The sequence below is a fragment of the Pyrus communis genome, chromosome 6 (assembly GCF_963583255.1).
Source record: "Pyrus communis chromosome 6, drPyrComm1.1, whole genome shotgun sequence".
NCBI classification, from domain to species: domain Eukaryota; kingdom Viridiplantae; phylum Streptophyta; class Magnoliopsida; order Rosales; family Rosaceae; genus Pyrus; species Pyrus communis.
In genome coordinates, this window is record NC_084808.1 from 12,307,110 (window position 1) to 12,379,198 (window position 72,089).

The following is a 72,089-nucleotide window of genomic DNA, read 5'->3' on the forward strand; positions in this document are numbered from 1 at the left end:
AGTTAATTTAATTAAATTACTATTTATACCGTATTAAAATAAGATTACTAATTAAATTACTATTTATATTTTTTGTGTCACGTGTCGTCAAATGGGTATGAAAAGAGTGTTTAAGGTTAACAGTATGTGAAAATTTGAAATAAAATAAGGTAAGATAGTATGTAAGAAAAAAAATTCATAGTAAAAATTCAAGATAAAATTAACAAACACAACAAATTAAGGAGAAAATTAAAAAAAATCATAGTAAAAGTTCATCTCGGTAACTTCGTGGGGTCGCAATGAACTCAACAGCTCGATGCCCTAAGAAGCCAAAGCTCAAGCCATAGTGACTCTGTGGGGTCGTCTGTTTTTTCAAAGCAGCATGCCAGCTAATAGTACTATGGCTAAAAGTTTTGCAAGACGCTTCAAGCAAACAAAGTTTTAAGAAAAACAAAGATGGAGCAAATCAAAGAAAGCTGACGATTAGCTAAAAGTTTTGTAAGATGCTTAAAGCAAGCAAAGTTTCAAGAAAAACAAAGGTGGATTAAAGCGAAAAAAAGCAGTCTATTAAATTTCTAGCAAGTCGATAAACTTGCACGAAGGTCATCAAAATCCGACATAGGCTAAACAAAACAGACTGCTTATTAGCAGCTTGGATGATCTTAAGCTCTCCAACAACCATCCCTCGTTCAGCAGCCATTGCGCACTCGTTTGCTCATCTAACACTTCATCTTCAACAACTCCGATCTTGGCATCTTCAACTATTCCATCTATAATAGTTGAGCAATCAAACTCGAGCAGTTCCCTCATTTTTGCAAGCATCACAGATGTAGCAGCAGTGGAAGGAGCAGGCTTTGACACTTCTTTAACAGCTGTATCCACTTTTCCAAGTGACAGACTTTCCTCTCCATTTCTTGTAGTGGCGAGCCTTTCAAAAGCTGATCCAGACTTAACCACAACTAGAGACTTAACTCTATCTCTGGACCTAGATGCTGGAAACAGTTTGATGTCAAGCTTTCCAAAAGTAGCAGAGTCCCACGAGCAGCAGAATGACTTCTTCTCAACTGAATGTCCAACAAGCAAGCTAACTTTTTAGCAAGGCTCTACGCCTTTTTCACAACCTTTTCCCTGGGCTTTTGGTCCATACTTGCCAGCTACTACACCACCTACAGCAGCTCCACGAGTTACCTACTTGCACGGCAACCTTGTGGCTGCCCTAACACCATCATTGGCCCTGCCGAGCCACTCTATTGAGCCCCAAGGATCCAAAAAATAAAGAAAAAAAAATTAAAATTTTCTTACCTTGGCCCCACGTGTAGATGAAAAACGACGACGACGATCACTCTTCGTAAGGGCAAGCAAAGAAGAAAACTAGAAAAATGGTCTACAATATCCTCTCACCTTTTTTTTTTTTTTTTTTTGTTGAAATATCCTCTAGCCTTTTCTCTCTTTCTTGTAAGGATAAAATTGTTCTCCAAGTTTATTTAGCCCTTTGCTTAAGACAGGCTTAAGTAAGTCTTGGTGGCAATTGGTCTCACTTTCATATGAAGATTCTATTTCTAAAACAAGGTGGAAGATCAACATCAAATTGGGAAAAACAATTTTCTGCACACATAGCAACTTGTGATTTCTACACCTACTGCCATTTTCTGCTTGCAACCCAGCAGGTGTGAGGCATATGCTTAGCCAAAAATAATCCCAAAAGTCCAGAAGACGATACATGGACTTTATCTCAAGAAGAACAAGATTGTCCTCATTAAATGGTCAGGGCTCTCAAATACTACCACGTGCAGCTCAACATCCCTAACGGTCCAAGCATATGACTACGATTACTTAAAGCTCCCATGCTCGTGCATTGAAAAGTCAAAAGTATTAAAGATAAGGATTAATAACTAAATTCTATATTTAATACAATCCCAATTGAAGCTCAACTCAATCAAGTAATGAATCCCTATCACTATCAATTAGGGATACTTCCACCATTTTCCCAAGATATTTTCTCCTGATTAATATCTTGGGAATATTCTTTCCTCATGCATTCAAAGGATGACACACCTTGGCAAATAGGTGCCACCATGTTTAGGGCAAAACCCTAACCCCATGGTCGGCCACCTCCTCCTATAAATAACTCACTATTTTCAGAGAAACTAACTTAGGCATCAAAGATCCATTGGCCAAACCCTTCCCCCACCTCAAGGGCGCGTGAAGCTTAGGTCTTTGATCAAATGTGTTGATTGTTTTGTAGGGACAAATTTGTCAAGACTGAAGACGGTGGATTTTTTTCTACCACAATAAAGAGTCTTATTTTTTAGAGTTTCCTTAGCATTTCTCTAAAATAAAAAGCCTTCCTAGGGCTTCAGGCCAAATGACAAACACGGAGAAGAGTTCCCTCTTTTTTAGAGCCAATGTCTCGAAGAAAATGAGAGGAAGGTTGCTTGGGTTTTTCATATAAAAGCTAGGGATAGGTTTGGGAAATACTTAGGGCTTCAATCAAACTTTGGGCTCTCTAAGAAAGTAATTTGGAAAATGTTTGTAGAAAAACTTGATGGTAGAATCAACGGGTGGGCTAAGCATTTTCTCTCAATGGCAGGCAAGGAAACTTTGATCAAGGCACTACCTACTTATCCCATATCTTGCTTCAAACTCTCGTAAGTTTATGTAAGGAAATCGGAATTCTGTTGGCGAATTTCTAGTGGTGTGGTCAAGATGGCAAGAAGGAAGTACATTGGGTGTTATAGGGGAAGTTAACATAAACGAAGCAAAGTGGTGGTCTTGGATTCTGGACTTTACTAACTAGAAACCCTAATTGCAAAAATTTTGTGGAAAAATATCATTCAGGGCAACCTTTCCTTTCTACAAAGATTGGAAGGAAATCCTCTTGGGGCTCGAAAGTGTTAGAATCTGCAAAAGTTTGATAGTATTTGCAGCAATTCAAATCAAAGAGGAAGAGCTTAGAGAGAAGGAAATGAAAAGATAGATGAAGAATGATCCAAATCTTAGAGAGAGCCAATGTGCTCTTCTGCGTGTGTTTTCATTTCATCACAACAATACAAAAATAACCGTTAAAGAAGGAGAAAATCTAGGAGAGCCTATAAGCTCATCCAACCCTTCATTATTCATTACAAGAATTTATGAGATCTTGCCACTTGCTCACATTTGAGCCTAATACATTAAGAGCTAATCTCAACCATTGATTCATAACAGCTTTTTTTCACAAAGACTAATAGCTTGGTAAAATAAAGAAAATGACAGTTTAGACCTTAATCAACCAACACTCCCTTCTAGGGTCTTAAATGAAATTACTCCAAGCTTGTCCCTCAAGTTACAAAACATGTCTTTAGCTAAAGCCTTGATGAAAATATCAACTAGTTGCTCCTCACTCTTACAAAATTGTAGATCAATTATTCCTTCCTAAATTGCATCTCTAATGAAGTGAAACTTCCTTTTAATGTGCTTAGACCTCTGGTGGAACACAGGGTTCTTTGACATAGCAATGGCAGATGTATTGTCACACATCAAACTGGTTCGCTCGATTTGTTTTTCACCAAAGTCATGTAGCACAAATCTCAGCCATATGGCTTGAGTTGTAGCTTTAGAGGCACTCATATATTCAGCTTCTGCTGTTATAGTGCAACACTTTATTCCTTCACAGAGGCCCAAGAGAATGCACCATTGCCAAAGCTAAAAACATAGCTAGAATTAGATTTCATGTCATCTTTATCTCCATTCCATTCACTGTCACAGAAACCTATGAGCAAGGCTACATTTCCCTTCTTGTAGTTGATTCCATAATATATAGTCCCTGCTCATATCTTAGAATCCTCTTAGAAGTGCCAAGATGCTTGGTGGAAGGCAGTGCATATATCTGGCAAGTACATAAGCAGAGTACTTGATGTTAGGTCTTGTTGCAGTCAAATACAAGAGGCTACCAACAGTTTTCCTATACAATTCTTCATTTGCAGGTTCACTACCATCATATTTCCTTAGCTTGTCAGTGGGAGGTAAGGGAATTGAGACAGACTTGCAATTTTTCAACCCAAACTTGTCAAGTAGACTCAATGCATATTTCTTCTGGTGAATGAAGATACTCCTTTCTTGTTGAATAACCCCAATTCTAAGAAAGTGATGTAACAGGCCTAAATATGTCATATCTTACTTGCTCATCATGTCATATTTGAAATCCTCAATCATATATGGACAACTCTCTGTGTAAACAATGTTCCACATATATGGAGACGATCAATGTTCCTTGTCCTTCCTTATGCTTCACATATAGAGTACCTTCACTAGGATTGTTTTCAAACCCATATTGCAACAAATAAGTGTCAATGTTGCTATACCAAGCTCTGAAAACTTGTTTCAGCCAATACAAGGTTTTCTTCAGTTTATACACCTTATGTTCCTCTCACTTGACAATGAAACCATCAGGCTGGTCAATGTACACCTCTTCTTCAAGAACCTCATTCAGAAAAGCAGACTTTACATCTAAATAAAACAATCTCCACTTTTTCTGAGTTGCTAATGCAATAAGAATCCTTATAATGTCCAATCTAGCCATAGGTACAAAAGTATATTAAAATCAAGCCCATGCTTTTGAGTGTACCATTTGGCAACTAGTCTTGCCTTGTGTTTCTGTATAGAGCCATCCAAATTTAATTTGGTCTTCAAAATCTATTTTACTCTAACAATGGGTTTGTCACTTGGTTTATTAACCAATTCCCAGGTGCCATTCTTCTCAATCATAGAGATCTCATCCTCTATTACTTTCTTACAAGCATGATCTTGAGAAGCTTCATTGTAGTTTTCAGGATCAATGACATTGAGTCTACACTGAGCAAACATCTCATTCAAATTCCTCAACTTCTTTGGTGTGTTATCATATGTCTCAGTGACTTGGATTCCACACTTTCCATTCACAGTTTTAGAATCAACTTTGTGTACATCAGTGGCATTATCAACACATGTGTTTGTAGATTTCAACTCAGAGGCACATATATTAGACCCCTCACAGGCACCATTTTCAATCTTAGTTATACCCACACCTTCATTTGCATTCAAGTAAGGCAAATGGATATGAACTATCTCCATATTCTCCTAATTAAGCACATCACCTTCATCAAAGATAACACTTCTGGAAACAATGATTTTGTTGCTTTTCAGATCAAATACCCTGTAGCCCTTCTCTCTTGTCCCATATCCAACAAATACAACTTTATGGTGTATTTCATTTAGTTTTTACCTTAACTGAGTTGGAACATGAGTGAAACACACAGAACCAAAGATTCTCAAATGTTTTACCCCTGGTTTTCTACCACTGAACTCTTCAAAATGAGTTTTGTTCTCTAACACTTTGGTAGGACATCTATTCAAAAGATAGATAGCAGTGTGAACTGTTTCACCCCCAAAATTTAAGAGGTAGCTTTTTTTCATAGAGTATGGTTCTTGCCATTTTTACAATGGTATGATTCTTCCTCTCAGCAATGTCATTTTGTTGGGGAGAATAAGCAACAGTTAGCTACTTTTCAATACCAACATCTTCACAAAATTCCTTAAACTCTAATGATGTGTACTCTCATCCTCTGTCACTTCTGAATTGCTTCAACTTGAATCCAGTTTGTAGTTCAATCATGGCCTTTAACATTTTGAAAATTCTAAACACCTCAGACTTGTTCTTCAAGAAATAAACCCAACACATTCTGGACTTGTCATCAATAAAGGTGAGGAAATATCTACTTCCACCAAGTGTCTCACACATGGGTCCATAAACATCTGAATGAACAAGCTCAAGTGGAAAAAATGCTCTCCATTTCTGTTCTGTCAAAAACTTCTTTGTGAGTTTTTCCAGTAGCACAACCTTCACACACTTGATTGTAGTCTTTGAGATATGGCAAACCATACACCATGCAATTTTCCTGCAACATTCTCAAGCTATCATAATTCAAATGCCCAAATTTTCTTTGCCATTTTCATGAGTTGTCTTCAGTAGATGCCCTATTTGCCATAATATAATCCACAAATTCAAATATCAAAGGGAAGCATCTATTCCCCTTCATTTGCACAGTAGCAACATGGTCTTGTAACTCTCTGTCACCAAATATACAAGCCATAAAGTCACCAAATACAAGCCAGTAGCCATGCTCAACCATTTGACCCACACTGAGAAGATTCTTATCTAGACTAGGTACAATCATAACTTCTGGTATGTACCTTGTTCCTCTCTTAGTCTTCACTACAAGAGTTCCTTTGCCAATTAAATCAACTAGATCTCATGTGCCCACTTTCACCTTGCACCTTGTACTTCTCTCAATATTGATAAGTAGTGATTCAGTACTAGTCATATGGTTACTACAACCACTGTCTAGGTACCAAACTCCATTATTACCTTGCATAGAGGCCTTATGGCATGCATAGAACATCATTGCATTATCCTAGACATGGTTCAAATAGTAGACAGCTTGAGTATTCTTTGGTTGATGGCAATCCTTCACCATATGCCCAAACCTATTGCAATTGTGATATTTGGGTTTCCCCTTGAACCAGCACTCTTCATAGTGAGCCTTATCATAAATCTTGCTTGTCTCTCAAGCTGATGAGTTTTGTTTTTCCACTTCTTAGGTTTAGACTTCCAATTTTTCTTCCCCTTACTGTGATTTCCCTGTACAAATGTCTATTTTATGTATTTGATGCAAGACTCATACTAGAGAAGTCATGCTCTGAGCTTGTAGCATTATCTCCATGTCTACTCAACCTAAGTTCATAGCTCTTAAGAGATCTAACCACCTCTTGCACAGTCACAATATTCAAATCAGAAGTTCTTTCAAACATAACACAAATTGGATCATACTTACTAGATAGGCTAATCAAAACCTTTTGAACCTCTCTTTGGTGAGTGAGAATCTCACCATAAGATTTCATCTGATGAATTAGTTCAAATAATCTAGTAAGATAGGCAAATAATGATTCATTTTCTTTCATCCTCATATATTCAAACTCACAACGCAAACTTTGAAGTTTAACAGACCTTACCTATTCATCGCCGCGAAATTCCTCTTGGAGTAGATCCCAAGCACCCTTGGATGTCACTTGATTCACAATCCGAGGGAAGATCTCTTTAGACACAGCACTTTGAATGATTCCTAGTGCTTTAGTGTCTTTCATGAATTGATCCTCCATATGAGTATCAAGCTCGTCATCGTCTTCTCCATCATCATCTGATGAAGATGAGTCATCCTCCTTCTTTGTTTTTTCCTTTTCCTTTTTCTTCTTCGATTCTGGAGTAACAATTCATTTATCAACCAATTTATAAATCCCATAAGAATTGAAGATGGTGACCATTCTCACTTTCCAGAATTCAAACTCCGTTCCATAAAAAATAAAAAATAAAAAATTTATGTATTAAAAAAAAAAAGGAGCTCATAGATCATTGCTTCCAGACCCAGCCATTGTAGTGTGAATCAAAATGAAATCGAGAGATTTCACGTTGGAATCTCTTGCAAAATTTCACAGAAACCAACACCCAGTCTGAAATCGACCCTAGGCTTTCGATACCATGTTAGAATCTGTAAAGGTTTGATAGTATTTGTAGCAATTCAAATTAGAGATGAAAAGCTTAGAGAGAAGGAAATGAAGAGATAGATTGAGAATGATCAAAATCTGAAAGAGAGGCAATGTGCTCTTCTGCTTGTGTTTTCATTTCATCACAACAATACAAAAATAACTGTTATAGAGGGAGAGAATCTAGGAAAGCCTATGAGTTCATCCAACCCTTCATTACAAGAACCTATGAGATCTTGCCACTTGCTCACATTTGAGCCTAATACATTAAGTGCTAATCTCAACCATTGATCTAAATTCGCACCTGCTGTTTGCAACTCGAACCCGTATGTGCATTGCACTCGAAGTCAACTCTGCAATCTGCACTTGCTCTTGTTTTGCGCAAATTGAAGAAAGACCCAAGAGGAAGAAAAAAAGTAAGAAAGGAAAAGAAAATTGGAAGAGAGAAAAAAAAGAAAAAGAAAAAAAAAAGAGAAAAGAGAATAAAAAGAGGAGGAAAAGAGAAGTTTGTTTATTTTGAGTTTTTTGGGCCACTTGCTGGTTGTGTGGCACGCATTGGATGATCTGTGAATGGTTATAGTTGTTGTCTGGCTTACAATGATCGCTCGAGTGCTTGGACTGGTGACCACTCAAGTGACATTGAGAATGTGGTAAGTTGAATTTTTTTTTCTTGTTTGTTTAGGTTTGTTCTGAGGCTTGCAATTGGCATTAGGGAAGTTTGCACTAGCATTGGTACTGACATTGAAATCTTGCACTTACATGGATGGAATTTTGTATTGGAATTGGCATCAGAAGTTAGTATAAAGGAGCTTACATCCACATCATATGTTGGCAAACTCATATCGTGTACCGCCATAAGTTTATTTTCACGTTTAGTTCCTGTTCATATTAGGGTTTCGTTTCCTTGCCTATTAGGGTTAGGTTAGTTTTCTATATATATAGTACCTTGGAGTTTTATAAGTGTTTCGACATTGTTGTTTGTTTAATAATATTTTTATAATTTATAGTCTTATTCGTCGTACACTCTGATATTTAACTATCATTGAAACGGATGCGAAGTTTATATGTGAGATGATCAATAAGGAGTTGGAAGTGGATGCAAATGTGGAGTGTATTCTCCATGACATATAGTCACTCCTGAACTCTTTTAGATCCGCCAAAGTCGTTTTTTGTCACCGGATTTGTAATAAAGCTGCCCCATGTTGCTCAATTTGTTTTCAAGAATGAAGGCTTCCATAGCTGGGATTATATTGGGTCGGCTTTCTTGTTCTATATTTTGGCAGCAAATGTAAACATAACAATTAGAATTTAATAAAGTTAAAAAATAAAATAAAATAAAAAGCCTTCCTAGGTATAGAAGGAGGAACTACGGATTAAAAAATTTGATGTGCAATAAAGACATGATACAAGGATTCGAATTTTATCCATTTTATATTTTTTTTCTGTTTGAATGTTTGGGAACTTTTATATATATATATATATATATATATATATATGATAATGGATCAATGGTTTGGTATTATTATTTAAAGTTCCAACTCCATCTTTCCTTTAAAAAAAGGGAAAGAATTGTGTACCATTCAGAAACGGATAAAAGGGCATTGCCATTAACACAAGTTTCCATATGTAACGTCATCTTTTGCTTTCTCTATGACGTCATAATCCACTGAAACAATTTTTTGGGTGCACAAAACTGTTGATATCGAATTTAGTGGAGTGTTGATCAACGTACAATATGAATGCATGATATGTGTTAAAGCGGCGCGACTTTGTGTCTGATATTCTTTTTCAAAGTCTTTATTTTAATAGATTTTAGTGTCTGATCTTTGGAAAGAAAAGAAGCGATATAATTCGAAGGATCTTACTATTTTGATTTTTTTTTTCTTCATTTTTTTTGCTTAAACTTTGTTTCTTTCTTAAAAAAAAAAAATTACCAAATAAGATTTCCGTTTTTTAAAAAGGGTAAACTAAAAACTAAGTTGCTTAATAACTATTTTGTTAAAAAAGTTTCAGAAAAAAAAAATACTTAAAAAATTGTTTGGTAGTTGTTTTTCAGTTATTAGTTTCTATAAAATGGAAAATGAAACCAAAAAACAGAAAATTATTTTTGTTTTCAAATTTGGCTTATTTTAGTTTTCAGTTTGATTGTTATCATTGACACTCTAAAAACATAATTGTACCCCTCATAAGTGTATATTTTAAATATAAAAAATTTAGAGTCCACAATTAGATTTTTGGAACACCAATAAAAACACCCTTTAGGGTTTCATTTTTTAAAAACTCCAACTAGCCCTAAAAACTGAAGTTGTCATAGCAAGTGTTATCTTGCCCTAGGAGCTAAGTTATTCTTCTTCAATCTACTTTAATTTTCAATATAATCTCTTTGGACTTAAAAACTCATCGAGACAATCTACCATTTACTATGCATGGCTAATTGATTTGGATACACGTGCACTTGTCCGTCAAATTCTTCAATCTCTTGTGAAATCAGTACATTCAATGCTATTTTTATTGGTGAAGGCAAAATTTCAATTAAAGGATGATCACTTAGTTGGAAAAAGAATAATAGTCACCAACAATGTGAACAAAGGAGCACACAAGAAAACTGATTGGGACACTGTGAAAAGGAACAAACAATTCAACGCGCCGAAATGGAGGAAGTCTCAGGTACTTGTCGTTGTGGTCCTCTTTCAAGTAAATTACGAGAAATCTTCATGATGTTTCGATCCTTTGACCAATAAGAAGTCTTCCGCTAGAAATTGAAAACACTAACCTTAATTAAGCTCTTTGAAAATTATTGGGACAAAGTAACAACACTGAGTCGAAAAGAACTTGTGTGGGGCTCAATATGCCCCTTCTCATTGTCTTTGTCTTGCCCCCCTAATGAGATGTTTGTCCCTCCACCGGAAAAGTTTCAATTGCAAGTCTAAAGGTGGGAAAAGAAATTTAATATGGGTTGTGTACGGGCTGGATTTCTGGATCTGGTCCCTCGCACAGCTCCTCAGGGCTCTGGCTCTTTATTGTCTATCGGGCAAGATCTTGCTGCTTGGTGTGCTGCAATACGAGTTTATTGTTAGTTTGAAAGGTGCCTTTGTGGGGCCTTTGGTTTAGGTCTTGAGGTTCACAATCAAAACTAACAAGGATCTGAACGTGCCACTATTATCTTTATATAGCATATTGTTCAATAGGTATGAATTAGGTTGATTACTTGCGCCACAAGTTATTTAGACTTCTTGCTTATCAAGGAATTGTCACAGATGGATTAAGTTTGTATAAGGTTCTTTTCTTTCCTTGTGAACAAGAACTTTTAATTCATAGCATTGTATGTCCAAAATGAAGGGGGTTCAAGACCCTTCCAACCATTTCTTGATGAAAGTTTGTTTTAATGAAACCAGGTTCATTGACTTATCCAGATTTGATTGTAGATATAACTTTTAAGTGTAAAACAATGGAAAATGATTTAAAAACATGAAGGAAAATGCATTAAATGACAGATCTACTATATGTAAGTACAAACAAAAGAGAGTCGGGCAAGATTTAACCTTGTCGGGCAAGGTTTAACTTTTTGCAGCCACTTCTCTTTGTGATTACAAGGGTTTGTCTACTCTAAAAGATGAAAAGTAAAAGGGTTTCACTAGAGGGAATAAATACTACAACACTAAGGGAAGGTAGCAGAGCTTCTAATCTCGACAAAAGATGACTTTCTATTAGGGAACTATAGCTCAAAAAGGCCGGATTTGGACAAAATTCAGCTTTATGGGTACAAACTTGTTTGTGATCAAAGTTTGTATGTCCTTTGATTGGTTGGTTGAGTGTCCTTGTCTCTGGTGTCCATCTTTGCTTTTATAGACAATTTGGGTCGACTGTCCAAGCTTTGCCTTTAGCTGATATATTTCGGAGGGCAATGAGTCTTCACATATTTACTCATCCATGCCCCTAAAAAGTGCTTTATGGCTAGTGGTGAGGTGTTCTCTGTTGCCGATCACTTCAATCATAGGCACGTGGCCTATGCCCTTGCTGAAATAGCTTCCTATTCATCTCATGCCTATCGACTTGCCCGAGCTCAGCCTTCTATTTGATTTTGCATCTTTCGGCCTTCATTATCACAAAGCCCAGTGTCAAATATAAACCAAAACAGGTTGATCAGTTTCCTAAGTAAGGGATGCTTGTTGCTTTGATCCCGTTCCTCCAATTAGTGTGTTAAGTCTCCCTTGTCTTCAAAGAATTGAAATCCTATCACTTCGTGTTTTCTCTCAGTGGATTCATTGGAATTGTATAAACTTTGGTCTTGAAAACGACTACATATGATTGAACCTAGATTCATTCACTTGTTTTTTTTATTCAGTGAGGAACGATTTTCTGCAAACAGGAATATTTCTCCTTTAGTTTCAAAGAATTGTGCTAACCATGTTAGAAAAATCTATGAGAATGGAAACATATAAAGATCATTCCCTAATTTTTTTTTTTTAATGAACAATATTATCTACACTAAGGAGGAGAGGGATGAGTTTAACCTCACAATGGGTTACCAATAGTGTAGTTTAAATTCGTCTTTGGCGATAATCGAATCTAAAATCTCTCAGTTAGAAATGAAAAGGAATACCAGTAGACTGTAGTACTAAGTGGCATTCCTTCAAAGTATAGTCAAACGATACTTGACATCGACTCGACGACGGAGGGGTGAATTCTCAGGTGGAGGAGGACTCCAGTTGGGTGATTGGAATCGATGTTAATTTGAATTTATCTGTACACTAGGACAAAAAATTAGTTTACGCGACGCAGGTACTTTCGTTGCTCAAAGTCAAAAAATGTTGTCTAAAAATTGGCCCAACGAAACCTTCAACACTCGCCAACCGTCGTGCCAAGGCAATGAAAGCAGGATTTGAGCAACGAAGAAGTAACCTGCGTCGCACAAAGACACTTCGCGACGCATGTCCCTCTATCGCGCAAAACTACTTTGCGTGACGTAGGTTATCCTTCACGCAAAGACATTTTGCGCAACGCAAATTACTTCTTATCACACAAACCCTTTTTTTTTTTTTTTTGGGGCAAAAAATATTTTTTTATTTAATTTTTAATAAATATTGTAATTAAATTCTAAACAATAATTAATAAACCAAGAAAAAGTATTTAATTATAAAATATATGAAAATGTACATACAAGATGTTCGAATATAAAAGAAAAAACTACAACAAGTAATCTTCTAGGCTTGATGCATCAAGCTACTGTGTATCGGTTGGGCGAAGTGGCTAGGAGGTCGAAGGTGAAGCAAGATTAGGTGCTGGCATCGGGGTTTGGAGGCCGAACATCTATAAGCCCCGTAAGATCATACTCATCTTCTCGTTTTGGGCCGAAGACTGGGCTGCAATCTCGGCTTCCCGGGCCTCCCGAGCTACTGCTTCGGCCTCCCGTGCTGCTTATTAGGCTGCAAGCTGACCTTTTAGGGTTGCCACTTCCTCTGTCAGGGCAATGACCTATCTTGTGGTCGATTTGGAAGAGGAGGCACCCGTCTCACAAACCCGTGCCTTCCCCATACACCGAACAACCTTGCCATGACGACAACCGAGCTTTTAAGCAACAACAACGAGTCACCAAAGTAGGAATGCTAAATAGTCATCAAACTAGGAATGCTATATACCACCAAAAATCCACATGCAAATATGATTCACTAGTCACAACAAAATATCCAATTTCTGAAAACTGCTTTGAACCCAAATCCTAATATTTCACCAAAAACAAAAAATAAAATCCAAGAAATGCCCTCATAAGCAACAAACCATATATATCCAAACCAATTACCAATTCATATATTTAAAGGCAACTGATTAAAACAAATTAACCAACATAACAACCCATGTAAAAAGATAATGTGAAAACACAGAAACAGTAACAGAGGAATATTTGTACCAATAATTCTCTAAGATAAGCCAACACTCAGCAGAATCCAACGAATGCCAAGATACAAATAGGTTATCCTAAATCTAATAAGAAGACCAGGTATGCTCAGATTGAGGAACCTAAGGTTAATACACAAGAAAAATGAAGAGAAATATACTTGGAAGGGAATATTTACCACAATCTAATCACTTAAAATAATGCAGCCTGTTTTAAAATTTCAACACATGTGGAACAAATTGTTGTCATGAACATTAACAAGACTGTCTGCTAAGAGAAAAATCAAAATAAGAAATCAACAACAGATCAACTGCTTATATATCAACCAGAATTACAACCTATTTCAAAAGAATTGGGGTTTAACTCCATGACCATGTCCATTTTCGCTTTTGGTAAACAACCCACTAACTGAGCAATCTAATTGAAATCTGAATTCTGATATCAAAAGTCAAAAGTCAAACTACAAATGTGCAACATGACCATAGAATCCAAGGGAGAAACTACAGAGAAAGAAATAAAAAGACTTACGTCTATCTCTGGTATTGTAACCCCTAGTTTAGCAGACAAATTTTTCTTGAACACATTAAACTTGGGAGCCAAGTCCTTTGCAGCAGGGCTACCATCAACACCAAATTCATTAAACCTACATATACAGATATGACATCAACACAAAGGAACATGATATTGTTTTAATTTTTAAACACATCAAAGTGCAACAAAATTTTTGACAATCTCAACAATAAGCCTAGTAAAGTCGTGCATAATTCTTGCAATATAGCATACAAATGGATACACAGCAAGGCTGTAGATAATATGTAAAAGTTAAAACAATAGCAAAACCAATGGGTGAAGCACCCGAAGATACTGGAACTTAACAATATCAGGGCAGAAAACTCATGCAAGGAGTTACAAACTATAAACTGGAACTGTAACAACTTTTATCTTGCATTCTTTTCTTTGTGAGTTAAACATTGGCACGTGTTAAAAACCTCCTCACTCTACATTGGTCAGAGCACCTCAATGGCCAATTCCTTGATTTCACATCTGTTGATTGGGACCCTATCAAGTATTTCCAAGAGAATTAAAAGAATCATCACTATGCAAGAAATTTGGTACGTGAAAAATAAGGCACAAACATATGCTTGAAATGATGATCTTGCCAACAACATCTGTTATAGTTACCACACTATCCATGACTTGAAGCACTGACAAATCATTATCAAGAACAAGTACAATTTTTCTTGTGAAGTACGCTTTGTACAAATAGAGTCAACTTTACTGGCATGCACTGTGACAAAATTTTTTCATGCATGAAAGAGGAATATACAATGATAGAATGGTGTATGCGTCTTTGGAAATGGTAGTGATCAGCTAACTGTGGCAACAATTGTGATTGCTTAGACGTTAGCAAAATGGTACTAGTTGCATTAGAAAGAGACCATGTAGTGAAGAACAATGCGAGAGAAATGATAGGCACAAACAATAATGGTGCCTTGTCAAGTGGTAATAATCATGAAATAAAAGAATCGAGTATTATGAAGCTATCTCAAGATTCTGAAACCAAACAGTTTTTCCTTAGCAAAAAAGATAATGACCGGAAGGCATTGGCTACTCAAAGAAACAGGCCCTTAATACTAAATTGACCTCTGATTTATTAGTCAACTTTATCCTCAGATAAGTAATCAACTGTGCATATTTACATGAAAAGAAGTAAGCTTTCTCCAAATAAACAAGGATAATGGAAAAGGATTAAAGGCTCACGTGGAATTGATTCACCAACTGATGAGCCTTGTCCTTCAAGAAACTGAAACCCTAGATACCTTTAAGATATATATATATATATTGGAACGTGAGCATATTGCCAGACTTCAGTGTTTATAACATTTCATATTTTCCTATAAGAAAAGAGGAAAAAAGAGAGCTATTAACGATGACTTGGCCAAGTAAGTTCTTTTATAATTAATCATGATGGAGGGGTGGTACTTGGCAGAAAATCCAAAAAAGGAAAAACAATATTGTTTTCGTTCCTGGCATATTGATGTAAACAAATAAATAAGTTTTCGCATTAGAGAAGAAGTTAAGGGAGTTAATTCTTCAGCAAAAAGAAAAGAAGACCACTAATTCTGAGTGTTTGAGACAACTACTTACCACGCAATCCCCAAAGAGGAAAAATATGTAAAATACAGATTCCCAACCCAGATTTTGGATAAGGGGAGAAGCCAGAAGAAACCTGCAAGAAGTACAATGTTACAAATGGGTATCAATGAACGCGGAGTGCACAACAAATATAGACATAAGAAAACCAAATCTTATCTAGAATGACACTAAAAATTAGAGCATCCTCATGTTGTATTCAGAATCTCAAATTCGACTTTCCCCTTTTCATTTTTTAATATAAATAATTAAATAAATCTTCAAAAGCCCCTGCAACATACCATGCAACACTTCCTATACTTAGACCACCAAAGACAAATGCTACAGCTCGTGAACGCTCTTCCAAAGGTATTGTCCTGCACCAGGTAAAAGATTATTAGGATTCTCAAACACAAAGAAATAGACCCACTAGACAACCTGAATTTGAACAAAATAATGCTTCATGAACACTACCTATGAATCTATGATGGACCAAACTAAATGTAAGAATGTCATACATGCTTGGCAATAAGGTCTGTTGCGGCAGATAGGGAAATGCCTTCTCCAATTCCTACCTGTACTTCAACGAAAAGAGCTCTCAGTAACAGGTAGGTTTGATACTCAAACCAACAATAAGTTGGAAATCAAGAACAAAAACAAAAGGCTAAACAAAGCTGAACTGCTTTACAATAGTATGTAGTAAATAGAATATATTGTAAATGAGCGTACCAAAATTCTTGACAAAGCTAAATCAAGTGTAAATCCAGCAACAAGAGGGACAAGTGTCGTAGCCAAAGAACAAGTTAGCACTCCAAACTCAAGAACTTTTCTGCATAGAAGAAAATGATAGATGAGCATGCATACCTGTATCGGCCAAAAGATCAATAAACAAGCATTTGGGGATTGAACCAATCCCGCCACGGATGAACTGCATAGTTCTAAGTATAAATAAATAACATAATAAAAACTTGAAACGAGCTTTTAAAAAACAAATCTCCCACTAAATATCTTAGCAAGCCAACCTCCGGGCAACTGACTCAATGCATACCCCCAAAAGAACGATGATTGAACCAATCCCGCCTCGGATGAACTCCATCCAAACTGGTGAGACATTGGAATTATAGTAATGCTCAAGTTCGCCTGTCAATCAAGCACCCAAAATCAAACTTAATCAATCCCACATGCAAAAGGAACAAACTTAATTCGTTTAAAACCAAAATGAGTAAACCCACAACCCAAAATCTACGTCCAATTGCATTTTTGCATCAAAGTTCTTTCCTTTTCACCACAAATGTTGGAAAGTTAACCCAAATTTCAGTTACAAGGAAGAGTCATAAATCAGGGATAAGAAAGGATAGAAGTTCTAGAGTTGTGATGTTTGGAATTTCTGGAGTTAATCATGATTTCTCTAGATGTTTCAATGTTTAAGAACCTTATAATTACCTAAATAAATGATGATGTATTGTAGTGGCTATAAAAGCCATGTAGTGTAATGAGTTTTGTGTGGGAAAAAAGAAATTATAAATTAGAAGTCTTTTCAAGTTTTAAAAACCTCTCCGCTCTCCTACATTTCTCTATCCCTCTTCCTCCTACAAATTGGTACCAGAGCCGTGTTGAAGTTTTGTCAATATGGCGAATGCAAATGCAAATGGTCACAACTTGGCTTCACTAATTCCTCGATTTGGTGGTGATAATTACGACTACTGGAGCAACAATATGAAGGTGTTGTTGAAGGCTTTGGAGCTATGGAATATTGTTGAAGCGGGCTACGAAGAGACGGATAACGAGGCTGCGTTAACTCAAGTGCAGATGAATACTTTGAGGGAAAACCGAAAGAAGGACAGCAAGGCACTCTTCCACATCTATCAAACCATTGAGATGCAAGTATATGAAAGAGTTGCGAAACCCGAGAATGCAAAGCAAGCATGGGATATGATCGAGAATGCCTACAGAGGTAAGGAGAAGGGTAAAGAAGGTTCGTCTACAATCTTTAAGGAAAGAATTTGAAAAGTTGGAGATGAAAGAAGATGAGACAATCAAAGACTACTTCATCAGAGTTACCTCAATCGTTAATCAAATGGCTTCAAATGGGGAGATTCTCGAAGATGCAAGAATTGTTGAGAAAATTCTTCGTAGCTTACCGGCGAAATTCGATTATGTTGTGGCTGCCATCGAAGAGTCAAATGATATTTCAACTTTTTCTATGGAAGAGGTACAAGGAAAATTGGAGGCACATGAGATCAAAATTAATTTGAGGAGTCATCCTGCTACTCAACCAGATCAAGCACTCAAGTCTCAAGTTGCAACTACAGGCAGCAATGGCAATCAAACTTGGAGCCCTAATCAAAGCTTCGGACGTGGAAGAGGTGGAAGAGGCGGACGAGGTAGAGGAAGAAATTTGAATGGCAGAGGCACTAATTCTTATGGCAATGAATGAGGCTCATCAAGCATCTCCAATAATGAAGGTGAAAGAAATTTCAATTCGTACCAAGGAAAAAGACGTGTTTTTCAAAGAGGAAGAGGACGTGGCACTCCAGAATGCTACTACTGCAACAAACATGGGCACAAGATTAGAGAATGTCAGCTCAAAAAGGCAGATGATGAAAAACAATAAGGAGCAGGCTATATGCATCAAACCAACTCTGGAGATGGTGATTATAAAGAAACTTTATTGCTTACATGTCATGGAGATCAAATGAATGATGTGTGGTATTTAGATAGTGGAGCTAGCAAGCATATGACAGGTAACAAAAACCTTTTTTCTGCCCTTTATAAGTTTGATCGTGGTCAAGTGAGAATTGGTGGTGATAGAGCCTATAAAATTGAGGGAATTGGTGAAGTGTCTTTCAAATCAAAACTGGAACAATTAAGAAGGTTTCTGAAGTATATTATGTTCCTGGTTTGAAGAGTAATTTATTGAGTATGGGCCATCTGTTGAGGAAGGGTTATGATATTCGCCTCCGTGGTGATTTTTGTGTTCTCAAAAGGGAGGATAAATTTGTTGCCAAGGTTGGACTTGCTGCAAATAACTTGTTTCCTTTGAAGCTCCAGACAACAAAACTATCTAGCTTTGTGAGTGCTGAAAAAGAAGTCTCTAAGTTATGGCATGATAGATATGGCCATTTAAATTATGGAAGTTTGAAGTTGTTGTCAAACAAAAGAATGGTACATGGGCTGCCTCAAATTGATCCAGTGGATGGCGTTTGTGAAGATTGTCAATTTGGTAAGCAACATAGAAGTTCATTTCCTCCAGAGTCCTCATGGTGAGCAAAGAAGCTGTTGGAGCTTATTCATTCTGACTTGTATGGTCCACTGCCAGTAGCATCTTTTGGAGGTAATCTATATTTCATTACATTTATTGATGATTTCTCAAGAAAAGTTTGGGTCTACTTCCTCAAAGAAAAATCTGAAGCATTTCAAGCCTTTAAAGATTTCAAGGCCGAAGTTGAAAAGTTTGTAGGCTTTCAAATCAAAAGTTTGAGGACAGATCGTTGTGGAGAGTATCTCTCCAATGAATTTCAAAAATATTGCAAAGATCATGGAATAAAGCACCAGTTGACAGCCCGATATACACCGCAACAAAATGGCGTAAGCGAAAGAAAGAACCGAACAATCATGGAGATGGTGAGATGCATACTCAAAAAGAAAAGATTGCAACAAGAACTTTAGGCAAAAGCTGTTTCCTGTGCTGCATATTTAATCAACAGATCACCAACAAAGAGTTTGAAGGATTGCACACCTCATAAAGCATGGTATAGAGTGAAGCCGAGAGTGCAACATTTGAAGATTTTCGGTTGTGTTGCCTATTCCCATGTTCCAAAGGAGTTGAGAAACAAGCTCGACAATAAGGCAGAAAAGTGCATTTTCATTGGATATAATGAAAGGAGCAAGGCCTACAAGCTGTACAATCCGAAGACCAAAAAGTTCTTGATCAGCCGTGATGTCCACTTTGATGAAAATGCTTTCTTTGAAGATGAAAATGGTCCAGCAAAGCTGCCTATTATGCAAGAAGAAGATGATACTTATCAATCAGAAATTGCTCCTCAATCTCCAAAAGCTACATCAAGTGATGAAAACTCGCCTCCAAGAAAGTTTAGAAGTATACGAGATCTTTATGACTCCTCAGAGCAAGTAGATTTGGAGGATAATACTATATTATTTGCCTTCTTTGCTGGAGAGGATCCAGTTTCATTTAATGAACCATGGGAGGAAGAAAAATGGAAGCAAGCCATGGATGAAGAAATAAAGGCTATTGAGAAGAATAGGACTTGGGAGCTCACAAATCTGCCAACACATAAGAATCTTATTGGTGTTAAATGGGTATATAAGACAAAGAAAAATGTAGATGGGTCCATTAACAAGTACAAGGCGAGACTCGTTGCAAAGGGTTATAAGCAAAAGGAAGGTGAAGATTATACTGAAATTTTTGCTCCTGTTTCCAGACTTGATATTATTCGATTGATCATCTCATTTGCTGCACAAAACAATTGGGAAATTTTTCAAATGGATGTAAAGTCTGCGTTCTTGAATGGTATCCTTCAAGAAGAAGTTTATTTGGAGCAGCTACCTGGATATGTGAAGAAAAGAGAGGAAAATTAAGTTTACAAGCTTAAAAAGGCGTTATATGGGCTCAAGCAATCACCATGTGCATGGTACATTCGTATTAATTCATACTTCGAGAAGCATGGTTTTCAGAAGTGTCCGTATGAACATACCCTCTATGTCAAAAGCACCTCACAAGGAAGTTTCATGGTTGTAAGTCTTTATGTGGATGATCTTATCTTTACCGGAAATGATTTGGAATTATTGAATGGTTTTAAGCTCTCTATGATGGAAGAATTTGAGATGACAGATTTGGGCAAGCTACATCACTTTCTTGGTATTGAAGTTTCTCAATCTAAGAAAGGCATTTTCATTTCTCAAGAGAGTTATGCAAAAAAAGTTTTGAAGAAATTTGGGATGGGGAATGCAAACCCAGTAGTGACACCATGCATTACAGGCCTAAAGCTAAGCAAAGATGGTGAAGGGAGACCTATTGATTCCACCAAGTTTCACAGTTTGGTAGGTAATTTGATGTACTTAACGGCCACAAGACCAAACATCATGTATGCAGTAAGTCTGGTGAGCAGGTTTATGGAAAAGCCACATTCAAATCATTGGGAAGCTACAAAAAAATTTTTGCGGTACATTAAAGGAACCTTTGATTATGGCATTTTTTATGAAGCAAATATTCCAGTGAAACTTATTGGCTATACTGACAGTGATTTAGTTGGAAGTATTGATGATTGCAAAAGCACTTCAGGTTATGTCTTTAGTCTGGGAAGTGGCGTGATTTCATGGAGTTCGAGGAAGCAACCGATAGTTGCCCTCTCTACAACGGAAGTGGAGTACATAGCTGCCTCTTTTGCAGGATGTCATATAGTTTGGCTACTTGGCATTTTGGAGAGTCTGATGCATAAACAAAAGGGTCCAACCACTTTGTTCTGTGACAATAGCTCAACAATTTCAGTCTCAAAAGATCCTGTTCTACATGGGAGAACAAAGCACATCCGCATCCGCTTTCATTTCCTAAGGGAGCTTGTTAGTGAGGGAATTATACAGCTAAAGTATTGCAAAACAGATGAACAGATGGCAGACGTGTTCACAAAACTGCTTGGTGGACAAGTGTTTAAGCGAGATGTTGCAAGACTAGGAATCAAAAGTAAATTTGGTTTAAGGGAGGCAATGTTCGAAGGTTAACCCAAATTTCAGTTACAAGGAAGAGTCATAAATCAGGGATAAGAAAGGATAGAAGTTCTAGAGTTGTGATGTTTGGAATTTCTGGAGTTAATCATGATTTCTCTAGATGTTTCAATGTTCAAGAACCTTATAATTACCTAAATAAATGATGATGTATTGTAGTGGCTATAAAAGCCATGCAGTGTAATGAATTTTGTGTGGGAAAAAAGAAATCAGAAATTAGAAGTCTTTTCAAGTTTTAAAAACCCCTCCGCTCTCCTACATTTCTCTATCCATCTTCCTCCTGCAACAAATGCATCAAAGTTTAAGCTGAAAATTTCAAGCCCATAACTTGTTCAACGAATGCCTAAGCGAGAAATAAAAGCAGAGCCAGCAGAGCCACATAACTACCTTATCCATGTTGCAGATGACAAGGGCAAGCGAAGTAGTCCCAATGAGCTTGTACCTCTGAGGTACGTTCTTCCACGACGGCGAATCCCAATCAAAACCCACTTCCCCAGACCCGCTTTCCTGAATCAATTCCCCCTTAGAATCGGACTAGAACCCGAACCCCCCGTTAGACCTTATCCACCGGTAGCCCATTGACCCTCTTGGTTTCTCTGACGCTTTTCTTCTCCTTAATGCTACAAAGCACCCTCAACTCCAAGTTCTTCGGAGGAAACCAAAGCAAACGACGTTGTCTGTGTGAGGAGAGGGGAGATTGTGAGCTTGGATGTGTGAAAATAAGCATGAGGAGCACTCGGCTCTGAGCGTGAAAGAGACGGAGTAAGAGAGAGGGCGAGATGAGCGAGAGGGGAAAGAGACTGAGTAAGCCAGAGGGAAGAGAGATACAGATGGGTGGGTAGTGTCTGGACTCTTTTCCAATTAAACCCTAAAAAAAGGCCTATTTTTTTCAATTAAACCGCCAAAATTTTAACAATTGCGCGACGTAGTTATAGATTATAACGTCACGCAAAGTGTTTTTGCGCAACGATCACATTACGGCATCACACAAGGTTTTTTTTTTTAAATAAAAATTATTATAAAAATTATTAAAATTTGACTTTACTCCCTTCAAACTCAATTTTTTGTAACATAAAACCCACAATAATATATTTTTCTAACAAAACCCCGACCCAAACTACAATAATAAATTTAAAGCTACTTAATAAATATACATGCCATTCAATTTCTTAAGTGCTATACATACAAAATAAATAAATTTAAATCTACTTAATAAATAAATTAATATATACACACACCATTGAACTTGATGGGATACGAATTCTACGAAACTAATTTCAACAATCCAACCGTCAAACTTGTTTGTATATGCTTCAAGATTGCATACGCAAAAAATCGTAAAAAACAAACATTCAGATATCAAGTAACAGGACAAAACTTTTCTACGGTTATAAATGAAAAATCACAATTTAACGGTTATTTTAACTCCGATTTTGATTATTTTTTATAGCTACACTCCTTGATCCTATATGAATACAATGAATGAATTCGATCTTTAATTTAAAATATTTACACTAGTGGATACCACAAAATCTTATGTTATATTTAATGAAAGTATAAATAAACTCTAAGTGTCAGTGAATCTCTCGTTTTGATGGGATACGCATCCTACGAAACTAATTTCAACGATGTTTTGATGGGATACGCATCCTACGAAACTAATTTCAACGATCCAACTTGTTCGTATATGCTTCAAGATCGCATATGCCAAAAATCGCAAAAAAACAAACATTCAGAGATCAAGTAAAGGAACAAAACTTTTCGACGATTATAAACGAAAAATCACAATTCAACAGTTATTTTAACTATGATTTTATGATTTTTTACAGCTACACTCCTTGACCCTATATGAATACAATGAATGAATTCGATCTTCAATTTAAAATATTTACACTAGTGGATACCACAAAATCTTATGTTATACTTAATGAATGTATAAATAAACTCTCAAGTGTTAGTGAATCTATTGTTTTGATGGGATATGCATCCTACGAAACTAATTTCAATGATCCAACCGTCAAACTTGTTTGTATATGCTTCGAGATCGCATACGCTACAAATCACAAAAAACAAACATTCAGATATAAAGAAACGGGACAAAACTTTTCGACGGTTACAAACAAAAAATCACAATTTAACGGTTATTTTAACTCCAATTTTGATGAATTTTGACAGCTACACTCCTTAACCCTATATGAATACAATGAATGAATACCAGAGAATCTTATGTTATACTTAATGAAAGTATAAATAAACTATAAGTGTTGGTGAATGTATCGTTTTGATGGGATATGCATCCTACGAAACTAATTTTAACGATTCAACCTTCAAACTTATTTATATATGCTTCGAGATCGCATACGCCAAAAATCGCAAAAAAAAAAATTCAAAGATTAAGTAACGGGACAAAACTTTTCGATGGTTATAAAAGAAAATTCACAATTTAACGGTTATTTTAACTCTGATTTTGATGATTTTTTACAGCTACACTCCTTGATCCTATATGAATATAATGAACAAATTCGATCATCAATTTAAAATATTTACCCAAGTGAATACCATAAAATCTTATGTTATGCCACAAAGTTGTTGACTTTGCGCGATGTAAGCGCGATAAAGGTGCACCTACGTCGCACAAAGCTATTTTGCGCAACAACCCCATCGTGGCATTGCGCAAGTTATATTTTTTAAAAAGTATATTATAAAATTTACTGAAAATGTGATTTTACTCCCTTCAAATTCAATTTTTTTTACATAAGACCCACAATAATATATTTTTCTAACAAAAACCCGTTCCGAACTATAATAATAAATTTAGAGCTACTTAATAAATATACATACCATTCAATTTCTTAAGTGTTATACATACAAAATAAATAAATTTAAAGCTACTTATATATACCATTGAACTTGATGAGATATACATTCTACGAAACTAGTTTTAACGATCCAACCGTCAAACATGTTTGTATATAATTCGGGATCGCATAAGCCAAAAATCGTAAAAAAATAAACATTCAAAGATCAAGTAACAGGACAAAATGACACACCCCAACCCGGAATGTTAACTAGGACTTTGAATCGAACTGTGTTGGCCGACACCTGGAAGGTGACGAAGCATAAAGTGTAGTGATGTGGAAAATGTGAATAAATTTAAACCTAGAAGTGCCTAAATACAAGAGTGCGCTATGAGCGGGAATGAACCCAATTCACACGTGATGACAGAGTATAAATGCAGCACAGTAAAATAGGGTGAGAATTATACCATCGATGGTAATCGTCTAAACCAAGATTTGCCAATAACCCTCGTCAATAAGAAAACTCTGCTACTAGAACTTGGAGGGGCGAAAAACAAAGATGAGTGGGCCTGAAAATAAAGTTTTAGTGAAAACCTTTAAAAACGTTATAACCCCTCGTCGTAAAACATGTACAGTTTCCAGAAAATCATACTACGTATAAGTATGAAGTCAAATGCATGCTAATAGTAAAACCAAAAGTATGCCACATTAGAATATCTCAACGAATATGAATATAATCATAAGCTCAACAATATATACTAGCATGCAAGTCGAAGTCATCGAATGTGACATGTACGACTGCACCTATGGCTCATTAATCTATGCTAGCAGACGAGTCGAAGTCACCTAATGTGACATGTACGATAGGTTAGGTGTAATAATATATGCTCTAGTGCTACGATCAAATGAAGGCTAGCGCTATGTGCGGGTCACCTACGAGTCGGAGTCGCTTTTACTAACACCAGGGTGCAGCAATGATGAGCACTACATGAATATATGCATGCCATAATGATTCAATGATTGAAATCAGCATAATAAACTTACCTGAACTTACCTGCGCATCCCATAGGATTATTTTAGCATCTCACCAAAGTGCAACATTTCTTATAACATTATTTAATCATGGTATGATACGCATAAATCAATTCAAAAGCACTTGTGGAAACTATTAAGTTACACACACACACACACACACACACACACACTATAAAAAGGAAAAGATCCACTCACCTGGAGTCCGCGCTACAACTCCCTAGCACTAATATCGAGACGTCTCAAACGATCGGCGCTTAGAACAATTATCAAATCACGTCTCAGAATTCTTATTGACAGAACACATAACTTACATAAAACACATCTCCAAGGACGTTCTAGAATAATTTGAGACCCATTGACCAAAAATCAACCGTCGGTCAAAGATCGATGGTAGGGTCCACAACCCTATGTAACTCAATCCGGAAGATTTGCACCTCAAATTTCCAATCTGTAACTTCCAAGGATCCACATTATGCTTCTAAAACATTATACTAAAGTTTCATTACAATCCAATGGTTGGATATCCTCCAATTGTAAATTCAAGTGGCAGTCAATGTTTTATTTTACAAACTTACAAATCCAATTTGGGAAGATCCGTACGTCGGATTCCCGATCCATTAGTTCATATGGTCTTCAAATATTAAGTACTATAATGTATTAAGGTTTGGTGACGACCCAACGGTTGGATCGTCGATTCATATAAGGATCAAGTGGCGGTCTCTATCAAAACTATGTTCAAACGATGAAATTTCATCAATCGGAATTTGCATAGGGAATTGGGGTACCAAATTTAGCCTACGAAGGTCAGGGAATGCCTCGGCCCACGCGCCACCGCACATGGCTGTCGGCCACCCCGACTCGCCAGAAAAATCAACTATTTCTAAAAATTCTCAAATTTTATAGGCATGAAGATCTCAATGAGTAGAGAAAGTTTTATACCTGTGGCCAAGTCCAATTTGACCGGGAAAAGCCTCAAATCGCCACAAACCCGTCGGAAACCCTATAATGGGTGTTGGTGGATTCGACTTCTTCGGTGTTCCAACGCCCCTGTCACTGGTGGTTGGGTCTTACTCCTAGGTCCAAGGGGAGTTGATTAAGGGTGGTGGAACTCGCCGGAACGACAGAATCGCCGTCAAGCACCTCTGGTGCTTCGGTGGAGTTCTTCATGGTTTAGGCCTAAAAAACCCTTGATTTTTGGTGGAGATGGAAGATGAGAGGTTAAGGAAGAAGTTGCAGGTGGAGGACGGATGCAAATCGCCTAAAAAATGGTGGAATTTGGTAGGAAACAACCCGAATCACCGTCGGGTTTGGTGTGCACGTTCGCGGGAAGGAAGAGTTAAGGCTTCTCTCTCTCCTCTCCTAATTGGTTGACCTCTTTCCTCAATTTTCTGATTGGTCACTCCTTTCTTTCCTTAAAACTGATTGGTTACCATTCCCGCATGGTGGGAGTTTGAATTAATTTATAACTAAACTTTAAATAACCAATTTCAAACGTCCATAACTATACCGTTATAATCCGGACTCGCAAACGGCTTTCACCTATGTGTTTGTAGTAATGAGTACTGCAAGGATATGCTAAAAGAATAAGTCCTACGTCTCTCTCACCGATGGTCAACGTAAGTTAAAATCTTTGCTTTAAGGGCATTTTCGTAAAATCACTAATTTACAATTTATAAAGCTTAAAATTAGGGATGGGTTTTCACACAAAACTTTTCGACAATTATAAACAAAAAAATCATGATTTAACTATTATTTTAACTCCGATTTTGATGAATTTTTACAGCAACACTCCTTGACCCTATATGAATACAATGAATGAACACGATCTTCAATTTAAAATATTTGCACTAGTGGATACCACAAAATCTTATACATAATGAAAGTATAAATAAACTCTAAGTGTTAGTGAATGTATTGTTCTGATGGGATACACATTCTGCGAAATTGGTTCCAATGATCCAACAGTCAAACTTGTTTATATATGTTTCGAGATCGCATACGCCAAAAATCGCAAAAAAAAAATATTCAGAGATCAAGTAATGAGATAAAACTTTTCAATGATTATAAACGAAAAATCACGATTTAACAGTTATTTTAACTATGATTTTGATGATTTTTTACATCTACACTCCTTGATTCTATATGAATACAATTCGATTGTCAATTTAAAATATTTACACAAGTGGATACCACAAAATCTTATATTATTCCACAAAGTCGTTGACTTTGTGCGACGAAGGTGTGCATTCGTCACGCAAAATAGCTTTGCGCGATGAATGCACACCTTTGTCATGCAAAGGATGTTTATGCAATAGGGCATGTGCGTCGCACAATATTTTGGCGCCAAACCAAGACTTTTACCACTTTTTTCCCAATAGCTTCGTCGAGCGAAGCTATTTTGCATGACGGTGGTCTTCGTCACGCAAAGTTCCATTGCACAAAATGCCTTTGCGTGACGTTTTGTTGTCACCGTTGCGCAACACATACTTTGCGCAACGCAATTTGCTCTATCGCGCAAGTATGTTTTTGTACTAGTGGTATAATAGATTTTCTTTTTATGTACTTTTGAAAGCTTTAAAAGGTAAATTGTAACTAAGAAATCATAGATAAATCTTATTACGTGTCATATTTTGATTGAGTCGTAGTGCCATTAGACATTGTCCAGTGGTTCGTTGAGCTCCACACAAGTTTTTCTCAAATCCTACCCTTTATTTCTTTTAGTTTGTCCTTATTTTTTGTGATAACTAATTCCCCTGATTGTCCTTAATTAAATTAGTTTATTTTAGTGTTTGCTAGCTATTTTTTACTATGACATTATTGAAATCAAGTGGCTGCTTCAACAATAAGGTAGCAAACAGGTCTTTGCTAGAACCCTTTCAAACCTAATTGATAAACGAAATTATAATATTTTTCTTCAACGACCTCTAACTAATTACAACAATTAACCACAATGACATAACAACCACACCAGCAATTAAAAAATAATAATGATCTACCACATCATTGCCATGTCACAAGTACCCTAAACCGTAAATATATATATCTGTGTGTGTGTGTTATGAAAGAGACAAATGCAAATTACCATAATTTTTTTTTTCTTTTTGATAAAAGAAATTCATTAAAGGGAGAAAACTACGAATACAACCAGTTCCAATATAATCAAAGTTTAAAGCTGAGGGAGCAAATCAAGCTACCTGGGCTATAGCCCAAGGCAGCCCTGAACTTGGCTCCGCCAGTGAATAGATTCTAATTTATGTAATATTTCTAAGAGAAAATAATTTGTACTATTAAGTAATTTTAAGGTTTCTTTATTAGTTGATCCCGAAATCGATAGCTGACTAAAAATTATTCCTGGTTGTTCTTAGTTATTTGTTTCTTTTACTGCCTCATTAAAATAGCTACTATCTTTGTATTTAACCATTGAGATTTTCTAAAAATTCTTCAATTTGGTCTAGAATTGCTGTAACTTGTTGCTCCGTTTGCAAAAGCTGATCTAAGAATCTTTTTTTTTTTTTTTTTTTTTTTTTACCAATAAACTATTTCTTTCAGACCAATCTATATAAGATAGGTAAATGGTAAAATTATTTACACTATTCATTTTAACTATTATCTGTTATAGTCTTTCGTAATTTGTTTTGTGTTCCCTCGATGCTATCTATTCTGTTTTGTAGTTGAATTATTTGATTTTCAACCCTTTTTAATAAATCTCTAGTATGAACTTCTATTTCTTTAGGCTTATCTTGTAAAAGTAAATGCATATAATTATCTAATTCCTGTCTTGTTGGTATATTACTAAACCTTTCTAAATTTCTATTCATCTTGTCCTTTCTTTAAATAATCCAAGTTTACAATCGTTCTTACGTCTGGGAAGATTTTATGCTTTTGTCTTCTAATAGTTTCTAAATTGTCTGATATTTGAGTTTATTAACAAATGAACATCAATCACCGACTTTGAGAATTGAAGAAGAAAAGAGGATAAGAAGAAGCTTGTAGGAGAAGAAGACTTGAAAACTTTATATCTATTTTATTAATATTGAATGGATCAGAATTACAAAAAGAGGGAAAATGTCTTATATATCTACTTTAAAACTACTAGGCGTATCAAATAAGCTAACATAAAAACTATGCTGATGTGGCAATTGTTGACATGTCACATATACTCAATACCCCCCCTCAATCGTAACTGGAAAGTCCTAGTTTTAGATTGCCAGGATGTCGAAGGAAATCATGACCATGTAATCCTTTAGTGAGAACATCTGCAACCTGATCTTTGGTAGAAACATATTGAACTATCAAATCACCCCGTTGGACACGTTCACGAATGAAATGAAGATCTGTTTCTAAATGTTTAATTCTGGAATGCTGCACTGGATTTAAACTAAGGGCAATTGCTGACTGATTGTCACAATATAACAGAGGAGGATTAGGCAAAACAACACACAAATCCTTTAAAATCAACCTGAGCCAAGCAATATCAGTGGCTGCATGAGCTAAGGCTTTGTATTCAGAGCTAAGGCTTTGTAATCAAAGTCGGTGATTGATGTTCATCTGTTAATATGGTATCTCAGAGCCTTTCTTGCTCGCGCAATTGATCTTAGACGGATTCCCGTTGCTCCGTTTCTCGAGGTTTTTCTCTATTCTTCGCTGTTTCAAGAATTTGGTGAAGTTGATTTTCTGGGTATTTTTTTTTTTTTTTGGAATCAGTATAATAGTCCTGTATGTCACAATCTTGATTTTTGTAATGATGAAGGCCGATGCCAAACTTGCTTCGTTTGATGATGATAGTGATTTTGAATTGATAATAATTTGTTCTGAAGGCTGATGTCGTTTGATGAATTAAGGTCGATAACCATTGTGTTCATCAAGATCTGACAGTTTTGATTGAGGAATTTTACGATTGCAAGATTTTTGTAAAGTTTTTCATCTGGGTTATTTTGATTCCATCTAGGTATTTTCTGTAATTGTCTGTTTCCTACCAAATCATGTCTGAATCAGTGAAGTTGGAGAGTCTTTTTGGGATGTTGACTATCAAACTGAATGATGATAATTTCATCAAATGGAACTTTCAGTTTTGTTTTGTACTTCGTGGGTATGGTTTGTTTGATCACTTCACTGGTGATTCTGTTTGCCCTTCTAAATATGTTTTGACTCCTGAGTTAGGTGTTACCAAAGAAATTAATACTGCCTACAGAGATTGGATTAAGGCCAATATGGCTTTGTTAAGTCTTCTCATTGCTACACTTAGTGATGATGCTATGGAGCATGTAGTTGGTTGTAAAACTTCTCACGAGGCTTGGGTTGCATTACAAGATAGATATATGGATATCTCTAGTGCTAGTATTAATCATTTGAAGGCTGAGTTGCACACTATTTAGAAAGGTGGTGATAGTGTAGACAAGTATTTGTTGTGGTTGAAGGTCATTAAAGATAAACTTGTTGCTGCTGGTGAGAAAGTCTCAGATAATGATATTGTTATAGCGGCTTTGACCGGTCTTCCAACTGATTTTGACATGATCCGAATAGTAATTCTAGCAAGAGAAACACCAATCACACTGAAGGAATTTCGGGCACAATTATTAGGGGCTGAAAAGAATCTTGAAACTCGGATGCAGTCTCTTGTTCATACTATGGCTGCAATGTATGGTAATGCTGGTTTGCCTACATTTAATCCTATGACTAGTTCTTTTGGTGCTTCTAGTGCTTCAGGGTCTGCAGTTCAGTTTCCTTAAACTTATGGATATGGTTTTGTAGCTCCTGGTTCTTCCACTATTAGGTTTTCTCAGTCTCCTAGTTTCTCACAACCTACTGGTTTTTCTCAGACTTCTAATGGGCATAATTTTGCCCTCATGGAAATAATTTTCAACCTAATGGGAACACTTTTAGTGGTCAAGGCAATTGGTCTTATGGAAATACTATAGGCTATAAAGGCCGAGGTTCAGGTGGTTTTAAACCAAAGTTTAATGGTTTTAAAAGTGGCAAGGTTTGGTCTGGCAATACATCAAATAGGCAAGAGGTTATTCCAGAGTGTCAAATTTGCTTAAGGAAAGGACATACTGCAGTCACTTGTTTGTATCGAAATGGCAATACTCAACCACCTCAGGAATGTCAAATTTGTGGTAAATGGGGTCATATTGCAGTTGACTGTAGACACAGGGGAAACTTTTCCTATCAAGGGGCTCCTCCACCTCCTTCTCTCAGTGCCAATTATGCTTATCAAGATTTAAGCTCTGTCTTTCAGTATCCTACTTCTGTGCATTCTACTGCATATCCTATTACTTATGGGCTTCAAGGCAACACTTCTACACAGTCTTATTCTTCAGGTTTTTCACTAGCTCCTGCCTTTATGACTCAGGCTTCACAGTCTAATATGTTCTCTGAAATTCTAAGAGTTTCTATGTCGTTAAGTGTGCCTGATTTACTTACACAATCTGCTTCTGAGTGTGAGTGTTGGATAGTGGACACTGGGGCTTCACATCATATAAGTCCTGATATTAATCTATTAGAATTTGCCGTTCCATATAATGGAAATAAGAAGATTATTGTTGGGAATGGTACAGGTTTGGATGTTCAAAATATTGGCACTGTGACTATTCAAAGTCCACCTAATACTCTTTATCTTCATAATGTTTTACATGTTCCCATGTTGACCGTTAATCTTCTTTTTGTAACACAGTTGTGCAAAGATAACCACAGTTGGTTTATCTGTGATGTTTTAAACGTCTTTGTGCAAGACAAGGCCACAGGGGTGATACTTTACGGAGGAAAGAGTAGCAATAATGAACTGTTTCGGATCCCTGTACATGTGTTTCCCAAGCTACTGACTCAAGGTGTTTTCTGTTCTTCTGCGTTATTGGGAAAAGCTGTTAAGTCTTCATTGTGGCATCATAGGTTGGGCCACCCTTCTAATGACATTCTAGCAGCTATGTTAAAGAATTCTCAGGTTGTAGTAGCTAGTGATGTAACTAGGCTCTGATACCATATTAACAGATGAACATCAATCACTGACTTTGAGAATTGAAGAAGAAAATAGGATAAGAAGAAGCTTGTAGGAGAAGAAGACTTGAAAACTTTATATCTATTTTATTAATATTGAATGGATCAGAATTACAAAAAGAGGGAAAATGTCTTATATATCTACTTTAAAACTACTAGGCGTATCAAATAAGCTAACATAAAAACTATGTTGATGTGGCAATTGCTGACATGTCACATATACTCAATAGAGTTAACTGCTTAACTAAGTTTCTATTATTCTCATGAATTATTTTTTTTTTCTAAATATTCTTTTATTTCTCCATAATTCATTTCTTTCCATTTTTCTAGGATTCTTAGGTTTATACAGTTTATAAAATTTAATTGTGCGGATAAAATCTAATTATCTATTGTTACATTATGGGGTACATGAGATATATGAAAATAATATTGATGTTTTGATCTTGATATTGGACAATGGAGATTGCATTATTCTCTTTGTTTAAGATCTATAATATCTTTTTTTTTATTTAATAATTGTCAATTCTGATAAATCTAATTTCCTTTACATATCTATACATCTTTTCTAAGAACTAGGCTCTGATACCAATTTAAGCCAATATAAGGGAGACATACTTTCATTCTTGCTTTTGGCTAAAGAACTAGTACCTCTATGATTTGCCTTCATTTTCCTCCAACCCAAGCATCATTATCTCCCCTCTCGTCGATCTCTACTCTCTGGTTCGAGCACGTCTCCTCTATTTCTCATCTAGTTCGAGCAATCTTCACCAACTAAAGTAAATTTCCTTCTCTCAACCTCTGTTTCTGCTTATTTAAAAAAAAAAAAAAAATTGTTGGAAGATTGAAAGCCTGAACTGGATATTGGAAGGCTATGTGTGTTTTTGGGTTTATGGGTTTATGGGCTCATGAAAAGAGTACAATTATATCATGCTACGATGTATGAATAAATAATGGGATTATGGGTTCATGCGTTTTCTGGGTTTATAGGATTCTGTGTTTATGGGTTTAATTAAGCAATTTGGCACTAAAGTGGTCAAGAAGGCCACTAATATAAAAGAAAGCAGGATAGAAACTTTATGGGTTCATGAGAAAACTACAATTCTATCATGCTAAATAATGGGATCATGGGTTCATGTGTTTTTTGGGTTTATAGGATTCTGGGTTTATGGCTTTAATTTAAGCAACTTGATACTCAAGTGTTCAAGAAGGCCACTAATATAAAAGAAAGCAGGATAGAAACAGAACCAGTCTAAAATTTGGAATTCTTTATAGGTCCAAATTTGGGCCTACTTTCAAAATCCCACTTTTAATCTTTCTGTATAAACTTGTTCTTAGAGATAGGCATTTTGATGAGCCCAGAGACTTCGGTGAATAGGGTGCGATGGTGATGATGATGAAGAAGTATTATATGTAACAAATTGTTCAACAATTTAACAACCTAATTTAATTAATAATATATCCAACAACATGTCCTTTAATGTTATTTACACAGTTACAACAGTTTTATATAAAAGTTTACCAAACACTCTTAACACTTTTTTTTAGCTAAAAGCACTCTCACCATTGTAATTTACCAAACACTTACCTGTTTTTTCTCACAGTTGTTTATTCTTGCAGCACAACAAAAGCAGGTTTAAAAAAAGCACATCAATCCCAATCTAGCCCTATGCTAGTCCTTTGTGAGGCTTAACCCACACTCTCCCTTTAGTTAGATAATATTGTTTATTAAAAAGAAAAACAAGACATTTCTCTACTTCAGAAATTAAGGAGCAACATGCTTCACTACGTGATGCTAAAAATAATTAATTGTGCGTTTAATAGTCATTTCAATTTCAGTTTTCACTTTTTGAAAAATAAATCTTGTTTGGTAAATACATTCAGTTTAAAAAAAAATGAAAAATTGATTACCAGAAAGTAAAAACTGATGGAAGGCTAAATTTTAAAAACTAAATTTTGAAAAGTAAAAAAAATAATGTTTTTATTTTTTAATAATTGAAAATAGTTACTAAATAAAATTTTAGATTTAAAAAAATATGAAAACAAAAACTAAAAACTCTGAAAATGAAATGGTTACTGAACATTCTCTTAATTATTTAAATTTTTTTACGAAAATGGAAGAACAAATTGGAGTGAGCTGGATCTAGCAGCAGAGCGACGACCCGGGAGTAGATTCCTCACCGGCGGGGGGATAGGAGATGGCCATCTCGAGGCACATCATGACCTACATGCAACATCGACGAGACCTGGTAGGGCAACCCAATTGGGAGTCAGAAGATCCATAGTACTTGCAGCCCCATGGACTTCATATTCATCATTTTTTAAGGCGGGGGTGAAGGGAGATAGAAGGATCGGTGACGGACTAGACCCCTACACTCACTAATGAGTAGCACATCCTCATCATTATAACCTTCCCTTTCTCATGGCAAGCCCCCGTTAAGTTTTTTTTCATGTTTTTTGCTTTTTTTTTTTTTTTGTTTCTCTTTTTCTTGCCAGTCTGTCCATTTTTATGTTTTTCTCACACCAAAACTTCTCGCGTTTGAACCAGTAATTTGGGACCACGACATTCAGCTCCGCATGCGTTTCTTTGACAATGAAACCCCACGTGTCCATCCTTTCGACTTGTATGCATGCAGCCAAACTACCTCAGCGGAGGAACATGGAAAAAGTCGAGCAACTACCCTGAAACATCGCCATAAAAGCGCCTCAATACCCACCAAATTGAAATCCTGATGGTCATCTGTATCGTGTGCCCATTTTGTGTACAGTGTATATATAATATAATGGAAGCTTAATTTGATAGATGATTGACGTGGTAGCAAAAATCTGTCCTCGTCAATTTTCACGAATTTATATCTACAAAATAATTAACACCTTATATCAAAAACCAAGATCTCAAGCTACCAAAGCTCACATGCCCACTAGATGGGGAAGGGTTGGCCTATGGATCTCTAATGCCTAAGTCAGTATCTCTGAAAACAGTGAGTATGTTTAGGACTTGTATGAATAGCAAAAGCTTACCAAGATTTGGTGGAGATGGAGATATTTATAGGAAGGAGTAGCTAGCCATAGGGATAGGGTTTTTGCTCCACAAATACCCCCAAACCTGCTGGGCTACAAGAAAAAAATGGCAGTAGGTGTGGAAATCTCAAGCTGAATAGGTGAACAGATAGATGTTTCCCAAATTAATGTAGATCTTCAACTTTGACTTGGAGATAGAGTCCTCTAAGGAAGGGAAACCAATTGCCACCAAAGCCTATGTAAGCCTACCTTAAGCATGGAGTTAAATAAATTTGAAGAACAATTTTATCCCAATAACAAAGAAAGAAAAAACTAGAGGATATTGTAAATCCATCCCCTAGTTTTCTTCTTTGTTTGCCTTTGTGAAGAGTTGATCGTCATTATTGTTCTTCTTATCAACGCCATACCAGAGTAAGAAAAAAATTAATTTTCTTTCTTCTTTATCTTTTTCGAGTCTCGAGGCTTGATGGAATGGCTCGACAGAGGCCGATGAGATGCTTGGGCAACCATGGGCCTACTGTACATGTAGGGCAGCTTGAGGGAGCTATTGTGGTTTGGCACAGCACGGCTGGCTAGCAAGGGCCAGGAGCTAGCTCTGCTCGGGCCGAGGGGAACGGCGCACTGAAGCGCAAAGCTGGGCGAGCCGCAAGGCTCAAGCCCATCTGTCTTCAAGCTTAGCACGGGCCAAACTGGTAAGCAAGAGGCAACCACACGTCCAAGCCTGCTTATTAAACCTTTAGTTGAGAAGAAATCATTTGGTTGCTCGTAGGACTATGCCGCTTCTGGAAAGTTTGACATCGAGTTGTCCAGCATCCAGGTCTAGAGATAGAGTGAAGTATCCATCTGTGGTTAAGTCTAGATCGACTTCTAAAAGGCTCACCACTACAAGGATTGGGGAGGAAAGTCTATTACTTAAAATAGTCGATTCGGCTGTTACAGAGGCGTCAAAGCTTGTTTCTTCTGCTGTTGCCATGTCTGTGCTGCTTGCTAAGAATGAGGGAACTACTTGAGTTTGATTTCTCAGCTGCAGTAGATAAAATGGTTAAGGATAAAGCTGCCAAGATTGGAGTTGTTGAAGATGAACTGTCAGATAAGCAAACTGTTGAGTGCGAATAGCTGTATAGCCTAAGGTCATCCAAGCTGCTAATGAGTAGTCTGTTTTGTTTAGTATGTGTCAAATTTTGACGACATTCGTGCAAGTTTATCAATTTGCTAGAAATTTAATAAACTGTTTTCTTTGCTTTACTTCATCTTTGTTTTTCTTGAATCTACTTGCTTGAAGTGTCGTGCAAAATGTTTAACCATGGACCATCAGCTAGGCACACTGCTTTGAAAAAAGCAGATTATCCCACGAGTCACTATGGCCGTGAGGTTTGGCTTTTCGGAGCGTTGAGCTATTGAGTTCATCATGAGCTGCTGCCCCTGACCATGTGTTGCTTAAGTGTTTTGAGTCTTCGATCTTCTGAGTTATGGGACCTACATCTCAACATGATAAAGATCTATAGGACATGAAAATCATTAACCAATCATATGATAAGTGTGCAACTGGATGGAATTTTACAGGTAATGATTCAAAAGAATACTTTACACTTTATGTAACCAGTTCCGTAGGTTGTGTAGTAAGTATCACAACATTTTAGGAATCAACTGTAGTTACCCAAAGGGTTGTTCAACACTCAGCAGTATTAAACCTCGTAGACTGCGCAGCATGTCGGCAGTGGGTAAAGTTTTCCATGAACACTAAGATTGCTAACTACTCACATAAAAAATGTGTAGTTGTCTAAATCTTCATGGGCAGAGGTCTTGCACTTATCATCTCTTTTGGTATAGACTTTGGTTACCACAAAATTAAATCCTTCAGTTGGCTAAGACTTGAAAAAGACTATTGTGGCTAATATCAGGATGACTAGCGCATGGACATTAATTTACCATCTCCCAACGGGTGAGCATTGTATACCCTTTAACAGGGTGTTAGGGGATTGGTTTAGCCTCGCCCAATCAGAGAGCATACCTAGATGGGTGTCGGGGAATTAGTTTACCCTCTCACACTGGAAAACATACCTAGTTGTGTCTCAAAAATTAGTTTACCCTCTCAAATTGGAGAGCATGGAAGCTGTTGTGAGCATGCAGTCAAGACAGGCTTATGAACGACTTCTTATATCTTCGTCGAAAATAGGAAAAGTGTATCAAACTCTGCTAGAAGGTAGAAACTGCAAGAAATCTTAAATAATCCTTGCGAGGTTTTGTCCGTTGATCTATTTGAGTCTTCGAGCTTTAATATGGCTGGATAGGGTTTAGGTAGTGATGATGGAATGTAAGATTCGTCGTTTTGGAGCTTTCCTTGCCAGCAGGGGTGCAGACTTTTCTTAAGGACTAAGCCTCCAAACTGGAATTGCCATATTTTGGCCGTTTTGTTGTAGCTGGAGATGATATGCTGCTAGTAGGCTGCAACACAAGTGATAATCTTCTTGCGTTCTTCCTCTGCCAAGTCTAGGTTTGTGGCCATCTCCTTTCTGTTTTGCTCAAGGCTTGGGAGAGTCTTTATAGTAAACAAAAAATATGCACATAATCAAATTATCACATAAAATCATAACAACTTTCAAATTTAGGGATTCTACTATAAGAACTCTCTCATTGGAGATAATATTCCTTATGGGACACAAATATCCTCTTTAAGTCTTTAGATAAGTACTCAAAGGTGGTGTTGGGAGTCCTTAAATAGGGACTCCAATTAGAGATGCCCTTAAGACTAAAAGGGAATCTTTGTGTACCTAAAGGATTATTGCCTCCAATGGGAGAGTCCTTATAGTAAAATCTCTAAATTTGAAGTTTTTATGATTTTATGTGATAATTTGATTAGGTGCACATTTTTTGTTTATGTTAACCTTTTTTTTAAATAATTAAAAGCATTAATAGCATAAAGGCTTCAATCAACAGTGGGGCCCCGTCTTTCACTCAAGATTATGTCTTTATACAGTACCTATATGTGGGTACATACGCTATATATCTGGTGTATCCCTATACTTTAGGGATTCACTTTCAAATTTGTTGGAGATTCGTTTTATTCCTATTTTATACGGTGGTTGTCCCTATTTAGGGACTTCACTGGAGCTGCTCTTAGATTCTAAAGGTACCAAGAAACAAGATGTACCAGAAATCCAATGTACCATAACCATAAAACCAAATGGACTCATATTATAGGCAATCAAACGTACCAATATAATCAAACGATCATACAATCAAACGTATCTCTTATAAAACTATAGGAAAATGTTTAATCAAATTCTTTAAAAAAAACATATGTTTAATCAACGTAATTGAAAAACAAGGCGCTTATATTAAAATGCCCCTTTCTTTTTTAGAATTATTATTCTTTTATTATAAATCATCCAAGAAACAAAAATTCATTTAAATCATAATAAATTATAAATTAATTAATTTTTAATAATAGATAAACTAAAACGAGCCATGTACCACACAAGTTAGCGTGGGACAAGGACACAAGAGGCTAGTGTTTATAATAAGAGTAATGTTAGGAAGATTAACTATCTAGACAAGGACACAAGTGGCTAGTGTTTATAATAAAAGTAATGTTAGGAAGATTAACTAATTAGACCAAGTTTTCTAAATTATATGATGTGTTTGATTAACGTGTTTATTTTCTATTAGTGACACATATCATAATTTGCAAATTTAATTTAAAAAGTTGATTACCTAGCATTATCTTTGTTTAAAGTGCTTCTAATTAAAACGCTTATTATTATTATTTTTGAACAAACGATATTATCTACACTGAAGGGAGAGGGGTTGACTTAGCTTCATAATGAGCTAGAAATAATGTGGTTCAAATTCACCTTTGTTAAAAATCTAACCTAAGACCGCTCACTAACAAGTGAAAATAAATATCACTAAACCGTAGTAATAAGTCATAATTAAAACGCTTATTAACAAAAGTTTTTTACAGAAACAATCGCAAACGGCTTTTCCCAGTTCAGGGTCTGGTAAGGCCCACGACAATCAGCCCAGTCCACGTAGACTCACTACGGCAACAACCATTTTTCCCACTTCAAAATCCAACCAACGACAATCCGTTCCTTTCCTTTCCCAGTTTGGCAACCAATCAAACTCCCTCATTTCTCCCTCGATTCTCACTCTCTCTCTTTTTTCTATTTTTTGGCTTTCTTATTTATTTAAAAAATTAAATAAAAATGCGAAAGAAATCATCATCTTCTTCGTCCTCATCACTGCCGTCGCAATCGTTGTGGCGGAGATGGTGGAGATATCTTCACCCGCGGTATCACCTGAAGAGGTCGCAGCTGTTGCCACTCATCGTCCTCTCCTTCGTCGCCCTAACATGGCTGCTCTCTGCCCTCCAATCGCTCACCGGAGACCACCAGGTTCTTTTTTCATTTACTAACTGTTTAATTTATTTTCGGAATCATTTTATTTACTAGAATGCATGCAGCAATATGCATACATTTGAATCGAATTAACGAGTAATTTTGTGAAAAATGGAAAATGTGTGATTTCTTGGGTTTTTATTTCGATAGGTAGCGGTGTCGAGGTTGAATAAGGATCTCAAAACTTTAAAGAATCAGGTAAAGAGCAGTTGTAATATCTTCTAGAAGTTAAAGAGTGTCGTAGAATTGATTTGAATTCGGCATTGTGATTTTTGAGGGTCGTAATTTGGTTGAAAATTGAAAATCGCAGCTAGAGAGTGTGAAGAAGCATTTAAGAGGTTGGAGCATTGTTGAGGAAGATGATGATCCCCTCAATTTCGAACGGAGAAAGGCAGTTAAAGATGCTATGATTCATGCCTGGACTTATTACGAGATGTATGCATGGGGTCATGATGAACTCAAGGTATGCTTATTAGTAATGCTTCATGTACCACATTTACTAGCGTATTCTGCGGGTCCCTTGTGCTTTGCTTATTAGTGGATTGGAATACTGCAACTCTAACAACTTAGCACTCATTCTAAACAGCCACAGACAAGAAATTCCGTTGATAGTTTTGGCGGCCTTGGTGCAACTCTAGTGGATTCTCTTGATACATTGTATATAATGGGTCTTGACCAGCAATTCCAAAGAGCTAGAGAGTGAGTTTCTAACGGTTTTTACTTTTTTTTTGCCATAGATTGTAGTTTCTCCATATGCATGCCTGACATGTAACATAAATATGTAACTGTAAAAATACACGTTTAGATTGTGAAAATGCAATTGTAATTTCAAATGGTTTTCTTGACTGGTTACTTTTTTCTCAACTAGTCTTAGCTGTAATATTGTATCAGTTATTTTGGTTAAGGCTCTACTTTATGGATTAGGTTTGTTTTGAGATGACTAATACTGTTGATCTTAAATAATTGCAGGTGGGTCGCAAACTCATTGAATTTCAACAAGAATTATGAGGCTAGTGTTTTTGAGACAACCATAAGGTTGCATTAGAAGGTTTAATTGTGTTTTTCATAATTACTATCTTACTTATTTCTTTTCTCACAAATTCCCGAATATTTCAGTCCATTTCTCCTGGTCATCTCCAGTGACTGACTCTTATTGTGGCTACTTTTGTTGATTATAGAGTTATAGGCGGACTTCTTAGCGCGTATGATCTCTCTGATGACGACATTTTCCTTGAAAAGGCAAGAGATATTGCAGATAGGTTGCTTCCTGCATGGAATACACCTTCCGGAATCCCCTATAACATAATAAACTTGATGTATGGGGATGCCAAGAACCCTCGGTGGACAGGGGTGAGTTCCATGCTTCTTTTTGTTTGTGATGGGTGTTCTTACACTGTTCTTCCCTGGCCATCGTTGGCTTTGTTCTGCCCCTTGACATTTTTACTTTTTAAGTCAAACCATCAAGTTGTTCATATTTATTTATCTTAAAAGTGTAGTTTCGATTATTAACAACTGAGTAAATTTACAAGATTAAAGAATGCTCAAGTAATAGTTCAGCTTTGTATATTATGCTGCCTCTTCCCAGGCTAAATGGGGACTCTATTGTGAGTTTGAACTATGAATTGATTTGATAGAGGGTATCAACGATTGTGTGCTTTGCTAATTAGACTGCTTATAGTTGAGCTGTTTTCTCCTGTGATCTCTACTCCTTTTATCCTCTACTCCTTTTATCACGAATTGTTAGACAAGTTAGAACTGTTAAACTTCATAGCAATATCTTTCTGTCAATAAAAAAAGACTATTATTATAAGTTCTAATGTGAAAAACTATTCTTTATATGAAATCAGTCTAATGCTTCATAATGAAAAACATGTTTTACACATTGTTTGATATATCTGCTGTACATCTTCTTAGGGGTGAGGGTGTATATTTTTAAGTTGATCTGCATTTCTTCATTACAAGGGCTAGTAAAAAGAAATAAATGTTTCAACCAGTGTTTCATGACTATATACGTGCTGTGTAAATTCCCTTAACTGTTCTAGCATGCTCTTTTTCTTATAGGACAGTAGAGAATTCTTTATGAGAAAAATTCCTGAACTTCTGTAATCTCTGAATTACTACATCTCCACTTGGCATTACGTAGATTGTGATGTCTGTGTTCAAGGGTTGCAACCAGTGTATGTTGCTATGTTGAAGTAGGCATCAAACTGGAATCGGTTAAGTATCTATTTACACCATCATACATTATCTTTCTTTGAATTTATATACTTCTTGCTAGGGAAAAAGTATTCTGGCAGATGCTGGTTCAGAGCAGCTTGAATTTATTGCTCTATCTCAAAGGACGAAAGATCCCAAGTACCAGCAGAAGGTGCTCTTTAATGTTTTAACAATGTAGCTCAGAAATTAGTTATATATGTGCCTATCTGATGAAAAGAATTATCAGTACCATGGCATCATTGTTAATATTCCCATCTCAGTTTAATTTCTTTTGACTGCACAGAAACTGTAAATGACTGAGACATAAATCTTTGCTTCCTTTTCTCTATGAATTGTTTGCATGCTGATATCAGGTGGAATATGTCATCAAAGAGCTTCATAAAATATTCCCCACTGATGGATTGCTTCCCATATATATCAATCCTCTCACTGGAGAAACTTCATACTCAAAAATTACATTTGGTGCCATGGGTGATAGGTATGAAACTTAAACATCACTGTAATCTGTATTTGGTTAGTGCCATGGATGATAGGTATGACTTAAAATTAATGTTAAAGGAAGGCAATCACAGTTATGTTTCTAGTTCAAGCTAGTGCTTAGTTCCCTGACCTGCAGTCCTGAAACTGTATGTTGTGAATTAAATATAATAATTTGGACTGTTATTTGTATTCTACTTTATGACTTGAAATTGAATGATTATTGATAGAGGTTTCTATTAGCAACCTGAATACGAGCTATTGAAGGAAGTTTTGGGTTGCGAAGGAAAATCGTTCATTTTGAACAATTTTACTTGCTAAAATATATGAAATCACAGTATGGATTTTGTCTGCTAAAAGCTTCATATTAGAACACCATGACGGTTTTGTCAGTTTCAGATGTCATGATCTTTTAGAATTTTTTCGTGTTTCTTGTTTACAAATTGTTAGTAGATTAGAAATTTAAAATCCAATTCTTTAAATAAATAATATTGGCCTTGTATATCTGATCTTCTTCTACGTTTATTATTTTTGGATAAGAAACAAAAATTATATTGAAACTAGTGGAAATGTACAACGTATTGAAAGGAAACCCAATAGCCCATTATTTATCTGATTAATTGAAAAAATATATTTACCCGGAAACTTTAGGAGGGTTGATGATGTTATATCCACATGTATGGCTGGCCAATTGATTTGCAGAATGTCTTTTTGGATGCAGTTTTTATGAATATTTACTTAAGGCTTGGATACAAGGGAACAAAACTGAAGCAGTAAAGAACTACAGGTGAGAAGCTGTAGAACATCAGTATGATGTAATTTTATAAATTATATTGACATAGTTCAGCACCCTGTTATCAACATTTCCCGTTAGTAATGGTGACGCATGTCACTCTTTTGCCTTTGCTCTTTCCTCATTTCTTATGATGATATGTTATGGCCTTTGTTAATGTAATCTAAGGCAGTTAGTTGAATATTTGTTGTGACAAAATCTTTGCCTATGAATACTGGAATTAGAGAAATGTGGGAGACGTCAATGAAAGGTCTGAAAAGCTTGATTCGGAGGACGACGCCATCCTCATTTGCATATATATGTGAGAAGACTGGAAACTCACTGTATGATAAGGTAGTGTGTTCATTATCAGATTATTGTTTCCCAAATACATTGTGAAAAAAAATTGAAGGGATGTGTCGCCTTTGTGTATGCAGATGGATGAGTTAGCTTGCTTTGCTCCTGGCATGTTAGCTTTAGGATCTTCTGGCTATGTCCCTGATGAAGCTGAAAAGTTTTTATCCCTTGCTGAAGAGGTACACACCAGAAAGTATTTGATGTCATGTTTAGCTAGAGCAGGCTTAGTGTAGCCTGTTATGCATGCAAGCTTCGAAGCACCCAAGGTTCTAAAAGGTGCTAGGCGGGCAGAGGCCTAGCATCTATGCGGGGCCTAGAGCCTAGGCGTCTAGGCCCAGGTGGTTTGTTTTTTTTTTTTTTTTACCTTTAGCCAAATTTATTATACAATATATAAATAAATGTTTACTTATACATAAACAAATATATAATTTTATCGGAATTCATAAATTACAAAATAGAATGACTTACAGATTATAAAATACCAGAACATATTGAATACATGGGGAACAAACATATAATGAGTGTTCATCCAAGTATCCAAAAAGTCTCTTACAATTTGTAGAAAAAATAAAATGCAAAATGGAAGTTATCTATTTTCTGTCTAAGTGAGAGTTGCGACCTAAAGTAGTTTCGACGGGCTAGGCGAGTGCCTAGGCAGGTATAGGTGCCCTTTCTTATTTTTTAAACGTCTAGGGATTAATCGTGGCTGTGGCTAACCACCTAGCGCGTAGGCGGGGATTTTTAGAACACGAGAAGCACCTGATTAATAGTCATCCTATCACCCCAAAAACTGAAAATAAAAACCAAAAATATATTGAATTAAAAACTATAATGCAGTGTTCTAAAGACTGAAGCTCTTTCTTGTGCTCCACGGTTCTTATCGGTTAATAGAATAAGTTTTTGCCCTATCTTGCATAAACATTGTAAGAGGTATTGCTTATATTTGAGACTCGCACAAAGATTAAATTGAGTACTAAAGTTGAAATGTTTCTTTTAAAACAGTAATGGTTTGGGATCAGATGATAAGATACAAAACAAAACAGTAATTTAGTTTAATATTAAGAAGTCCATGAAAGGCTGTGTACATAGCAGAATCAACCTGAAACTTTTTTCATGGATTAGGGAGGGATTTTTCTATAGAAGCCCAGAGATGGGGATAAAATGTTCTCTAGTAGTGGACTGGAGATTAGAAGATTGGCAGCATAAACAGGAGAGTAAGTGTGCATCATTATCATACCTTGGTAAACTCCACTCTTTATGTCTTGGAATTTGGATCATCAAGCATTACTGAAATTGGTCGTACTTTTGTCTGAGAGTTAGAATAAAAGATTCCATTTCGGAATGAAGTCAAACACTGAACACCGAAGTTACAGTATCTACTATCTATTAACCACCCAGACTAGACAACCTGCTTTCAGATTGTAAGCAAACAGAGTTTCGCAGCTTCTCAGCCTATACTTCAAGTTTGGATCATTAAATGTCAAACGATTATTTTATCACATATGAAATAGCTAATCTTGTGAATAACTAATTTTTTATGTAGCTTGCATGGACATGTTATAACTTCTACCAGAGAACTCGTACAAAATTGGCTGGAGAGAACTATTTCTTCCCTGCTGGACAGGTTTTATACTTCCATTCTTTTACTTTCCAGATGTCGTAGATAATTATAACTTGATGTCAGAAAATTTATGCAGGACATGACTGTTGGAACATCGTGGAGCATTTTGAGGCCAGAGACAATTGAGTCACTGTTTTACCTATGGCGTTTCACTGGGAACAAAACTTACCAAGAATGGGGTTGGAATATTTTCCAAGCATTTGAAAACAACTCTAGAGTAGATTCAGGATACAGTGGGCTGAAAGATGTAAGAACATGTTATTAAATGTTTTTTTACGTTATTTTCTCTTTGAATTTTGAGGTAGGTACAATAGCGCAAACACGCACACACTTGGAGTCATGGCTCACGTGATGAATCATTTTCATCATCTTGTGACAACATTATTTTCGTTTTGAAAACTTTATTCAGTTGCCTCCCACTGCATCCCCACTGTGCTCGTACAGAAACAAATTAAAGCTGAACCCTTTGCTACTCTTCACTCCCATGGCATTAAGTGTATATGTGTGCACTGTGGGTGCTATTTAGTCGACTCTGAGGTTAGGTGTAAAGTTTTGGGTTGCATGCTCGAATTTGAGATTGCAATTTCTCAGGCCGGTCAGTTTGAATGAGGTTTCCACACCTGACATGTCATCGTTTTTAGTATTTAAGCTTAGGCAGCAACTAGCTTCACCGTATCCCTATTGAGAGGTTATTGGAACCAGGGACATTCTTGGGGCAGGTCAGGTTATATAAAATTGTTAGGGGCCTCTTGATCCATATAGAGAGCATTCCACACTTGAAGACTTGCTTTAATGTAATCATCTTTCTTTCAACTGTCAACAAAGAACCTGCTTAGAGATCACTAGATATGCACGTTGTTTTTCTTCTCCAAAGAACAGTCTGCTATTATTTGGTGTTAAATATCATGGGTTTACGGTAGGATTGAAATATCAACCGAATACAGTGCTGCGACTGGGTTTTAAATCAGTTGGCCGTGGCATATATCTTGATGTGGTTCCAAAATGAGTAGCCAAGTTGTTTAATTGGGAGTCTCTCCTAATATGTCTATGTTTGAATACTTGAATACATCAATATTTGGCTGAAGTCTTTTATTCAATTTTTCTCAGGTGAGTACAGGCGAGAAAGATGATATGATGCAGAGCTTCTTCCTTGCAGAAACGCTCAAGTATCTCTATCTCCTATTCTCGCCTCCATCATTCATCTCTTTGGATGAATGGGTATTCAACACAGAAGCACACCCTCTAAGGATCACAGATCGACATGCTAGTGGAGAGAGTGATAGTACAACTGAACAAGACAGATTACCTGAAACATTCCAAGGCAGGAAAGGACGGTCAGGATCTACTTAGTTCCCATACTTAAATAAACTTCAAGTCCTTCAGGGTCCCCCTTTCAACCATATATAACGTCCCGGCCATATTCAACTGTGTTTGGGTATTCAACAGCATTAGTTGCTTGAACCTGATACTGAAGGCAGTCGAGCAAGTCAATTGTGAGAGGTGACGGTGAAATGGCTGTGCTGGAAACAGATGGGGACCGTCTTTCGGTTGCTGCTTGGTATGTAACAATAGATTGGAAATATTAGGATGGATTCAAATTCTCTGTATTTTTCTCTGCTGACAATGTGCTATGGCCAAGGCACATGATGTTATTTCAGCCTTGAATCTCTTGCCCATATAAACCCTAAATATATCCTCCTACCGTACATTTAAACGATCTTGTTTTGGCCATAAGCATTGTATCTTCGGAGAAAATTTGAATTGAAGGTCCTATTTCTGTTAGAATTTTGTACAAACATTTCTGTAGTAGCAGAGATCTACATCTCAGGATCAGAAATTTATAAGGATGCCATGTAATAAACATCCGGTTAACTACATTGTATGCTGAATCAAGTGTGAGCAAACACTATCGGGAGGGGCAAGAGTTTAAATCCGGAACGCACTGAGTTGATAATCAACCACTTGCATTTATGTAATCATTTTTTGGGTATATGGATGTGTGAGTTAACAAACATTATGTTTGATTGTTGATATTGTCTCATCATCAGCAGATTATAATACCAAATAAGTGTCCAATCAGGAGGAATATTACATACCACCGGAGCCAAAAAGTGTACAATTATTATTATATGATCTGAAAGACATTCAATATAGGAAGGAGGAACAATCTGAAAGGGAATGATGTACGAAGTACTTCAGAGGAGATTTTCTGGACCCTCTAAACACAAATCATCGTTTTGTAACGGAAATAAATAAATAGAAGTGGTTTTCGCATTTTCATTTTATCTTTTTGCACTCTATGAGAAATAAATTGAATAAACCATTTGCACCTAATCACCTTCCCTCTCAGAAATCATCTCAGGTCTGCTTCGAACAACCATTTGAGAAACCTCGAAACCTCGCCTTCCCCCTCTCTCTCAGAAACCTCTTTCTCTATCTCTCTTCTTGCAATTCACTCTGTCTCTTCCAACTCTCTCTCTCGTGGCGACTCACTCTGACTTGTTCGGCGAATTTCCAGACGAATCTGTGCACGATGGGGCTCCAGACCACAACCAATTGATTTCTATTGAACTCAATTACATCCTACAACAATTTCATGTGAGTTTTTTTATCTAAATTTTTTGTTGATTCGGACGAATTTGGGTTCGTGCATACGGGGTCTTTTATTCTTTTTATTTTTGTTGTGTGATTAGTGATTTGTATTCTTTTTTATATTGACTTTGACATACGAAATATTAGAAAATGATACTGTCTAGTCTAGATTAGAGAGAATTATTTACATACCAAAAAATAATAGGAACACTGTTTGATGCATATTTATTAAAATGGCGATAATAACATATGTTCAAAAGCATGATTCATTCTTCTTTGTGCTGCAGATTGCACGGGAGAAAGTTGATAACCACATTTTGAATGATCAGAAAAACACAATATAAGCAAGAGTTGTTTCAAGTAAGAAGATAGAGAAAGACAATGAGATAACAGCATTTGACATCTATTTTTTTACTAAAAACGAAGTATATGCTCATCCATTTTATCAAAAGATAAAGAGATTTAATAAGATGTAATGCCTTGTATAAATCTGGATCTAAAAAAGCCAACTCTTCAATTGTGACCTTCTTCGCCGTCTGGCCTGTTTTGTCGAGGGTGGCAGTATTTTTAGAGGTTCTGTGCATTTGGAAAAGCTGTAGAGGTTAAAACAGAACATTAGTTCATAAATTTTGTGAGAATACCCCTTCGTTTATTGTAAGAGCATATAATATTTTTTTTTTTAAACAAAGTAAACACACTTACACTGATTTTGTATGAATATCTTGTCTGTGTGTTGAAAAATTAATGAAAAATTGCATGTTAAAAAACTGCTTAAATATATTAATCTAAGTTTAAAAGTCAAATATAAATTGATTTGAGAAAATGCTAGATTTGTCTAAATAATCTCAGTATATTAATCTAATTCTAATTCTAAAACAAATACTGAGAGTGACAACAAACAATGAGAGTGATACCAAATACTGACAGTGATACCAAATAATTCTAATTCTAAAACAGGTTAAATATATTAATCTAACTCTAAAACAAATACTGAGAGTGATACCAAATAGTTTAATACTATTGTTTAATTCGTATGTATACATGCAAGAAAAGAGTTGCTAAGCAATTTCAACTAAATGTTAGCTTTTACATGACACGCTGTAAAAAAAATTGATCAAAAGAAGTGAATATGTTTGGGTGACATGTTAAGAAAATATTAGTAGAGTATATATAAAATAATGTTTGAATATAATAATAATAATAAAAAAAAGTAATAGTAAATAGATTAGTTTTTAATTAAGTCAAATGCCTAGGTACAGCTTGACATTTAGACTTGTGAAAACCACAACGATCAGCGGAGAGTCGGAGACAATGCTTCAATGGATAAAGAAACAAAACTTCGAGCAACATCTGCCCACAGCGTAACTGTCAGCTCTTCTTCTTTATCCATCAGTAAGTGAGGTAGTTAGCAGTAAACAATCGTTTCATAAAATACACTTGCTGGACAACATTTAAATATTTTGTAATGTAGATAAAAGGAATTACCTGATTCTTTGAATCACCACGTCACACTTGGGTTCAATTCTTTGATTAACTTGTTTCGGCTCCAAATGTTGTACAACAGTTATACGACCCATGATATCTTCCAATTTGACGAAGAGTGTAGTTAGATTGTAAAAATACATTGCACAGAACATTGTTAAAAGGTTCTTAATATATGCGCATATATATATATTATGGGGTGTGATATCCACATATCCCTTTTTATTTCTCCCACACCTTTTTGGTTTTCGGCCATCGGACAAGATGAATTAAAAAAGATCAACAAACATAAATTAATAAAAGGTGTGTGAAAAGTAAAAAGATGTGTGTTGATAGCACACCCCATGTATTATTATTACTTGTAAGAATATCAGCTCTATTTAGGCGAGGATAGAGTGTGTTATACTCTTGCAAGAAAAACTGGTGTCGAGGTATGGGTGGAAACACACTTATAAGTTTTTTGAAAGTCGTTTTTGTGGTAAAGACAACCTGAGTCTCATGCAGGACAACTTTATATTGACATCTGATTCTGCAAGCATGAAAGTCTGTAATTTCATAACGGCCAGCCTCAATTTTTGACGCTAGGATTTCATAGTCTATATCAGCTGTGGAGGCTTCGACTGCACGGCTTTATGATTGATGAGACTGGAAAAACGAAAAATGAGAAAAGTTTTAAAATTCAATTAACAAACGAAATACAACAAAGATTTGATTTTTAATAACGTGAGTACGTATCAATATTTCAAACAAAGAGTTTACACACATAAAGTATATCAAGGGATTCCAAATTATTTTAAGCAGCATTTAGAAAAAAAGAAAAGAAAAAATGATTGTAGAAAAATTCAATACCAAAAAGTATTCAAGATGGAAACAATTAAAAAGACCAAAAAAAAAAAAAAAAAAAAAAACGAACTGTAAACAGGGAACAATTTTTTTTTTTTTTTTTTTTTTTTTAAGTGCATAATTCGTGTACTTCTGCTGCCTGTCAACACATCATACTGCTGAGCTGAAAAAATTTGCAACCTTAATTTTACTAAACCAAACAATAACTTGATATTAAGTAAAGATTATTCATAAAAACACTTTATTTAGGTAAATTTATTCCATGGCACAGAAAAATGATGACAACGAAAAATGTTTTCCCCATTGTTCATCATTCTTGTTATCAGGTTTATTTAAACCAATGAAAAAATAATTTCATACCGTTTCATCAACCAATATGCAATGCAAGCCTGAATATGCACTAGTAGTTCCGGGAAACCTTGGTCTTCATACTCTGCAAACTCGAACCTTGATTTTTCTACTTTTATGTACGAACCAATTGATTGATAGGAGTAAGAGTTATGTTTTCCATCAACTAGAGTCAAATTAAAAATAAAATAAAAAATGTTAGAAATTTAGAAATGATATGCAAGTCTTGAATCAATTAAAAAAAAGAAAAAAAAAATCTAAATGAGGTAAACCCTATCCTTCTCTTATACTCTTCTATTTTCCTCCCCCAATTCTAAATCATTCTTCCACCCTTGGTATCTCGATTTTATCTCATCTTAACATTTTATATCCAACCTGCAACCCAGTTATCTTCAAATTGTATTTTAAACAATGAATTGCTTGCATAAGAATGATGCAAAAAGGTAGAATGCAATCCAATTGAAAATCAGTCCAATAAAAAATTCAAACAAAAAAAAACTCCTCATCTCTCTCATCAAACCAAAATTTCCAAATCCAACAGAATTCCTGATCAAAACACATAACATAAACTAATAAAACATTTTACTCAAATAACGATTTAATTTTTAAAATTTAAAATTAAAGAGAACTAAATGCACATATTTGGAAAAAAAAAAAAAAAAAAAAAAAAGAGGGAATGTTTCCTTATGTAAATCTCACCCTCAACAATTTTAAAACGCAATTATCCCAAAGCAAACAGAAGGTGGAAAATGCTGTCCCAGCACAAACACAACCTGAAAAACAAACAAACAAACCAACACACAAAAAAACCCAAAGGATCAACGATAAAATTTAGAAACCCCACAACACAAAATCGTAAGAATAACGTAAAAATTACCAATAAAAGTTAGCAAAAAACACATACGGTCTGACAATAAACATCTTAACGCCAATGATGGCTTCAAACCCAAACAAAATCCCAAATTAGTTAAAAAAAATAGTGAAAATGAATTGAATCCATTCCTCTATCATATTCTTTTCATCTGTTTCCTATCCCTAATCCCAAATCTCTCTTCCATGCTTTCTCTGCCATTTTTCCCTCACCCTCAATCCCATTTTCTTCCAAGTCTATAATAAAAACCACATGCATAAACACACTAGAAATTTGCCAAAACCCACAACATAGCCTAACTAAAAATCTCACCAATTAAAAGTTTCACCCAAAAAAACACTTTATCTCTCCGATCAAACGAAAACTCCAAAACCAAAACCAATTCAATGGTTGATAACAACCCATAACAAAATCTGATTTAAAATTGAACACAGAAAAATTAAAAGTTTCTTACATTTAAAATTCAACAAAACACAAACCATACAGTTGCAAAAAAAGGTCCCAGATGCGAGATTGGTATAACTCACCGCAAAGCTATCCAGTTTGAGACTAAGCGAGACAAAGAAAGAAGATAGTAAGAGAGACCAAAGGGTTGGAAAAGCAGAGAACTAAAAATATGGGGAAGCTGCTTGACCAAATGGAGTGAAAAACAACAGAAACATTGGGAAGACTCCCTCTTTGATGACATACGTGTGGAAGCGAAGGTAGAACCAAAGAAAACCCTAAAAGAAGGGATTTGGATCCTCTTCTGAGCCCAAGGAGAGGATCCTCCTGACCAAGACACGTGGGCCGTTGGATGAAAAACAGAGAGTTCCTTTAAAGTTATAATAATTATAGCCGTTGGATGAAAATCCAACAGCCCACGTGTCTTGGTCAGGAAGATCCTCTCCTTGGGCTCAGGAGAGGATCCAAATCCCTAAAAGAAGAACCAACAAAATCGAAGCAGGATACCTAGCGATGATAAACACGTGGCTTAGGAGGGAAATTCTGTCATTTAACTATGCAACAAAGAGAAAAAACGCATGTTAGAAAACCAAACGGAGCGCATTTTAGTCCGCGCACTATCCATGAACAGTGCACACTGGTTTGGGTTTTAGTATAGAAATAATGTGAAGTATTTGAAGCATGTCTCTACATGTGCTCACTAGGGGTGGGTTTACCGTACCAATTACTGTACCAAACTTTCGGTTTGACAAAATCTATTACCATTACCGTACCAAATTTTTAGTATACCGAAGTTCGGTATTACCAAATAGTTCGGCTAGCATAATATGGCAATGGTAATTGCCACTTTGTTTTGGAACAAAATCGTTTTTTGTTTTTTAACCCAATTCAAGGGAAAAACTTTTTTTTGTACCTTTATCTCATACATTGGAGCCTAAATTCTCTATTATTCATCAAACACAATTTATACACACAATAATTCAAATAATGCATCAAGATTCATGATGAAAATTAAGCTTACAATCCAAATAGAAGTTGCAAACCAAAGCAAATAGAAGTTAAAGTTTCAAACCAAATGAAAATTGGAACTAAACTTCAAAAAGAAATCCATTGATCAATTCTTCAAGTTTGAGATATTGAAGCTTTTGAAGGAAGCATTGAACTTGTAGAAGATTGAGCTTGTGTCAAGCCTACATTACAAACAAAGGAAACATATTAGTAGCAAGAAGAATTAAAGTTGAAAACCATTTAATAACAAATTTACTTAAAAAATTAAGCATATTTTACTTGTTTCCACTTCTTCCATTTCCTTATAAAATTGAAGCATATCTTCCGTTGGTTCCTTGTAGAAGTTTGCTTTGTCCGCCCTAAGCCAATCACTAGTACACACTAGTGCCTCTACCATTTTAGGAGTCAATGATGCCCTAAAAGGGTTCACAATCCTCCTCCCTAGCCTAAATGCATTTTCACTAGCAACGGTAGAAGTGGGGATTGCAAAGATATCCTTGGTTATTTGTGAAAGAATTGGGAACTCTTTTGTGTTTGATTTCAACAAACTCAAGAGATCAAAGCCACCAATAACAATGCTAATATAAGGAGCAGCGAAGTACTTATCAACTTCATTGGATATCTCCAAAAGGCGTTGCTCCCTCCTTTCTTGTATAAGCTCCTTCATCATTTCAATTTTGTTCTCATGACCCCCACAAGCTTGAATTATGAACTCCTCATCTAATTCCACATCTTCCAATGGAGCCCCAATGGTAGTAGAAGAACCCCTCCCATACTCATTATACAAATCAAGCAAGCATCTTTTAATCTCCTACACTCATACAAATCAAGCAAGCAATGGAATATTATAAATATGTAATTATATATTATATTATATTTTCAGTAGGTACGGTAATACCGTGGTAATGGTTTCCATTACCAATACCGTACCATTATCGGTTGGCATGGCAATTTGGCAAAAAAAAATCCACCCCTAGTGCTCACCAATTTGTTTACATGCAAACACTATAGATTTCGATATAGAATTTGGGTTTTGAAAATTTGATAAGGTTACTGTGTGTATCGAAATTCAATATGTTGATAATATCATTTTGGCTTTATGGGTAGTTTAGAATATAGTGCATTTTGGTGTAAGCATAATTTACCGAACAATTATGGAGGCTATAGAGAGAGAAAGGTGCGGCAATAGTAGAAAGAAAAGAGAGATGTGTAATTGTGGGTGTGTGTTATTCCACCCCATTGTGCCTTTATTTATAGTAGTAGGGAAGGTTAATTCCTTACCCTTTTAGAATTACAACTCTAATAGGCAATCAGCTCCTAATAGGAATATAAGAGATATTCCAAGATATACTAGGATTTACACAATCACATTCCTAATCTAATAGGACTGCAACACTCCCCCTTGAGTGTGTAAATACTCACGTAAATGGCGCATCAGGTCTTTAGCGATGAAGTAAGTACAATTGATGAAGTCATTGGCACAATGAGCGAATGTGAGTCTCAAATCAACGGACGAATGCATAAAAAAGTAAAACTCACAAAACCTCACTATGGTAAAACCCAAGGTGAGAGAAAAACCAATAGACTAAGGAGAAAAATGAGAAGTTGCATTAAGTCAAAACTATACATCTTTTGGACGCAAGTAGAAAAGCTCACAAGGGTATGATCAGCCCAGGATGGGTGCCTCATTAAAACCTAGTTAGTTAGCAAAAACCCAGTGGGAAAAATGCTCCTAATCGTAGGGAAAAAGATTACATTAAGATCAAGTGAGTATACTTCTAGTTACTCCCTCTCAGTTTAACATAACTTCCAAATGAGAACTACAAGCATTGCATATGAATAGTTAGGCATACCAATTCCTCGAACAAGTTTTTGGAAGGTTGACTTCGGCAGTGACGTTGTGTAGAGGTCGGCAAGGTTGTCTGGGATCGCTTGCATGACTTCAATCTCTTGATGCTTTGTTGATGTAGATATGGACGCAATATGTCTTGGCGTTGACTTTGTTGATGTATCATGTCTTGGTCAGATGGATATATGTGGCATAATCTTTATGGATTGTTGTTGGGACTCAACGATGGATGAAAAACACAGCAAATACTTCGAAATATGCTCAACAAGAACTCCTAACCATGTCTCACTTGTGGCATAGTGAAGTGAGGTGAGTCTTGGAACAATTCGAAGATTTTGCAACGAAGGTCATATCGTGGACCTCCAAGATATTACGATATCCCTAGCGGTAAAGACATAACCATTCGAGGATTTTGCCTTATGCGGGTCTGATAAGTAACATGCGTCAGCATAACAACAAGGCAAACATCATTCCGAGGATCATGGGGGTTGGATCGGCTCAAGATACGTTAGGATTTGCCCTCGTAGTACCTTCAGGGATGTCTTAAATACCAATTTAGTGGTTGCATGTAGGCGCAGTGCTGCATCTTCACCAAGATCAACAGCGAAGGAGATGTCCTATCTAATATAATGATCTAAGTATAATGAAGTGCAAGGTTGAACTTTAGATATGGAATTTCAGATTCCATAACCTCTTCAAGGGTCACATTTGCATATAACATATATTTGATCATGGGTATACTCAAAGGTAACACATTCGAGGTGTAGTTCGACTGGTAGACCAAAATACCATCATAACAACGCTTGAACTTCAGGTCAAAGCATAAAGAAGTTTTCCCAAGATCCTTCATCTCAAATTCCATCTTCAAGTGTGAGGCAATTTTCTCAAGCTCTTCCGGAGTCTTAGTGAGATTCATGTCAACGACATAAACTGTAACTCTAGCAATTTGGAATAAGACTTCATAGTTTAGCATGCAAGGGCATAATTCATATCCTTGATTGATCAAATAATCACTTAGACAGGTATACCACATCCGTCGAATTGTAAGTGAACGTCTCAAACAAGTTAAGAGGATGTTCCGTGGTTTTAGAACTATTTGAACAAGTCATGTAATTCTTCGGGAACTTACATGTAAATCTCCATATCTATATCCTCATAAAGAAAACATTAACCACATTTCATAATGATGTTGTCAATCACATGACGTTTAAGAGAAATCTTGCATTGTAAGACGTGCATTATATCGCACTATTTCATTCATCTCATAACGCTTCCTTTCCCACTTGTAATACAATAGGGTTACCTTGGGCATTGTAGGAACGACAGGTCCAATACACACCTTGGTAAGGAATTTGACCTGGATTGTAATTTTAGTTGTCCAATCAGTTCTACGTTGTCACTTAATCAACGGAATACAGTTTAATATTGTCATTTTTCATTTATGTCGGTAGCTACAATATAAGTGAAAACATCATTAATGGTAATCTCATTTCAATTCCATTTAGCTCATCCAAACTAGTATACTGGACCAAAAACTTCAAGTCTCAGTAGTAATCCGGATTAATCTCATGAGATGGAAATGATTTGAGATAGCAATCAAGTTTAGATTCATTGTTATGTCGTGTCTTCCTCTTCCAAGGAAGTGAATCCTATGAACCGAATGATTTGTCATGCTCCAAGCTAAGACAGATTGATTAGCTATCCGTCGGTGTACTGAACCGTCCAGTAGGGGCATCCAAACCGTCCAACAGGGGTGGCACATCTTCCAATGATGTTGACTCGATGTCCATTAAGTACGTCTATCCTTGCAGGCATGTTTGCAGCTGATATATGATCTTGTCACTTTAGCTAAATCAAAGGAATGCGTTTGGAGCAACATTATGAAATCTAGGATTCATCGCACTTACTTATCATACATGTGCTGTTACGGGGATCGAGATTAGACATAGTGGGTAATGTCCATGCAAATTCGCACTGTTATACAGGAACGTTGACGTTCTTACCTCCTTTTAATGGCGGGAAAACTGTCTCATTAAAGTGACAACCCGTAAATGAGCGGTAAAGAGATAGCATGCAAGGGGTCGAAAAGAGCTAATGTTAAGGAGAATCATAATCGACAAAGATTCACATCCTTATTTGAGGACCCAAGTTGGTACGTTGCGGCGGTGCAACTTGGCACATGGAATGCACACCTAAATGAGTAAATACAAAAATTGTCAGGTTCGTACCCAGTAACCAACTATAACGTCATATAGGTTGGGTGGCAATAGGCCTTAAGGCGAACCAACATAACTGTATCCAAGATTGCATAGCCCAAGGTAAAAACTGAAAACTTGGTACGTTTACCAAAATCCGGGCGATCATTTAAATTACACCTTATGATCGCTAGGCGAGGCTATTTGCGGTGAACATGGAAATTCGATGTTCAATTATAAACCCCAAATACATGTAATACTTTATCGAAAACCGTCGATGTAAACTCTCTGGTATTATCCAGTCTCCCGGACCTTAAGGGATAAGTAAGGTGATGAACCTTTAATTGACCATAAGGTTTAGCAGCAATGTGTGTGGACAAACACGTGACTAGTTTGTCGAATCATCAACCAAAACCACAAGTATTTATATGGTCCGCATTTTGGTTGGATTAGTCTACATATATTCCCTTGAATCCACTGTGAAAATGGAGTCATTTCGTATCTTTGCGAGGGATGATATAAAAATCAAGGTTCCCAAAACGAGTGGGTTTTGGCAAAGTGTGCTTTTAGGCATAAGATCCTTACTTTGGGTAAGGAGATGTGTTGTAGCATCATTGTTCGACCTAAGTGTCCTAAATGGTCATGCCAAAGCAAGTAAACTACTTAATCATCAGGCTTCAGGCCGGCCACATATGGTGTATTCCCAGTTGGGAGACAACCCATTGGCCCCAAAGCAAAACTTCAAGCTCATTTTTAGAGGTGGTGCAAAGATATTTCACTCTATTTTCTTCAGTGGTTTCATTTATGATCATTGTCATCTCGAATATCCTTAAAAACTCAACGATAGGGAGAATTTAAGGTCCTTTAAATGGTAATTCGATACCATTCATACAACAAGGAGCATGCCAATGCTCTTAATTAGGTTGGATAGACCTGTAGTTGTTGTTAGAGATGTGATTTATGTGTAAAGTTAGTGTGCGTAGTACGCATTCATCCAGACAACTAACTTTCCCACATTCCTAGCTAACCACGTGTTTAATTGAATCGGACACATGTATTAAGACACATGATTCAATTAACTCATATTCGAGGACAATATCAATAAGACTATCCATAAGTAAAACATACACCAAACTTGAATCCAAGAACATGGAAAAATGTTCACAAAGTAAATGGTTTACTAAGGGGATTCGGCCAATAAGGCTATCCATGTCAAAATTTGGCTCTTCTAATGGTGTTTGATGGAGCAAAATTAGTCTCACATATTGATTACTAGAATGGTACTCCTTAACAACATTGTTAGGGGCACGAACAGGTGCATAACCAATGATCTATTCCATCAAGACGAAAGTAAATTCTGCAGGGTTAAGATTTGGGAATACTATCCCTTATTCTTGAAGTTTTAGGTCTTAGGTGCCAAGGATCACGCTTCAGGCATGATGCCACACCTTGGCAGGCCCTGATTCTACCATATGTTTGTGGTAGTAATCAGATCCGAGAATTTCGTAAACTTCCGCTTTCTACGCTTGTTGCTTCAGGAGCGAGTTAGAAACAAGGAAGGAGGAGAAAAGTATTCTCTAGTCAAAATTCGATCAGATTTATAAACTTCAGAATCGTACTTATTCATGGACGTAATCATGGTGTGCTCCATGCAATATCTTTCATGATTAGGCGGTCCACAGAAGCGAGCAAAAGAGCCATGGAATCCTCGTTCGGGAGGTACTTCCGTTTGTAATGTTTTAGGCATAAGTCTTCGAATAAAGATCATGGTGGAGGCTCATTCAGCTCTTCTATGCCATTGTTGGCTACAATGGCTTCTCAGCTTCTTAATAGTCAAGTAGAGATTCACGTCTTGTACTCACATATAAAATGGTTTCTATTAGAAACGTCCATGTAAGGGAAATCGAATTTGTGACAGTTCGACAATCCATTGAATCAAAAGGAACAAGATTGTGATTAGTGCTATGGCAATGAATCGTCCATAAGCATCAAAGTTAGAACATTCGAGTTCTAAGACATGATTTTCATGAAAAACGTCGGGTTTTCATGGGTGTATTGTTTTATGAAATCTTCAGGTTTCAAAGGTTTATGAATGTTTAGTTCATAAAAGAGAGGTTCCTGCAAGAACACAGAATGCAATATACAACTATGTGTAGTGGATTTAAGGTTCTTCGGGAACTCAAGTGTGAGAGTTTCATTACTACGAAAGTATGTCAACGGTTCAAAGTATAAAAATAAATTATTGAATCGTTAATGTCCAAAAGTGATCTTCAGGTCAATAATTTTGGATTCATTATCAGATTAATGGATTGCATGTCACTTTTAATTAATTTAATAGATTGAGACCAAACGGGGTCGATCGTAGAAGCAAAAATAATATTAAAATAATATCATGGGTCAAAAATATCATAGCCCAAAAGAGGGCTGGGTGCCGTGAGCTAAAAAAAGGGCTCGGGTTGGGTATGGTTGTAAAAACTGCCTATAGATTGGTCTTCAGGCCACTGGGCAATTTTTGAAGCCTAGCAACAAGTGTTGCCGTAATTGGGGCAAAGAGAGGGGAGTACAGGTTAGGGCCCAGTGAAAGCTGGCATGTGGGTTCACAAAGGGAGCCCAGCCGCATGGGCTTGCGACTTGCGATGTGGGTCAGGGCTGACACAAAGCCTAGCAAGCATGACAGCTTGATGGCGTAGGCTACAGGGGCCAAGCCCAGTCGTGTGGGCTGGCACCGAAATGAGCAGGCTTCAAGCCTGGGTGCGCGTGGGTTAAGAGCTCAACAAACAAGGCTTGCTGGCTGTGGGTAATGGTTATGGGCCAAGGTGCAGTCGGGCTTCAGGGCCATCAAAATTTACCCCAGGCCAATGCCTGGTTGTGACGTGCATAGTGATGGTGCGATGGGTATGCCGCACCATGATGCATGAAACAAATATATATATTGACAAATATATGAACATAGATATAATATATATATATATATATATCGGAAGGAAAATATAAACATAGGGGGTTTCATGAATCATGGGGAATGTTTTCATGCTTCAAGGTCGTTTCAAATATCTTACTTTATTTTAAGCGTACCTGATTAACAGAAAACAACAAAAGCCTTCGAATTTGTAGAAGATTCTTCTTAGAAAGCTGGAATTGCATCTCCAACGTGTTGTATCATGTTCAACATAGAAAAATTAAATTGAATCAATAACATGTAGTTCAATTCAAAATAATAAATTAATCACAAAAAGAATGATTAAAATGTAATACTCCCTTGATTGAAGATCAAACTCTCTTTAGTGCAACGTCAAGAACGTGCTGATAACGTGTTGTAGGCATAATTTACTGAACAATTATGGAGGCCATAGAAAGAGAGAAAGGTGTTGCAATAGTAGAGAGAAGAGAGAGATGTGTAATTGTGAGTGTGTGTTATTCCACCCATTGTGCATTTATTTATAGTAGTAGGGAAGGTTAATTCATTACCCTTTTAGAATTACAACTCTACTAGATAATCAACTCCTAATAGGAATATAAGAGATATTCCAAGATAAACTAGGATTTACACAATCACATTCCTAATCTAATAGGACTGCAACACATTGAAGATATAGGTTTCTTTTTTCTTTGTTTTCTTTTTGTTCTCCTCTCATTTGGTCAAGTTTGATACACCAATATATATTGCCCGTATATGGAAGATCAAACTTATCCATAATGACACACCCCGACCGAGATCAGGCCATGCTGGCCGTCACATGAAGGTGACGTAACCATGTGCACAGTGCGGAAGCTAAGAATAATAATAAAAGTACGAAAAAATAAAAACCAAGCTATACACTACGTAGATAACATACAAGTGCAAGCGTAAGTGTGAAAAACAATTTTCAGAGCACGGAAGACCTAATGCAGTCTGGGGGAACAAAAACTAAATAAACACACCCAGAGGTGGTTCTACTCTGGTGATAATCTATCAGATATGTCGTGAATCCCTTGAGAGCCACCAACAGAGCTATCCAAACTAGAACCTGGAATGGCGCAAAACAGAAAGCGTGAGTGGGCAAAAACAAAGCTTTTTAAAATCATTTCAATACAAAAGTTCTAACCCCTTTCCGTAAAACCTGTATAGTTTCCCAGAAAATAGAATATACACATATATATAAAACATGCTCAGATATATGCCATGTCGAATGCCTCTAAACAAAATGCAAGTACTCAGGTAATGTCAATCAATGCCATATAATCTGCCAGCCGGAGTCACCTAACATGACCTGTACGGCGGAATCTAGAGCTCAAATCCCCAACTCACTAACTATACCTGCACACAAGTCGGAACCACCTAAAGTGGTCTGTACGACAGGACTGGGTGTAAATAAATATGCTCAAGTGCTACGATCACGTGAAGATTGGGCAAATAATCGCGGGTCACTTACGAGTCGGAACCACCTATAGTGGTCTGTATGACAGGACTGTGCACCTAACTTAGATCCAAGATGAGCGTGTGGTGCGGGAGGTGAACATCACGTGAAGGACTGTGCCTTACTCTGGGCGGGAACACTAACACCGGGGGTGCAAGTTATGAGCTTTCTATGCATCTCAGTTCACTACTAAACATAAACATAAACCATAACTTACCTGGCACTTACCTGTGCGTCCGCAGCGCCAAACATATATATATATATATATATATATATATATATATATATATGCAACTACTAATGCATAATTAATTAGGCAAACGCAAAGCATGGCATTTAAAACATATAAACGTTTCATTTCATTTTCTGGGAAAATCACAAGTATATAGGTATATACGGAAAACCAAAAGCCCAGTCACTGATATGTAGAAGGGTCGTAACCCCCTTGCCTCGAGTGACTGCGCTCGTCCTTGGGATAGGTCTCACCTATATGCGAAACAATTATAAAAACGTTAATTTAAAGCACATAACCCAAACTAGGTAAAAACTTCTCATACAATGCTCAAATGGGGTGTATGAATACACCAACGTGATCCACTCAACCTCACGAACATCCCCATATTTTTAAAATAATTTTTCGACACCACATGCGACCCCATGAGCTGGCCAAGGCACGGCCACACGCGCCTCCCACCCGCAGGCACGTGTCTAGCACACTGACGGAATCAGTTAACGCCGTCAGGAATATTCCGTTATGTCTGACAGATTCCGTTAAAGTTAACCTAACGCCGTTAGAAATATTCCATCCAAACTGACTGAATATTTCGTCGTCTTCTCCGGCCTATCTCCGACACCGTTGCCGTCGCTGGAAAACCGGGAAATTGTCCAAACCTCATTTCTCACTCGTTTTTCACCCAAATTTCACAAAATTGGTACCAAAATGAAGCTTACAACTAGAGGAACAAAACCTTACCACTTTCAAGCACTAAAACCAACGGAATCTCGTTGGAAAAATTCCACCAAATCCGGCCAAACCTACAACTCACGATCCCGACGTCCAAAACCTTCAAACGAACCACCCCGAGCTTCCTAAGGACCTCACCAAGCTTCCTACAAGCCTGAAATTCCCAAAAACACATGAATTTACGTGTGCATGAACAGTACCCTGATTTGAACATCTCGAGTTCAACGTGAAAACGAAGGTGTCCTTACCTGAAAGGGGTATGGTTGAACTCGTATGAAGCTCACGAACACAAAGGTATAAGTCTCCACCACGATCTACCACGTTTTCGAAGGGTTTGACCTTGTGCGTACAAAGAAGAAAGGAAAGGGAGAGAGTGACAGGGATACGGGACAGGAAAAGGATGAGAATGAGTGTGGAGGTGTGCGTGTGGTCCAAAAGCAACCAACCAAAACCCCAAAATAAACACACAACGAAACAAAACCACTAGGGGCAAAACCGTCATTTTACCCCTACGGTACGAAAAATCTGAGACGGGCTGTCACACATAAAGAGCAGGTATTTTATTCTAGAATGGCTGAACAATTTCTTTGTGCAGATTTATGCTGCTATTAGGATCAATGACATTCAAACACATCTATCTCATGACTACGTGAAAGGTTTGATATAATATGCATTTTCTTTGTCATTTCAGTATAGTCATAAGCTTGGTTTAATAAAAAGTTGACAAAAATCGACGAACTCTTGCACAATTTCACCTTTGTACCACATAAGTTCTTGAGGTTGTAAGTAACCAAGGGATGCATGATTCTTACATTTATTTGAAATTAGATTTTTTTCTTTTTTGTTGCATGTTGGTGCATTTTATTAATTTTTTTTTTTTTTGGTGTGATTTTGTTTTTCAATCAGTATTGATTTTTAGCTTTTTGTTGCTTTGGCTGCATGTTGATGCAGTTTTACTTCCTGTGAGTTTTTGTTGAGGATTGAATGGGTTGTTTAATTATTTACGTATTTGTCAATTTTGCTTACCAATAATTAGAACAAAGGTACATGTCAATTTTGCTTTTCAATTGTAGAATGTAGTCGGAGTAGATATATTCTTACAGAATGTTTGGTTCTATGAACTACACTGATTCATAACTGTTGGATCATTACTGTAAAGGGCCAGTATTAATTGATAGATACCGAATAGGGGATGTTACCATTAGATCGCGTTTGTAGGATTAGTATCTTCCGATACCCAAATTCTTTTGCTTTGCTTACTGGTCCAGTATTTGGTTATTTATATTCATACAAAGTTACATATATTTAGAACTTTATTTACAGTTTTACTATATAAGAGTATCTGTCCAATATTTGCTTTGCAAGTTTTTTATTTATAGGTTTATTCTCAGTCCAGTATTTGTTTCCTACAAGTTTACTCTCTGTGAGTCTTTTGCTTTGCTTACTGGTTATTTGTCATATATTCTTTCTATTTTTGCTTTGCTTGTTGGTTGTATTTGGTTATCTACATTCATATATTATTACATGTGTTTAGAATGAATATCATTAATCTATAGAATTCTAGGGTTTTGGTAAAAATTGTTCTAATCTTATTCTTCTCTCATAGAGCAATATATAAACTTATACAATCTCCTATAAATTAGGAAACAAGTATCCCAAACACATAAGGATACCAATTACATAATTATATACCCAAAAATATCTCTACATTCCTTATTTTCCAAGGTTGACTCACGCAACACTCCCCCTCAAGTTGGTGCATAGATATCACCTAGGCCCAACTTGTCAAATGAGTCCTGCTGACACTGCATGCGTTAACACGTCAGCCAGCTGGTCTTTGGATCTTACATATGGAATATCAATTAACTTAACATCCAACTTCTCTTTAATAAAATGTCTATCCACCTCAACATGTTTTGTACGATCATGCTAAGCTGGATTATTAGCTATTTCTCATGCAGCCTGATTATCACAATATAAAAACATCGCTCCATGTGGCTTGAACCCAATCTCTGTAAGAATAATCCTCAACCATAATAACTCACAAATCCCATGTGCCATCCCATGGTATTCAGCCTCTACCGTGGACCTGGCCACAACATTCTGTTTCTTGCTTCTCCAAGTCATAAGGTTTCCTGCAACAAATGTGAAGTACCCTGACGTAGAGCGTCTATCAGTAATGTTCCCGGCCCCATCAACATTAGTGTACCATTTTACCTCCATATGCCCATGTTTCCTGAAGATCAACCCTTTTCTAGGTGCACCTTTCAAATAACTCAAAATCCGCATAACAGTAGCCATGTGATCATCACTAGGAGAGTGCATAAATCACTAGGAGAGTGCATAAATTGACTTATTACACTAACAACATATGCAATATCTGGTCTCGTGAGAGACAAGTAAATCAACCTTCTTACTAACCTCTGGTATATTTCTCTGTTTGCTGGAACCTAGTTTGGGTAGATAGCCAAATGATAATTTTGAACTATAGGTGTTTCTACTGGTTTACATGCCAACATCCCAGTCTCAAACAAAAGATCCAGAACATAATTCCGTTGAGATAAGTAAATACCGTCACGGGAATGAGCAACTTCAATTCCCAAAAAGTACTTCAAACCTCCTAAATCTTTCATCTCAAACTCCGAAGAAAGATACTCCTGTAATCTTTCCATTTCTTCTGTATCATCACCTGTGACTAACATATCATCCACATATATTATCAACAAGGTAACCTTTCCTCCATTGCGTTTGATAAAAAAAAGTGTGATCTGCACTCCCTTGTCGGTACCCATATTTTTTCATTGCATCAGTAAATCTTCCAAACCAAGCCCTCGGCGATTGTTTGAGTCCATAAAGAGCCTTTCGTAGTCTGCATACTTTGCCTGCATTATTCTGCATTTCATACCCAGGTGGGAGCTCCATGTATACTTCTTCCTCCAAGTCTACATGTATAAAAGCATTCTTCACATCAAATTGTCTCAACGGCCAATCAAAGTTAGAGCTAAAGACAACAAAACTCGTATAATATTCATCTTTGCTACTGGGGCAAATGTTTCCTGATAATTTACTCCAAAAGTCTATGTGTACCCCTTAGCTACCAACCTTGCCTTGTATCTTTCAATGGTTTCATTGCCTTGTGTTTGATGGTGAACACCCATTTGCATCCGACTAGTCTTTTTCCTTGTGGTAGTGACTCCACGCTCCAAGTTCCATTTTTTCTATAAGGCCTCCATTTCGACCTCCATTGCTTCTGTCCATCGAGGATCCCGCAAAGCTTCTTTCACTTTTGTTGGAATTTTGATTCCATCCATTTTATTCACCAAGGCTTGGTACTTAAGAGATAATCGATGAGTAGAGACATACTTTGCAAAAGCATATCTAACTTTTCCATTCGGAGAATACCTGTCAGGTGGTTTCCCACGATTTTGTCTAGAAAGCAACACATAAGTACTTTCAATGTTAGTCAAATTATGAGCTTCATTAGATGGGATAAACGTACCTCATGGATATCCTCGAGCACAAGGACAGGTATAACCAGAGGAAGGTTATTTTTTGAAGTGCTTGGGCTGTGAGAAACTTGGCTTGATGGTTGCAGCTCGCTACCGTGTTCATATTGTGCATAGGGTTGTGAAACGCCCTCATTGTTTTGTGCGTTAGGCTGTGAGAAGCCTTCTACTTCCCTGATTTCCGAGCTAGGCAAGCCCAACTCACCCATGCTGCTATTGATGGGCCCAAGTTCATTAAACCCACGGGCAGTTGTTGGTTATGCTGGCAGATGCTGTCACGGTGGCTATCCACCTACCTAGTTGGAAGATTAATCCAACTATAATCTTCATGTGTATTCATCTCTCCCTAAAGATTATAGTGGGTGTGATCAGTGATAAAAAAACATCTCATGTTCGGAAAAGGTAACATCCATGGTGACGTACATATGCTTGGTCTGCGGGTGGTAACATTGGTACCCTTTTTGCATACCATTAAATCCCAGAAAAATACATCAAACTGCACACATGGATCCAACTTACTGCGCTGATTTTTGTAGAGGTGCACATAGGCCACACAACCAAATATACGTGGCTGCAAATGAAGTGAAGATGGTAATGTCACATGCTCTGCAAAAACTTCTATAGAAGTGCGAAAATTATGCACTCGGGAGGGCATTCGGTTCATGAGATAAACAGAGTATCTGATGACATCCACCCAATAGGAATGAGGAGCATGAGCACCAATAAGAAGTGCTCGAGTGGTTTCCAAAATGTGTCTATTTTTGCGTTCTGCAACCCCATTTTGTTGCAGGGTTTGTGGGCAAGTAGTCTCATCAAAAATGTCGTGCTCCTGAAAATATTGAGAAAGTTCGGTATTGAGATATTCCCCACCATTATTGGACCTGAGAACCTTAAGGGGCAGAGAGTATTGATTTTTAACCATGCAGTAAAACTGGTGAAAATTTTGACCAACATCACTTTTATGTTTCATAGTATAAAGCCATGTCATTCTGGTGCAATCATCCACAAATATAACAAACCAACAAATCCCATGATTAGTAGCTACTGGAGAAGGCCCCCACACATCAGAATGAACCAGCTCAAAGGGAATTGTTCTTTTATTGAAACTCAAATGATAAGAAGTACGATGACTTTTTGCAAGAATGAAATCCTTACACTGGAAATCAAAGTCTGAAATGCCATGAAATAAAGATGGAAGAACTTTTTTTAAATAACCAAAAGACGCACGCCCTAATCAACGATGCCATAACCAGACTGTCTTATTCTTGTTTGGGTGGCTACTGCGCACTTGATTTACTCGGCTTGACAACATAGCATCCACATAATATAACCCTCTCATCTTAGTACCACGTCCAATTATCACCCGAGTCTGGATATCCTGAAGTAGGCAAAAAGTAGGAAACATTAAAGTGATGTTGGCTATAATGACATCCTCTTTAGATGGTGAAGTCATGTGATTAAATAATGATGCATTGTAAGTCATATGGTCTATAGCTCCAGAGTCAATTATCTAACCAGTATCTCTTTTGGTGGATGCTATTAAAACAGTACCAATTTTACCTGAATCTTTCGAATTGTCATCCAATGAAATTTGGTTGATTAAGGATAGTAATGGACCGGTTTCATCAACCTTGGACGTTGCCTCCAAGGTCTGCATTGTAGATTGGGCTTCTGCCGTGACATGGTTGGATTGATTGGGCCCTGACTGACCCCGCTACAACAGAAGCGACACCTCTGCCGCCATCAGCCTTCTCTTGTTGGACATTGGGCCCAACGTGGCCCCCTGCACTAGACGTTGCTACTGGTCCAGCAGCAGCAATTTGGTTCTGTTCACCAGCCATCACAACGACTTCTTGGATAGATTTGGTTAGGTAACGCAGCCTTAATGTTTACAAAGTCTGCAATTTGGATTTTCTGCTTCTAACAGAGTCTGTGGTTCAGACTGTGAGAGAGTTTGTTGGCTGTTTTGAGGTTTTGTTTTGGAGGAGGCAGGCCGAACCTGCTCTGGATACCAAGATGGAATCTTAGGGTTTTGGTAAAAATTGTTCTAATCTTATTCTTCTCTCATAGAGGAATATATAAATTTATACAATCTCCTATAAATTAGGAAACAAGTATCCCAAACACATAAGGATGCCAATTACATAATTATATACCTAAAAATATCTCTACATTCCTTATTTTCTAACGTTGACTCACGCAACAATCTATAATATTGAATTTGATTAATGCGTTGACATATTACAGGTGCAATGAGTTTACATTGACGTGAAATTATTTGGCTTTAGAAATTTTGTGCTGCCCAACAATTATACATATGCAAATGAATAGGTAACCTCTTTATTTTAACATTTATTTTCTCCAAAACCATAAAAACTTTAAAAATAACTTATGGAATGATTTAATAATTTAGTTGTTGGTTTGATTCATCGGTATTTATTTTCCAGTTGAATCTTTGCATACATATAACATTTACAGGTGTTTAGAACTTTGTATGAATGTATTCTGTCTGTCTATATATATGATGTATATATGTATATATAAAGGTGGATATTGTATAACTATTGTTTGATCGAACTGGAATTATGATTTTGCATTTGAATTCCAAATCCCAATTGATTTAATCACTGAAACAATTAAGGGGTAATTTGTTCCTAAGTACTCATTGTTGTCTTGCTTATCAATCCTACAAGCTAGCGGTTAAATAATATATTTTGGTGTCTTCCCTCTCAAAAACTTCTTGTTACATAATACATAAGTTTAGTGTGACCTGATTATTTAATGTGATCTAGGTAAGACCCCTTCACTGGGCTTCAATGACAGGACAAGTATAATTGAATAAGAGTAGAAATGCAGGAGCGTCATATCTCAAAATTTACAACCCTTCTGCAAAAGACTTAACATGCATTCTAACTTAAATTATATCATTCTTACGAACATACTTGATCAGAACTCTGGTAGCACTTTTTACAGGGCACAATTTTTTATTTTTTATTTTTATTTTTTTTGAAGTATGAACTATTTGTTATGGTAGGATAGGACTGAAATGCGAAGAAGTTAGGGAGACTTTTAGACTTTAATAATTTTGGTGTTTGGCCTACAAATTAATCTGAAAGTTTTTCATTACATTATTATTGAGATTATATTTTATTTCTTATTTAGACATATAAAATTTCAAAAGAAATTGATAGAAGATAACAACTTATTCTAGGACGGGTTTTGGTAAAGAATTTAAGAAGATTGGTTAGAAATGTGAATAAAAGAACTTCGAGGAACTAAATTGAAATTTTATGATATTGCTCCAGACTCAGGCACATCAAATGCACAGAAAATAGTGAAACATGAATGGGTTTACGTCTTTTTGGTAGATGTGTAAATCGAAACAAGTTAGTGATTCGTACTATGTACTTGCTTTCAAATCTTAATAATTGGCCAAATGAAGAAGAATTTGAATTGCCCAAATGAATGTGTCGATATAATTTTTTTTGCATGTAGATAGAAAAAAATCTATAATATTTAGTATGTAGACTGTATCGATCAAATCATTTGTATGTAAAAATATTCCTAACATTTCAAATATAAAGAGTATTAAGATCTTTCAGTTTAATCCCACAACAACGTGCGGGTAACAATTTCTGGTGTAATCTATATGATCAATTAGATTCGTAAATTAAATAGATTAAGAGAACTTTAATGCAAACTTCTGCAAAAAGATATATATATATATATATATATATTAATGAAATTGGATCAGATAAAATGAATTTGGATCTTTGATTTTGCGTAACAAAACTTAATTATAAATGCAATTACTATAGCTAGCTATAGGAAAGATAAACATATATATTAATGATTAATGGCCACTAATAAAAAAAATTCCTTGTGCAACAAAACAGACATTGTCGCGCATGCTCACTTTGCGCGACAAAATTTTACGCGACGAAACAAACATCATCGCTCAAAGTTACTTTGCATGACAAAATTTTAAACTTCGTTGCGCAAAGTCTTTATAAAAATAAAAAAATTATTTTTTAAAAACCTTTGTGCAAAGAAATCCAAATTTTTCGTCACCTAAACAATTTATTTTCTTTTTTTATTATTTAATTTTATATTATAAATTTTAAAATATAGTTATTTTCATAAGTTTTTATTATCTTTTTAAAAACTTTGCTTGACGAATATCAGTATTTCTTCACCTAAACCCTATTTACTTGTTTTTTTAATTTAATTTTATATTTTATATTTTATATTGTTAAACTAAATTATTTTCTTTAAGCGATGAATAAACATTTGGTCGTCTAAACCCTATTTATTTTAATTTATTTATATTTCAAAATTGTCAAATAAAATTATTTTCTTTTCTTATTATTTATAAAAATTATTTTTTAAAATTTTGCGCGAAGATCATATATTTCGTTGCGCAAAATTCTTAAATTTGGGCCGGTGCCCAAAATGGTACGCAGGAAATTTTATTTAAGACTTTGTGCGACCAATATTTCGTCGCACAAAGATACGGTTTTCAAAACCAAAATAACTCATCCACAGTTTTCTCAATGTCATTCTCTATTTTCTTACCTCTCTTATCTTTCCCTCTCCCCAATCCGACGCTCTCTCTCACACTCACTGCTCTCACTTAATCTCTCTTCTCTATCTCTCACTCTCACTCACTCTCTCATCTCTTGCTCACTATCTTATCTCTCACTCACTATCTCCTCTAACTTTCTCACACTCAGTTCCCTCTCTCATTCTCACTCATTCTCAATCTTGCCAAAAGGTATTTTCTCCCTATATTTGAATTTTTTTTTCATTAATATGTGTTTTTGGAGTTAATTAATTAGGTTTGGTGTAGGGTGGAGTTTGGGGTCCAATTTGGTGTAATAACCCGTCCCTAATTTTACAATTTTATTAATTTTAAATGAGGGAATTGACAAAAATGCCCTTAGAGGCAAGGATTTTGACTTCCGTTGACCATTGTTTAGAGAGACGTATGCCTCATTCTTTTAGCATAATTGTGTAGTATGCAATGATACAAACATGTGGCACAAGCGAAATTGAATTTGGAGTTACGATGACGATTTTATAGATTTACAAACATGAAGGGCGATTTGGTAATTTCATGTTTAGAGATATTTTTTGGCTTGTTTTGTGAGCCACGTAGAGCCCACACCCCACTCTTGCCCTATCACGTGTTCTCTCTCTCCAAAAATCTTGGTCCCTCTCTTTCAAACTCTCTAATTTCTTTTAAACCCTTGGACCACACTCTTGTTGACACCTCACTAAGTTTATTATTTTAAAACTCTCTCTGTCCCCCCCCCTCTCTTCTTTTTCTTCTTCTTCTTTGAAAATAGAAAGGCCAAAAGGCCAAAAACCAACCACACCACCATCATACCGATGCCACTCCGGCGAGATGGCCACTGTCACAACCATGCTCGAAGACACTCGCACATCATCTCTCTCTTCTCTGTTTCCTCGTCTATCTCTCTAAAACTGTCAAACTCTCTCTACACTCTTCGTGCATAATAACATCGAACCACCACCACTCGACCACTCCGACGAGTTAGACCATCAGACCACCATTGCATCTTGCCCTTCCCTATCTCTGTTAAGTTCAAACCATGAACATCAAACCCAAATGTGGAGCTTGCACTACACAGCGGCCATTGCCACTGTTCATCATCTTCTCCGATGAGTTCTCGTCAATTCCAACTAAGGTAAACCTCGGGGTTCTGTAAATCACTTTCTTTTTCGTTATTGGAGTTAATAGTGACCTCCAAATCCGAATCCGCTGTCTGTTTTTTGAAATTCGACGTTTTAAAATAGTTTCTTTATTAGCCGTACTTTACGTATTTATATAAATGGTTTCGTTTCTAGGCGAAACGCATTGCAAGGACCCTCGATGCTACGAGGCGAGTTCGACTCAACGACATGATCTGTGAGTGGGTCTTTTCTTTTATATATAGTATGTGTATATATATATATATATATATATATATATATATATATATATATATTTGTTAGTTTCCATTTATACATTTGAAAAAGAATTTCCTATGTATGCCTAGATTAGACTAATGTTTATAAGAATTCGTAAAATAATGGAATTTACGAAATTATTCTGAATCCTGCGAGATGCATTGGTATGCGTGGGTTACCTTAATTAAACTTACGGCTATGATAATGTTATGTTGAGTAGAAATATCGAAACACTGTGGTATGACTATATTTATGTTATATGCTCATCGTTTGCTGCACTAGTGTTAGTACTCGCTCAGGCCAGGGCCAGTCTTTCACGTGCATGTGCACATCACACCATATGCTCACTTTGGATCCATTGTAGGTGCTAGTCCTGTCCTAGATTGCTATAGGCAATTAGGACTCGTATGTGTTGCGCATAACACCAGTCTTCACGTGAATGTAGTACTACAGCGTATATCACTATTACACCCAGTCCTATTCATGTCAAAATACCTCTGCATGAACTTGTGTGTAAGCATGTGTCGATGAGCACTTGATATGATATGTTTGCTTATGCGAGATTATGTGATTACGGACGTCATGTGTTCACTTACAAAATATTGGGCCATATTAAATTCTTGAG

The 72,089-nt window shown here is 36.4% G+C and overlaps 2 protein-coding genes and 1 pseudogene across 3 annotated transcripts; 1 reads left to right on the forward strand and 2 right to left on the reverse strand.

The window, feature by feature from the left end:
• Window positions 1-7,005: 7,005 nt before the first annotated feature.
• LOC137736044 (probable anion transporter 6, chloroplastic) lies at window positions 7,006-25,169 on the reverse strand (annotated as a pseudogene).
• Window positions 25,170-39,275: 14,106 nt separating this feature from the next.
• On the forward strand, window positions 39,276-46,949 carry LOC137737488 (mannosyl-oligosaccharide 1,2-alpha-mannosidase MNS1-like). Of its 2 annotated transcripts, none has more exons than XR_011068826.1 (14): window positions 39,276-39,545; window positions 39,699-39,746; window positions 39,859-40,011; window positions 40,135-40,247; window positions 40,518-40,583; window positions 40,727-40,898; window positions 41,827-41,916; window positions 42,119-42,243; window positions 42,964-43,029; window positions 43,260-43,368; window positions 43,452-43,550; window positions 44,915-44,995; window positions 45,056-45,239; window positions 46,100-46,240. XR_011068826.1 is itself a non-coding variant. In XM_068476983.1 (14 exons), exons 1-14 carry the CDS (start codon window positions 39,357-39,359, stop codon window positions 46,340-46,342), a joined length of 1,725 nt encoding a protein of 574 aa, XP_068333084.1. In that variant the 5' UTR covers window positions 39,276-39,356; the 3' UTR covers window positions 46,343-46,949. The 2 variants fall into 2 exon arrangements, 1 of the variants encoding a protein (XP_068333084.1); XM_068476983.1 differs by having other exon boundaries at window positions 45,069-45,239; window positions 46,100-46,949.
• A 16,989-nt stretch (window positions 46,950-63,938) lies between these two features.
• LOC137736045 (uncharacterized) lies at window positions 63,939-65,700 on the reverse strand. Its single transcript, XM_068475387.1, has 4 exons — window positions 65,485-65,700; window positions 64,868-64,946; window positions 64,558-64,680; window positions 63,939-64,249 (listed from the first exon to the last, which is right to left on the reverse strand). Exons 1-4 carry the CDS (start codon window positions 65,698-65,700, stop codon window positions 63,939-63,941), a joined length of 729 nt encoding a protein of 242 aa, XP_068331488.1.
• Window positions 65,701-72,089: the final 6,389 nt, after the last annotated feature.

What these genes read in the sequence shown, in the direction of transcription:
- LOC137737488 (XM_068476983.1), top strand. Translation starts at nt 39,357, where the DNA reads ATGCGAAAGAAATCATCATCTTCTTCGTCCTCATCACTGCCGTCGCAA. An exon ending in CAATTCCAAAGAGCTAGAGA is followed by an intron (nt 40,248 to 40,517) that starts GTGAGTTTCTAA and finishes AAATAATTGCAG; the next exon opens with GTGGGTCGCAAACTCATTGA. An exon ending in TTTGGTGCCATGGGTGATAG is followed by an intron (nt 42,244 to 42,963) that starts GTATGAAACTTA and finishes TTTTGGATGCAG; the next exon opens with TTTTTATGAATATTTACTTA.
- LOC137736045 (XM_068475387.1), bottom strand. Translation starts at nt 65,700, where the DNA reads ATGGGTGAGTTGGGCTTGCCTAGCTCGGAAATCAGGGAAGTAGAAGGC. An exon ending in TGAAATGCAGAATAATGCAG is followed by an intron (nt 64,681 to 64,867) that starts GCAAAGTATGCA and finishes ATGATATGTTAG; the next exon opens with TCACAGGTGATGATACAGAA. An exon ending in AGTTGCTCATTCCCGTGACG is followed by an intron (nt 64,250 to 64,557) that starts GTATTTACTTAT and finishes GTTATTTGAAAG; the next exon opens with GTGCACCTAGAAAAGGGTTG.